At 36.9% G+C, this 72,089-nt stretch overlaps 2 protein-coding genes across 2 annotated transcripts; one reads left to right on the forward strand and one right to left on the reverse strand.

Moving 5' to 3' along the window:
• The first annotated feature begins 33,161 nt into the window (after nt 1-33,161).
• On the forward strand, nt 33,162-37,778 carry LOC129260075 (alpha-(1,3)-fucosyltransferase 7-like). Its single transcript, XM_064115195.1, has one exon. The coding sequence runs from the start codon at nt 33,439-33,441 to the stop codon at nt 34,660-34,662; it is 1,224 nt and encodes a 407-aa protein (XP_063971265.1). The 5' UTR covers nt 33,162-33,438; the 3' UTR covers nt 34,663-37,778.
• Nucleotides 37,779-64,670: 26,892 nt separating this feature from the next.
• On the reverse strand, nt 64,671-67,270 carry LOC135157997 (uncharacterized). The gene is made up of 2 exons (XM_064115205.1): nt 65,940-67,270; nt 64,671-65,903 (listed from the first exon to the last, which is right to left on the reverse strand). The coding sequence occupies exons 1-2, from the start codon at nt 66,300-66,302 to the stop codon at nt 65,745-65,747; spliced, it is 522 nt and encodes a 173-aa protein (XP_063971275.1). The 5' UTR covers nt 66,303-67,270; the 3' UTR covers nt 64,671-65,744.
• Nucleotides 67,271-72,089: the final 4,819 nt, after the last annotated feature.

Consider the following 72,089-nt stretch of genomic DNA (forward strand, 5'->3'; position numbering starts at 1 on the left):
CGAATAAAATATTTTTAAAAACTGTATAAAAAATGTATGGTAAATACAAGCAAAAAAAATGTATGCAAGGGGGGGGGTACGTTAACTTAAATTTAGACAACTTCCTGTTTTACTGAATATTCTAAAAAATTCACAAAAAGTGTGCACGATCGGATCCTTCGAACAGTTTCTCAAATGCAAAAGTGCCCCATGACTATATAGCTTGGTTGCTTTGTTCCCTCGCTTTCGAGATTCTTCGAAATATTTTCGCACTTTTATTAACCCCGACCCCCCCCCCCCAAAAAAAAAAAAATGCTTACGGTGCTTTATGCCCCCCCCAAATTTTTTTTTTTTTTTTTTTTTTTTTTGGCACACCCCCCCCCACCCCCCCCCCCCCCCCCATTTACAAAATCCTGGTGCTGCCACTGATTTTAAGAAATTTTTCTCGAAGCCATGTTTGTTTCCCTCACAATTTTGGGCTTATCATGCTTCGCGGCCTATGCTACTTTTAATCAATAAATTCAAATCCACATCTTTAGATTTTTCTAAGTTTCAGGAAGGGTATGAGAGGGAGTACCGTATATTGAGAGAGGGATGTAGATCTATGTTTAATCGAGTCAACTGAGTAAATCCAGTACAGCTATATGCCTTTCATCCAGTTGGTTATACGCCGATAAAATTAATGGTAACAATTTATCATGAACAAACATCAAATAAATTGATCAATCATACCGGAAAATTAAGCACTTCATATCTAACGTAGATGTTGCATTTTCAGATTTTGTTTCCCCCTCACAATCCTATTTAACAATGTAGAAGACCAAATAAATGGGAATTTTTTTTGTGAAAGAATATAAAGGAAAAGTCTTGACTTTTGTGCGCGGAGCTAGACGTCAGTCTGATTTATGACTCTTGAACTCTCTCAATAAAAATTAAAGCAGTCTGCGCCAGGTCATCGGTCATCCCATGTAGCGCCCATTTTGAACTCGATTTTAAACGAGATCGAATTAGATCTCGAATCGAATTAGAGTCTACACCGCTCGTTCTTGATGGAAATTGGGTAAACGAAATCATGACTTCCTACGTGAATTGCTAAGGATCAATGCCACAAATTCATGGGCTGAAATACGATTGAGTTTGTACCAATTAAGGTACTGAAAATTCTTAAACTTTGATGTAGATCTAGATTTCCATTTTTGTCAAGTTCAACTAATAGTCTGGTCTGTTAGCGGATTTATGTGGACACGGTGGACAAAAGCATGATTTTTTCTCCAGACCTTTGTTTATGTATAAGAATTAAAAATGGGGTATGCTCCAAAAAATCTGGCTGCAGGAACAGAGAAAAAATGGGTGAAAATGTCAGAATTTATGAGTTTAGATTGGTCTGATATATAGACTAGCGCCAGTGCAAAACTCAATAGCAGTGCATTATTTTGCATTGGTTTAGTTCTTGAATTCAGACCCTTTTTGAATAGATGTTCTGTTTGTCCTCGCATCTCAATGCACCAAATATATGAATGCAGATGCTAAACAAGCCGAAGGGTGGCGGTGGAGGGGGTTGAATGTTGCTGTGTATGTACATATTTTGGTATTGGGGTAAAGATGTGCAAAACACATTTTTTGTATGTGTTGGAATTGGTGTTGCCATGGTAACAGTGTATTATGGCAAAAATAAGGTAAAAATCTTGCAGTTAGAACTACTTCCTCTGTTTTCATCCGATTCTCATAAAATTTGGCACACACATTGGTCTTGAGGTGAAGATGTCTTAGACACATTTTTGTGTGTCTTTCAGAAATCTCGTTGCCATGGTAACAACATATTATATGGTAAAAATTGGGAAAAAACTTACAATTCAAACTGCTTCATCTGTTTTCAATCAATTCACATGAAATTCAGCACACACATTGGTATTGAAGTAAAGATGTACAAGGCACTTTTTGTGTGTGTTTCAGAAATTGTGTTGCCATGGTAACAACATATTATATGGCAAGATTTAGGTAAAAACCTTGTAATTTGAACTACTTCATCAGTTTTGAACCAATTCTCATGAAATTTGGCTCACACATTTGCCTTGGGGTAAAGATGACTGTGCAAGAACAATTTTTTGTGCATTTGTCAGAGAGTGCATTGCCATGGTAACCACATATGATAGCCAGAAATGCAGGAAAACTCATTGTGGATCAAACTACTTCCCCTGATTTTAGTCAGTGCTCATAAAAGTTGGAAGAAATATTCATCTTGGGGTAAAGATTCATATTAAATTCTAAATGTCTTCTCTGCATTAAAATGTTCACGCCAGAGTGTGGGGGTACATGTATGAATCACCTTCAGTAATATTTCTAGGTTTTGGGGGGAGGGGCGGGATTGGTCCTTAAAATCTGACATCAAAATAAAGAAGGTTAAAGGCGGTGGCCATTAGGAACATAAAAATGATAAACACTCTTAAAATAAGCATCCCCTCAATGGCATAGGCTGGGGGTACACTGGGTGAATGTGAAACCTTCCGCGCTGAGGCAGAGGAGTTCCAAGTGGCAAGCAAAAGGAAAATGTGTACCCCTTCTACTTTCAACAGCTGATTTTCCAAACCTTAGTTCCACCTCCCCAAGATGTGCACCCCTCCCCATACCACTTTTAGTTCTACCTCCCCATGCTCAAACCAGTCTACGCCTTTGCCCCTCAGGGGTCTTTGCATTATTAAAGCGAGACATTACTCTTTTTTTTTTTTGGGGGGGGGGGGGTCTTTAGAAAATGACCTCGTAAAAGTAAAAGGATTTTGACTAGGAACTTAACCCACCCCCCAAAAAAATAGTGGGCAGATATATTTTTTGAGCAGAAAAATGCCCCCCCCCCCACCTTAAAAGGCAAGAAGAGTCCTTTGCACTTCAGATCATTCATTTGAAGTTTAATGCATTCAGATTTGATAAAAATTGTTTACGTACCCAATTAATCATTGTTTATTTATATTCTCCTACTCAGTCTTTTAATCATATTCCGTTCCTACTCTTTCTTTTTAACTTTATCACATCACTCTTGATTTTGAGCTTCACCATACCATCATCTCCTTCTGTTTCCTCTCTCCTTTTTTACTCTCTCTCCAAGTATATATTTTCTGACATATTTTAAAGTGTACCTTTAATCATGCAACTAATTATAGAAATATAAATATATACAAAAATCTCTGCACTTGTTTTAGAAATTCACTTGCAAATCCATGACTCAATAACAAACCATATCAAAAATATACATATGTGTGCAATAGATTTTAGCCTTCTATTTTCTTTCATTTCATTTTTTCAGTATATTTCTGTGACAGCCCCTGCTTTATACATCCTACATGTACATCTCCCATTGTCAAAAAATGAATATTATGTTTCAGTAGCAAAATTGTCGGATGCAAACTCTGACTGTCATAAAAAAAATGCAAATAATTTTCCATTGGAGTAAAGACAAACTTATTCACTGTTCATTGAGCAAAGATTTAATGATGACTTTTATTTATCTACACATAATCATATTCTAGTCATATCCCTTTCAGATGGTGGTAACTGCAGGAATGGGAAAACTCAGTGATAAACTAAAATTTTCACAGAGGATTTTCGGAAAATAACTAAATCCATTTTTTCAAGCAACAGTTATTCCATTCTGAATGCTGCAACTATGAATTTGATGCACCTTTACCGAAATATAATATCATGACAGTCATTTCTTCAATTCTTTAAACTAGACATTAAATATTGCTAATAGTATTATTCAGGACAAAGTGTAGCCAAAATAGAATTTAAAAGATTATGAAAAAAATGAATGTCATGGTATTATATTTCGGTGTAGGTGTAAGCATTCAAAATGGAATAATTGTTGCTAGATAATAATGGATTAAAATAGCAAAGAAAAATGTACTTAGAGAAGGAGACAAAGAGGGGGAGAGAGGAAACAAAACAAGAAGGTATGGAAAGATCAAAAGTGCAAAAAGTGATGTAAGAAAGTCAGAGTAGGAACTGAAATGAACAAAAACTGAGTAGAAGCAAAATAAAACATTGATTAATAATTGGGCACCGGAAACGATCTTCTATCAAAGCAGAATGTTTTAGGCTTTAAATTAATACGCTGAAGTGTAAAGGATTTTTCTTCCCCTTTTTTTTTTTTTGGGGGGGGGTGGGTTAAGTTCCTAGTCGTAATAATTCCCTTTTACTCTTTATGTGGCATTTTTCTAAAGCCCCCCCCCCCCAAAAAAAAAAAAAAAAAAAATTGAAGGGGTGCTTTTTTTAATAAGAGTGTTTAAGTTCCTATAACGGCCATGGCCTTTAACCTTCTATATTTTTATGTTGTCAGTTTTTAATTACCTTCTCCGCCCCCTGCGCTATTACATGACATTAAAGGGGATTCCAACCCAAATAAACACTTGTTTTTAGAGGAAAAATCAGACAGGTTTATAGGTCAAAGTTTGAACAATATCGGACAAACCATTAGAAAGTTGTGAATATATAAAAGTTGTAAACATTGGTAATCACTATACCCATGAAGACTTCAAATTGGCTACATATGTGATGTCATAGTGATGTAAGGCAAGGACTACTCTACCATGTACTGGAATAATTAATTGGCTAAAATGTCTTTTTAAAAAATTTTACAAATTATATCATTCTTTCATGAGGACATAAAACAATACACTACCAAGTTCATATTACGGCCCCAATGGAATAGGGATTTAGGAGAGAACCAAAAATCCTGATAAGTAAGTACAAGGCCTATGGGAAAATTGTCCCTGCGGCCTCGCCCCTTGTCATAATTTACTTACCCAGTTGCCAATTTGAAATCTACATACTAGTAGTCTTAGGGATCTTAATTTTAAAGCAACAATAAATTTTGCTTGTCTGATTTCTTTCAAACTTTCACCATTCATATTTTTCTCCTTTTCCATACAATATTTTATGACCAAGGCTGGATTCCCCTTTAACACTGAATATGAATCTTTACCCCAAGATCAGGGGCGGATCCAGCTTTTTATAAAGGGGGGGGGGTTGGGGTGGTATGCGAGGGAGCGTAGCGACCGAGTCCAAGCGAGCGGAGCGAGCGAGGGGGGAGGGTGTGGGAAGGGGGTGTCCCCCCTCCCACAGTAGGGAAAATTTTTGAAAATCTGTGTGTGAAAATGGCGTTTTCTTGCATCTTATAATAATAATAATAATAATAATAATAAATGAAATAAATACATAGAAATAGAATAAAATAAAATTACAAGTTTAAAAAAAAAGATAAGATTTAAAAAAATGGTCCCCGGATTTTTTTTTTTGGGGGGGGGGGTTGCAACCCCCCCAACCCCCCCTCTAGATCCGCTTCTGAAGATGAATATTTCTTCCAACTTTTATGAGCACTGACTAAAATCAGGGGAAGTAGTTTGATACACAATGAGTTTTCCTGCATTTCTGGCTATCATATGTGGTTACCATGGCAATGCACTCTCTGACAAATGCACAAAAAAATGGTTCTTGCGCAGTCATCTTTACCCCAAGGCAAATGTGTGAGCCAAATTTCATGAGAGTTGGTTCAAAACTGATGAAGTAGCTCAAATTACAAGGTTTTTACCTAAATCTTGCCATATAATATGTTGTTACCATGGCAACACAATTTCTGAAACACACACAAAAAGTGCCTTGTACATCTTTACTTCAATACCAATGTGTGTGCTGAATTTCATGTGAATTGATTGAAAACTGATGAAGCAGTTTGAATTGTAAGTTTTTTCCCAATTTTTACCATATAATATGTTGTTACCATGGCAACGAGATTTCTGAAAGACACACAAAAATGTGTCTAAGACATCTTCACCTCAAGACCAATGTGTGTGCCAAATTTTATGAGAATCGGATGAAAACAGAAGAAGTAGTTCTAACTGCAAGATTTTTACCTTATTTTTGCCATAATACACTGTTACCATGGCAACACCAATTCCAACACATCTTTACCCCAAGACCAAAATATGTACATACACAGCAACATTCAACCCCCTCCACCGCCACCCTTCGGCTTGTTTAGCATCTGCATTCAGATATTTGGTGCATTGAGATGCGAGGACAAACAGAACATCTATTCAAAAAGGGTCTGAATTCAAGAACTAAACCAATGCAAAATAATGCACTGCTATTGAGTTTTGCACTAGCGCTAGTCTATATATCAGACCAATCTAAACTCATAAATTCTGACATTTTCACCCATTTTTTCACCGTTCCTGCAGCCAGATTTTTTGGAGCATACCCCATTTTTAATTCTCATACATAAACAAAGGTCTGGAGAAAAAATCATGCTTTTGTCCACTGTGTCCACAAGTAGGGTGTTTTTGACGCTAACAGACCGGACTATAACTTCAAGTTTTGGCAACGTAATCGTCAGGACACAAGTTTGCTTGTACGGGACTATTCACTTCAGCGCTGCAGATCTGTTTGAACTTGGGAAACATGATTTTAGTTAAGACTTCTCAATGCTTCTGTGTTATGTACTGTCTATCCAGTGTGCTTTTTTTTTATATTGGGTAGATTTTTTTTTTTTTTTTTTTTTTTTCACCTTATTATGCTTCATTAAGGCAGGAAAAGTAACACTTTTCGGTTTCTTAAAGTGAACTTGAGTAAATGAGAAATTTTATTATCGATCGTCTGCTCACCTGCGATGCCGACCGACGATAAATTCCAACGCGGATATCGCGTCATTGTCCTGATCGGCGTCGTCATCGAAGGGATTGGATAATTGAGTAAAATCATGTGGACAAATGTCCTTTATTAATTGAGTCATCTGGGAGGGGGTCTTTGGTGGAGGCCCACCCCCAGTTTTCCTTATTTCTCTGGTATATGCCCCATACTCCTTTTTTGCAGTGACCCTGCACCTCTTTCACTGATCTTTCATTTGAGTCAGGCTCCACTTCTGTCCATACTTCGTAACAAATTGTTGATAAATCTCTTTCCATGCATTGATTTTCCTTGAATTTGTAGTGTAATTTGTAGCCTTATTAATGATTATATGGATCCAATCTGCAATTAATTCAATCAAATAATTCTTCTCACAATTCTGCCAATTTAGTTTCCTGCCCCTCTTATTAATTCCCGTATCCTCCATGATTATTAATTAATTTATTAATATGCAACAAAAGTTTGCACTGAGCATGCTCAGAAATCATCCTGTAACTGAGCATGCTCAGTGACCATGGTGTAAATTTTAGTCTATGGACTAAAATTTAAACCATGGTTTAGTTAGTCCACCGTTGGTGAATACCGCCAAGGTTTAAACCATGGACTAAGATTTAGCCCGGGCTAATTAGTCCATGGTTTAAATTTAAACCCGGGCTAACTAAACCTCCTTTGAGAATACCGGCCATAAAGTTTAATTTAAAATCATCGTCATCCTCACAATGGTTTAAAGGACATATATTTATACGTTGAGTACATAAAGAGTTTGAAATAGCATCAGCACACCAAAAAGAACAAACACATATACCACACAAACACAATGCATAATCACTAAACACAATTCCAAAATGGCGATTGAATGACATACACTCACATGCCATCAAGATAATTTCCACCAAAATAGTCAAGGGTGGAGAAAACGGATTGAAGGTAAAAGTTTATGTACATATAGGTTAAAATTCCTGGGGTAAATGTTCAAAGATTTCAGCGTCCAGTTCACATAACTATGATTCTCAAAGCGCTAATGTCACCTTCGTGAGTTAAAATATTTGGTGATCATAGAAATATATCAGCATAAAGGTGTATGAATTATGTAACTACTTATTGCTATTTAATATCACCTACACATGTGATTACTTTCTTCATGTCCTTCCCATTAGATGTAGAGACAAGAACGATGATCCGACCATCGCTAGACCAAACTGCTTTGAAGATCTTTGACTTGCGAGCAGCTGTCAGCAGTTTTATTTTTTTTTGCGATTCATGATGATTTCCCTTCTCTTCCTATATGTTGTAAGGTTGACAATTATAGGTCGTGGTTTGATACTATCCATTGGTCTGGACGCGTTGGAAGGATGTGATTGACGGTAGAAAGCTTCAGTAACTCTGCCGGTTCGATGAAATCTGTCGATATCCTTAACCAGGTCCAAGTTTACGCCAAGTTTTGTTTCTATGATCTTAACTGCCAGCTGATCAGTGTTTTATTCTTTCTGTTCCGGGATCCCAAAAATTCGAATACATGACCTTCTGCTGTACTGTTCCATATGATTCATTGTGCTTTCTATCTTCAGAATGCGATTATTCTGTTCACTCAGTTTCCCCTCTAGCCTTTTGATCTCCTCATTCTTCTTTTCCAAACAATTGCGGAGGTCGAATACAGCCCCTTGAAGGGATTCAAAGGAGGTAAGAATGACTCTCAGTTTCTTCTCCATGGCACTGGACACAGCAGATTCCAACAGTTTAGCAAATTCCTGGTTGACAAGCAAGTATTTTAATACTTGGTTTTCAAGTACTGTTACCTCCTTCATCTTTGATGGAAGTGGGTCATTGGCCATTGTGAATAATGTAATAGTACAACAAAGAAGTGTTACATTACAGGTGTAAGTCTTGAACTTGAGAATAAATTCCAGGTCACAGAAGAATACACGCAGGCTACAACACACTTCCAAAAACACTACACGAAATTCAGTGAAGTGGGACTGGAGTTTAAAAGACAGGCAATCTGATAGATAGTTACCCCAAATCAATCCAAGGTTTCTCCTTTAGGTAGTTGAAACTCAAGGTTACATCATTGTTCCAAACATATCACAATCCAATATTGTAGATTACATGATGCAATAATAGTCAGCTAAAGTGAGATAAAACATTCAAAATACAGCAAAAATATTATGCCCAGCATCACAGGTTCATCACAGTTCATGATAATTCACACTCTTGCGGGAATTCGTATGTTGAAAGTGAAATTCAGAGATTAATTTTTTTTTTTGAAAAAAAAATCAATGTAAGATAATCCATCAGAAGTGGTCGTACTTTTTTATCTATTTTATCACGTGTAAATCACTAGTACTTTTTCATTCATAAGATATTGTATGGTATGTAGAAAACATGTAAAAAGAATGAATGTAAAAGAATAAATGAAAAAGAGTTATGTTTAATAATTTAATTATTTTTTTGTTGTTGATATTATGAAATAAAGGTTATTTCCTTATTCTCTGGAATAAAAAAGAATAATATGTTTGATATCAACCCAAAATAAGTAACTATTAAACTGTATATAATAAGTTCTAGTTATCATTATGACTATACAATTCATCAATATTAACATTCAGGTGACCGATTTATACATGGTTAATCAAATACCTTCATGCCTCGGAAAACAAAAATATTTTAAAAAGAAAACTAGAAGAGTGTAAGAATGCAAAAGAGAAAAGAGAGGGGAAATTAGCTATGGGGAAATGAAGGGTGAACAGAGGGGATGGAAATATGATGAGAGAGGGGTGTCTGGAAAACGAAGACCGAAGACCGAAGACCGGGGACTCATATCACACTCGTGTGAAAGCGTTTGTAGTTCACGCCCGAAGTGTGTACAAAGCAGTGCAAAGTGTGTACAAAACACGTGCGCGGGTTAGAATGGACTTTGGACCTTGCCCCGACACATGTTCTCCCATTGACAATGCACGGGTCCCCGGTCTTCGATCTTCGTTTTCCAAACCCGTTGTTGGGTGTCTGGAAAACGAAGACAGAAGATACCACTTATAAATGTCATTATGAAGGCCTCTATTATTCAGCTCAAATTCAAGAATATTCTGATCTAGAATACATTAATGTCACTAATTGGCTGATAATGAAGTCATGTTAATTGCTTGTGTCAATAAATAGTATAGTTAGACCAGTTGAAGCTGTATAGGTCTCCCAGTTTACACCACTATTCCACTGAGACAAGTAACAAACTCCAGTATAATCAATCAGACCAGTTTCAAATTTCCAGTTAAAGGTTAACTCTAGACCAGTAATTATAGACCAGTTTAATTCTTAACTGGTCCAGTAAAGTGAACTCGACCAGTTAGACCAGTATGCCGTTTTTCCATTTTCCAGAATTACATTCTGTGAACTGGTTTTTCCTTCTTAATTGGCTGACATTAATTTGCAATTTTACTACCATTGACATAACGCATGTCCCCGGTCTTCGGTCTTCGTTTTCCAAACCTGTTGTTGGGTGTCTGGAAAACGAAGACCGAAGACCGGGGATCGCGTCAATTCGTCTAGCTAAGATAGGCCTAGAATATTCAGCACCAGTTTAAGAATATTCTGATCTTGGATACGTCATCAGCTATGATTGGCTGCGGACAAGTTATGGTTATTTGTGTGAATATCGTTATCAGCTAGGGCATGATTAATAATGATAGATAACAATTATAACGTACATATTTCACCCACGGAATTCAGCCATTGCAATTCTGAAAACTGTCATAAAACTGAAAACTTGCATACAATACACCCCATACTGCGCAATCACGTACAAGCAGACTCAACTCAACTGGCGTTTGCAACTATTTTACTACCATTGACATTACGCATGTCCCCGGTCTTCGGTCTTCGTTTTCCAAACCTGTTGTTGGGTGTCTGGAAAACGAAGACAGAAGACCGGGGATCGCGTCAATTCGTCTAGCTAAGATAGGCCTATAATATTCAGCACCAGTTCAAGAATATTCTGATCTTGGATACGTCATCAGCTATGATTGGCTGCGGATAAGTTATGGTTATTTGTGTGAATATCGTTATCAGCTAGGGCATGACATTAAGGATAGCGTACATATTTCACCCACGGAATTCAGCCATTGCAATTCTGAAAACTGTCATAAAACTGAAAACTTGCATACAATACACCTCATACTGCGCAATCACGTACAAGCAGACTCAACTCAACTGGCGTTTGCAACTATTTTATACTACCATTGACATTACGCATGTCCCCGGTCTTCGGTCTTCGTTTTCCAAACCTGTTGTTGGGTGTCTGGAAAACGAAGACAGAAGACCGGGGATCGCGTCAATTCGTCTAGCTAAGATAGGCCTATAATATTCAGCACCAGTTCAAGAATATTCTGATCTTGGATACGTCATCAGCTATGATTGGCTGCGGATAAGTTATGGTTATTTGTGTGAATATCGTTATCAGCTAGGGCATGATATTAAGGATAACGTACATATTTCACCCACGGAATTCAGCCATTGCAATTCTGAAAACTGTCATAAAACTGAAAACTTGAAAACAATACACCTCATACTGCGCAATCACGTACAAGCAGACTCAACTCAACTGGCGTTTGCAACTATTTTATACTACCATTGACATTACGCATGTCCCCGGTCTTCGGTCTTCGTTTTCCAAACCTGTTGTTGGGTGTCTGGAAAACGAAGACAGAAGACCGGGGATTGCGTATTCGTCTAGCTAAGATAGGCCTATAATATTCAGCTCCAGTTTAAGAATATTCTGATCTTGGATACGTCATCAGCTATGATTGGCTGCGGACAAGTTATGGTTATTTGTGTGAATATCGTTATCAGCTAGGGCATGATTAATAAGGATAGATAACAATTATAACGTACATATTTCACCCACGGAATTCAGCCATTGCAATTCTGAAAACTGTCATAAAACTGAAAACTTGCATACAATACACCCCATACTGCGCAATCACGTATGTACAAGCAGACTCAACTCAACTGGCGTTTGCAACTATTTTACTACCATTGACATTATACGCATGTCCCCGGTCTTCGGTCTTCGTTTTCCAAACCTGTTGTTGGGTGTCTGGAAAACGAAGACCGAAGACCGGGGATCGCATTCGTTTAGCTAAGATACCACTTATAAATGTCATTATGAAGGCTTCTATTATTCAGCTCAAATTCAAGAATATTCTGATCTAGAATTATTGGCTGATAATGAAGTCATGTTAATTGCTTGTGTCAATAAATAGTATAGTTAGACCAGTTGAAGCGGGATAGGTCTAGCTCCCAGTTTACACCACTATTCCACTGAGACAAGTAACAAACTCCAGTATAATCAATCAGACCAGTTTCAAATTTCCAGTTAAAGGTTAACTCTAGACCAGTAATTATAGACCAGTTTAATTCTTAACTGGTCCAGTAAAGTGAACTCGACCAGTTAGACCAGTATGCCGTTTTTCCATTTTCCAGAATTACATTCTGTGAACTGGTTTTTCCTTCTTAATTGGCTGACATTAATTTGCAATTTTACTACCATTGACATAACGCATGTCCCCGGTCTTCGGTCTTCGTTTTCCAAACCTGTTGTTGGGTGTCTGGAAAACGAAGACCGAAGACCGGGGATCGCGTCAATTCGTCTAGCTAAGATAGGCCTAGAATATTCAGCACCAGTTTAAGAATATTCTGATCTTGGATACGTCATCAGCTATGATTGGCTGCGGACAAGTTATGGTTATTTGTGTGAATATCGTTATCAGCTAGGGCATGATTAATAATGATAGATAACAATTATAACGTACATATTTCACCCACGGAATTCAGCCATTGCAATTCTGAAAACTGTCATAAAACTGAAAACTTGCATACAATACACCCCATACTGCGCAATCACGTACAAGCAGACTCAACTCAACTGGCGTTTGCAACTATTTTACTACCATTGACATTACGCATGTCCCCGGTCTTCGGTCTTCGTTTTCCAAACCTGTTGTTGGGTGTCTGGAAAACGAAGACAGAAGACCGGGGATCGCGTCAATTCGTCTAGCTAAGATAGGCCTATAATATTCAGCACCAGTTCAAGAATATTCTGATCTTGGATACGTCATCAGCTATGATTGGCTGCGGATAAGTTATGGTTATTTGTGTGAATATCGTTATCAGCTAGGGCATGACATTAAGGATAGCGTACATATTTCACCCACGGAATTCAGCCATTGCAATTCTGAAAACTGTCATAAAACTGAAAACTTGCATACAATACACCTCATACTGCGCAATCACGTACAAGCAGACTCAACTCAACTGGCGTTTGCAACTATTTTATACTACCATTGACATTACGCATGTCCCCGGTCTTCGGTCTTCGTTTTCCAAACCTGTTGTTGGGTGTCTGGAAAACGAAGACAGAAGACCGGGGATCGCGTCAATTCGTCTAGCTAAGATAGGCCTATAATATTCAGCACCAGTTCAAGAATATTCTGATCTTGGATACGTCATCAGCTATGATTGGCTGCGGATAAGTTATGGTTATTTGTGTGAATATCGTTATCAGCTAGGGCATGATATTAAGGATAACGTACATATTTCACCCACGGAATTCAGCCATTGCAATTCTGAAAACTGTCATGAAACTGAAAACTTGAAAACAATACACCTCATACTGCGCAATCACGTACAAGCAGACTCAACTCAACTGGCGTTTGCAACTATTTTATACTACCATTGACATTACGCATGTCCCCGGTCTTCGGTCTTCGTTTTCCAAACCTGTTGTTGGGTGTCTGGAAAACGAAGACAGAAGACCGGGGATTGCGTATTCGTCTAGCTAAGATAGGCCTATAATATTCAGCTCCAGTTTAAGAATATTCTGATCTTGGATACGTCATCAGCTATGATTGGCTGCGGACAAGTTATGGTTATTTGTGTGAATATCGTTATCAGCTAGGGCATGATTAATAAGGATAGATAACAATTATAACGTACATATTTCACCCACGGAATTCAGCCATTGCAATTCTGAAAACTGTCATAAAACTGAAAACTTGCATACAATACACCCCATACTGCGCAATCACGTATGTACAAGCAGACTCAACTCAACTGGCGTTTGCAACTATTTTACTACCATTGACATTATACGCATGTCCCCGGTCTTCGGTCTTCGTTTTCCAAACCTGTTGTTGGGTGTCTGGAAAACGAAGACCGAAGACCGGGGATCGCATTCGTTTAGCTAAGATACCACTTATAAATGTCATTATGAAGGCTTCTATTATTCAGCTCAAATTCAAGAATATTCTGATCTAGAATTATTGGCTGATAATGAAGTCATGTTAATTGCTTGTGTCAATAAATAGTATAGTTAGACCAGTTGAAGCGGGATAGGTCTAGCTCCCAGTTTACACCACTATTCCACTGAGACAAGTAACAAACTCCAGTAATCAATCAGACCAGTTTCAAATTTCCAGTTAAAGGTTAACTCTAGACCAGTAATTTCAGACCAGTTTAATTCTTAACTGGTCCAGTAAAGTGAACTCGACCAGTTAGACCAGTATGCCGTTTTTCCATTTTCCAGAATTACATTCTGTGAACTGGTTTTTCCTTCTTAATTGGCTGACATTAATTTGCAATTTTACTACCATTGACAAAATACGCATGTCCCCGGTCTTCGGTCTTCGTTTTCCAAACCTGTTGTTGGGTGTCTGGAAAACGAAGACAGAAGACCGGGGATTGCGTATTCGTCTAGCTAAGATAGGCCTATAATATTCAGCTCCAGTTTAAGAATATTCTGATCTTGGATACGTCATCAGCTATGATTGGCTGCGGATAAGTTATGGTTATTTGTGTGAATATCGTTATCAGCTAGGGCATGATATTAAGGATAACGTACATATTTCACCCACGGAATTCAGCCATTGCAATTCTGAAAACTGTCATAAAACTGAAAACTTGCATACAATACACCCCATACTGCGCAATCACGTACAAGCAGACTGCAACTCAACTGGCGTTTGCAACTATTTTACTACCATTGACATTACGCATGTCCCCGGTCTTCGGTCTTCGTTTTCCAAACCTGTTGTTGGGTGTCTGGAAAACGAAGACAGAAGACCGGGGATTGCGTATTCGTCTAGCTAAGATAGGCCTATAATATTCAGCACCAGTTCAAGAATATTCTGATCTTGGATACGTCATCAGCTAATGATTGGCTGCCGAAAAGTTATGGTTATTTGTGTGAATATCGTTCACATCCAAGATGACGAGATACGATATCTCGCCAAGTCGACTTATAAAAGGTCATATATGTCGACATGGCGAGATAACGTATCTCGCCATATCGACATTATGTCGACATGGCATAATTAAGTTTCTCGCCAAGTCGATGGCAATTAAAACATGTAAAAGGGATGGTCCTGGCTGAAAATATTTATATCTTAATACATAGAGTAGAATTCACTGAGCAATGTGCCGAAAATTTCATCAATCGGATAACAAGTAAACAGTTATTGAAGTTTAAAGTTTAGCAATATATTGTTTAAACAGTCGTCGTGAATATTCATTAGGTGGGCTGATGATGTCACATATCCACTCTCCGTTTCCCTATGTTATTATATATAATCATAATTTTTACATTATTTCATATTTGTGCTAATAATATGTCTCCCTTATAATGAAATAAGTTGCAGCAATAAATATTTAATGCACTAATCAGTTGCCAATCCAATTTTTCTACTTTTTTGTTCTTGGATGAAAACATTTGAATAAACCTAATTTCATATAATAAAATACAAAAGAACAAGTGGAGATGTGACATCATCAGCCAACCTAATGAATATTCATGACGACTGTATTCACAAAATATTGCTAAATTTTAAAATTCAATAACTTTGTTATCCGATTTTGATGAAATTTTCGGTATTTTGCTCAGTGAATTTTACTCTATTCATTAAGCTATACATGCTTTCAGCCCGGACCATCCCTTTAAAGGCTCCGTATAAAATAAACCTAATTGTAATAGAAAGCAATGTCATCGACCTAAGACAGGTGGCAAGCGTGCCTTTGTAGAATGCTGTTGCCGGTATGCGATGTTTTTTATACGGTCGGCGCACATGAAACACAAGTGCGTCGCTTGTATACTACTTTGCGGTTAAACCCGAGACGTTCCCACGCGTACATTTCGAGATAGCAACATTCAGTACGCGTTTGGAAGAAAATTACCCTGTTTACACGTGCATCGGCTTTTGGTTCAGAACCAAAAGCCGATGCAGAATTGGCTTTTGGTCTATCTTGAACCGCAGAATCGGCTTACCCTCTTTGGGAATCGACGGGCGGACGACATTTGGATCTCTTAGTCTCGCCTTCACCTCTTGCGGGCGAGACAAACAATGAGAAAGAGAAGGAAGAAAGGAGAAAGGAAAAGGGCCAATAATTGGAATGATCAAACAAATCTAATCGTCCTGAAATAGGGCCTACTAATAAACAAGTGAGAAAGGGGTTAGAAATAAAGAGATGGCAAAGTGGAACGGAAATTTTAGGCGGGAAAGGGAAGGAAAAGAGGCCAAAATAAACGGGATGCGAAAATGCTAACATGAAATCGGAATAGAAAACAGAAAAAACAAGAGCGGAAAAGAAAGAAATTAAGAACACAACAGCTAGTGGCGTAGCTACGGGGGGGGGGGGGGGGGGGCTGGGAGCCCCCCCCCCTGAGATTTGGTGTGCCCCCATCAGGTGCCCCGCCTGGAAAAAAAATGGTAGAGCAAAAAAAAAAGGGAGAAAGAAGAAAAGAAAAAGAAAGACAGAAGAAAAACGAAGAGGAAAATAAGAGGAGGAAGACGAATGAATGAAATAATGTGAGGGGAAGACTTGCCAAAAAAGAAACAATTCTTTCATGTTACTATAAAAAATCTTTGCTTGCGCTTCGCGCCAGAATCGACTGTTCGATGAGATTCATATCTTGCTCAATAGGCTGATATGGAGCAAGTTTTGAAGTCATTATACAAAACATAATTAGCTCGGACATCGAGCTTTCAATATATGTTTTTCATTTACAAATTTAAGTGCTCTGTAAAATGTCCGTTTTATTGTCTACATATCAGCATTTTTTTTTAAAGCTCACGCTGCGTGGTCACATTGTTTGATTTGCCAAGTTCCTATTGTCTACATGTATTCCATAATGTTCCATTAAAGAAATATATTCAGAATGCCCAGATTCTAGGTCTAAATCTAAAACATGCGCGATAGCATGCATGTTCTTTATTTAAAATCTACTTGAATTATCCAGTTTCACATCAGAATATAAATAATTGTCTGCTCGCGCTTTACGATAGCATAATTAATGATACCCAATTAACTATATCCTATTTATGATTTACAAAATATGAATAGTGTCCCGCTTTTAGGTCTAAAATTTTTTCCTCTCGCGCTTCGCGCTCGCATCCATTGTTTCGTTACATACCTATCCCATTTATTGATACAAAAAGTGCTTAGAATTACCATTCTTTTAGGTCGGAATGTCAAAAAAATTGCATTATTGAAATATATACCATCTTCGTGGGTACCTATATAAGTGCACTTAACAGGTCCCTTTTCGATAATGCTAGAACAGTTAATAAAAATTTCTGCTCGCGCTTGGCGTTCGCAGTAACCATCTAGTTACATACGAATCTTGATCGGGATCACACATAACATAGCCCAGAATATTACATGAAAGTAACAAATAAAAAAAAATCGCTCGCGCTTCGCACTCGCACTTTTTATAATGCTTATGAGATTATTTCATGTTTATGCTGTTTTATAAATATATAACGAAGAAGTGACTGATCGGGAAAAATATAGGTGAAGATAATTTCGGGCCCTTGTGACAAGTACACACCGGATAAAAATGGTGCCCCCCCTGACTCAAAGCAAGGACCCCCAGTGCCCCCCAGGAAAAAAATCCTAGCTACGCCACTGGAACACAACCGGGATACCGAGGTTGAAAATAAAGAACGGTAAGAAAGACTCGGCTGGTGTGTGGGTATGACGTGTATATAATAGCCTATTTTGATTTCACGCAACTAGCCGCAATCATAGGGGACACAAATTAGTGAACTTCAAGATATCGCCCAACCACTGCCGTTCCTATCCAGGGGACAGACCGCTCTTCACACCATGATATGCAGCGGCGTAACAGCTAGGGTCGGTGGCCAGGGGCGGGGGGGCGGGCAAGAGCCAAATATTTCCTGGTCACATTATATGGTATACACAGGCGTAATGAGCCGACACTATTTTGAGAAGGCCAGATATTGTGCATCGGACAGAATTTATCTTTAAAAAAATGCGAGCGGGCAAAAATTTTGACCTTTTTAATACAAAAATCCAATTTTGTGATAGATTTTGACATGATGTCCAGAGAATGATATTTCACTCTTCTCTCTTTGGATTCCTTTTTTGTCGTCTGTACGCGCACTGTGAACAGGATTCTTTGCGGCTGTAACGTGAAGAGTAAAAAAAAAAAAAAAAAAAAAAAAAAAAAACAGGGGTGGAGTATACCACATGTGCTAAAGAAAGCTGTTTTATATAAGTCCCGAGCGAAGCGAGCGAGAAAAAAATCACCTTTTCATGAGAATCTAACTTTGAGCTATTTTTTGACATTATATTCAGTAAATAAAATCATATCCTACACTTTTCCTCTGCTTTTTTGTTTTGTTTTTGTTTGTACAACTTTTTGGGCCCATGGCCCAACACTTCCATACGCAGTGATGAGCGGTTGGGGTCCGGGGCGGAGCCCCCTGAAAACTTCTTGATATCAAAGCCATTTAAACCTCGCAAATTGTCGCTATTTTAATCAAATCGCATTCTACATAGACTATAGCTTTTACACAACACATTTTTTCAACCCAGTTGCGTAATGAACCAAATATTTATAGGGCAAAGCATACCAACGTGGGAAAAAAATTGTAAAAAGTCGCTAGCGCGCAAAGCGAGCTGGAAAAAAATTGCCTATTGAAATTAAATTCTAATTATGTGATATATTTTCCATTATATTCAGCAAATAACACATTTCATTGTCCATTCATTTCATTATACTTTGTCTCCTATAATTTCTTTTTTCCCCTCTTGGGTGTGGAACACCCCTCCCCCCCGCCTGTATGCCATTGATTGAACATTGTTGAACGGGGGTAGGTATAAAGCCATTTGAAGGTTATAAATGCTGAAGAGCCCATACTGCGTGGGGTCTGGGACAAAGGCCCGGTAGCTTATTTGCATAAAATCTAGCAAGCTTATAACACAATGTTGTATGCAGACCATCTTTCTTCCCGCTCTTTTCAATCATCGGCAGCCCGGTCGTGTTATTATTTTTTTCTTGTCCCTTTTTCCCTTGTATTTTTTTTCAAATTAGCTTTTGATTAATTACGTTCTACCTTCGTTTCCCGCTCTTCATTCATACCATTTTGTTATCTTTTCAATTATTTCCCACCGTGCTATTGCATTACATAGGCCTATTTCGGAATGATGTGTTCTTTCTCAAATGTTCTTCTTTCGTATATTTTCCCGCTTTCCTTTCTTTTCCATTTAAAAAAAAGTTTTTTTCTTCGTTTTCTTTTCAATTTTCCCTTTCCTTTTCCTCCTTTCCTTTTCCGATTTCCTTCACCATTTCCCTTTCTTTCTTTCTCCCTCCCTTTTTTCTTTTTCCCGTTTTTCTTAATTATGCCACTGATGATAATGACCGGGAATTTTCTGGCTCTCGTCCCCCTCCCCCCCCCTCCCCTGGCCACCGAACGCTGCTACGCCCCTGATTCTATGTATGCATCTATTAATTGCATGCATTTTTTCAGTTTGAAAATTTGTTTTCTTTAAAAACGATATGACAATTTCATGGAATATTGTATCCACGTATATCGGTTGTTTTAAGGTCTGTTTATCAACCAGCATGAAGAAAACGAAGTACAATTGCACGGAAACGTGTCCATAGCACGCTATATGTGGTAATTAGCTTGACGAATGAAATCCCCGGTCTTCTGTCTTCGTTTTCCAGACACCCAACAACAGGTTTGGAAAACGAAGACCGAAGACCGGGGACATGCGTAATGTCAATGGTAGTAAAATAGTTGCAAACGCCAGTTGAGTTGAGTCTGCTTGTACGTGATTGCGCAGTATGAGGTGTATTGTATGCAAGTTTTCAGTTTTATGACAGTTTTCAGAATTGCAATGGCTGAATTCCGTGGGTGAAATATGTACGTTATCCTTAATATCATGCCCTAGCTGATAACGATATTCACACAAATAACCATAACTTATCCGCAGCCAATCATAGCTGATGACGTATCCAAGATCAGAATATTCTTGAACTGGTGCTGAATATTATAGGCCTATCTTAGCTAGACGAATACGCAATCCCCGGTCTTCTGTCTTCGTTTTCCAGACACCCAACAACAGGTTTGGAAAACGAAGACCGAAGACCGGGGACATGCGTAATGTCAATGGTAGTAAAATAGTTGCAAACGCCAGTTGAGTTGAGTCTGCTTGTACGTGATTGCGCAGTATGGGGTGTATTGTATGCAAGTTTTCAGTTTTTAATTCATGACAGTTTTCAGAATTGCAATGGCTGAATTCCGTGGGTGAAATATGTACGTTATAATTGTTATCTATCCTTATTAATCATGCCCTAGCTGATAACGATATTCACACAAATAACCATAACTTGTCCGCAGCCAATCATAGCTGATGACGTATCCAAGATCAGAATATTCTTAAACTGGAGCTGAATATTATAGGCCTATCTTAGCTAGACGAATATGCAATCCCCGGTCTTCTGTCTTCGTTTTCCAGACACCCAACAACAGGTTTGGAAAACGAAGACCGAAGACCGGGGACATGCGTAATGTCAATGGTAGTAAAATAGTTGCAAACGCCAGTTGAGTTGAGTCTGCTTGTACGTGATTGCGCAGTATGAGGTGTATTGTATGCAAGTTTTCAGTTTTATGACAGTTTTCAGAATTGCAATGGCTGAATTCCGGGGGTGAAATATGTACGTTATCCTTAATATCATGCCCTAGCTGATAACGATATTCACACAAATAACCATAACTTATCCGCAGCCAATCATAGCTGATGACGTATCCAAGATCAGAATATTCTTGAACTGGTGCTGAATATTATAGGCCTATCTTAGCTAGACGAATACGCAATCCCCGGTCTTCTGTCTTCGTTTTCCAGACACCCAACAACAGGTTTGGAAAACGAAGACCGAAGACCGGGGACATGCGTAATGTCAAGTGGTAGTATAAAATAGTTGCAAACGCCAGTTGAGTTGAGTCTGCTTGTACGTGATTGCGCAGTATGAGGTGTATTGTATGCAGGCGCGGATCCAAGATTTCGTGGGGAGGGGGGCCCAAATTTGACCTGATTTTTGGCGCCCATGTGTACTTTTCGAAAAATGGCGCCCCCTCCCTCCCGGCCAGGCTAACTTAAATGCAGAGGCGGAAATCTCTCCCAAAAGGAAGGGGAGTCACAGGGGCGCGGATCCAGCCTTCGCCAATAGGGGGGGGGGGGGGGGGGAATTTGTTTAAGCCATATTTTCCCCGATCGGCAACTCGAAGATGATTTTTGTTTGTTTCTTTGAAGGGGTAGTCCTCATTAGTCACTTCTTAGCTTTATTCTTATAAATCAATATATTATATCATAATCCTTATTTATATAATGCGAGCGCGAAGCGCAAGCTTATTTTTTTGGAAATTTTATGTATTTTTCCCTAAAATTTGCACTGATTCTGGGCAATGTTTGTTATCCTAAAAAAGATGTGTATGCAACTTAATAATTACTACAAACGCAAAGCGCGAGCAGAAATGAACAGATGGAAAAGATACCTGTTAAAGTAGCATTTAAAAATCAAATATGAGCGCGAAGCGCGGGCTGATTTTTTTTTACATTTTCACCTAAAGAATGGAAATTCTAAGCACTTTTTGTAACTCAAGCAGAATAGGTATATAAGTAAACAATTAATGCGAGCGCGAAGCGCGAGCGGAAAATTTCGAGGTTTAGTCCTATGATATTTACTGAACGAGACGCTATTCATGTTTTGTAAATCCTGAAAAGGATGAGTATAAATAATGCGAGCGCAAAGCGCGAGCAGAAAATTTTAATTTACGTTTTGAACTGGTACCTGTTGAAAGGGTACCTGTTAAGGACTGCTTGCACTTAGCCATGAAGGCGTTACATATTTCAACAATGAAAAAATGCGAGCTGAAAATTTGTGAACTTTCTAAAGAAAGAATGGAAAATTTTAATCAGTTTTTGTAATCGTGAACAGGATAGCTATACAATAACGATTGATGCGAGCGCGAAGCGCGAGCAGAATTTATTTTTCGAGATTTAGACCTAAAAATGGGCCACTCTGTTCATGTTTTGCAAATCATAAAAAGGATGAGTAATATCGGGTCTTCCTACATTAAGAATGCGAGCATAAAGCGCGAGCAGAAAAATTTTGATATTCCGATCTGAAAAACGTTTTGAACTGGTACCTGTTGAAAGGGTACCTGTTGAAAGGGTACCTGTTAAGGACTGCTTGCACTTAGCCATGAAGGCGTTACATATTTCAACAATGAAAAAATGCGAGCTGAAAATTTGTGAACTTTCTAAAGAAAGAATGGACAATTTTAATTAGTTTTTGTAATCGTGAACAGGATAGCTATACAATAACGATTGATGCGAGCGCGAAGCGCGAGCAGAATTTATTTTTCGAGATTTAGACCTAAAAATGGGCCACTCTGTTCATGTTTTGCAAATCATAAAAAGGATGAGTAATATCGGGTCTTCCTACATTAAGAATGCGAGCACAAAGCGCGAGCAGAAAAATTTTGATATTCCGATCTGAAAAAAAAAGAGTCAATTTCAGCTTTATATTTCATGCACTTTGTAGAAAAAATTGTAAGGTGGATATGGATCGCACTTAAAAAAGAGCTGATATTATTATTACTTTGAGTTTTGAAATAGGGCCGGGACATCCTTACGACATGTCATCATATTAAAATGATGACTATCCTCCTATTCCTCTTGCTAAGCGCGAGATGAAACAAAAGGGACAATTTAATTATTAAATTAATATATTTATTAATGCCTTACTGAGGGTGCGAAATCTGATGATATCATGGCATAAAAACTGGACATTTCACTTTTGTGATTATGAATAGGATGCATCAGGTAATATATTTTTAACCATTAATGCGAGCGCAAATCGCGAGCTTAAATTTTTTATAAACTGTCATGAAAAGGGGAATTAAGTAGTTTGTTGTATAATCAATATTGAAACATTTATATAACTCACCAATCAAAATGCGAGCGTGCAGCGCGCTAGCTGATACGTCTTGACAATCAGACCTGAAAACTTTATGGAATACACGAAAATAATAAGTACCTGATAAATCAAAATTTGCGAGCAATTTGTAAATTACACAAAATAATGAAAGTTCGATTTCCGAGGTGAAATATGTTTTGTATATTGACTTCTAAACTTGATATTCGAACTCCATATTGAACAAGATATGTAAATCACCTAACAGGCAATGCGAGCGCGAAGCGCGAGCGAAAATTTTATATAGTGGCACGAAAGATTCTTTTTTATTTTCCTAGCCTTCCCCTCATCTTTGCCACTCTCCACCCAGGTGTTAAATGGGTACCCGGTAGGATGTGAAAGCCTATATGTAATATGCCTAGCAATTGAGTCTTTGAACTCTTGTTGGAATGCTCCCCAGGGAGTAGAGAAGGTGCATACATTGTATGCGGGCATGCAAGGATCCGATGACCGGGGTAAAAATATGTCTGTAAAGCGCTTAGAGACGTCGTTCCGATGTATTAAGCGCTATATAAATGCGGAATATTATTATTATTATTATCTTAGTTTATGCTTTCGTCGTCCTTCTCTTCTTTTTCTCCTCTCTTTTCCCTCCTTTTTCCTTCTTTCTTTCCTTCTTTTCTTTTTTTGCTCCGCCAAGAGGGGGGGGGGGCGGACCCCTCGGCCCCCTGGATCCGCCTATGGGGACAAGGGGCGGGAAAATTTGACAAGCAAAAAAAAGGTTATCATCGCCAAAGTAGGGTCATCTCGTCCCAAAATACATGTTTTATTTCGATTTAGAATGACGTATTTCTTACCATCATAAAAGACAAAAAAATAGTAGGGGGACATTTGATATTGTGTCCCCCCTACTATTTTGAGTAGGGGGGACACGCCCCCCCCCCCCCCCCTGAGATTTCCGCCGATGCTTAAATGTAATTTAAATGCCTTAAATGTATTTTGAATTACCTTATTACATAATCACATTTTAAAAAAAGGCAGTTAAAGACCACTTTTTTAATGTGTTCTTGAAAAAAAATCCATGAACATATAATGTAATATCAATGGGAGCGCAAAGCGCGAGCGATTTTTGGGGGTCTCAATTTGGTTTAACCTCTCACCAGAGTAGGCCCTACTAGAATATTGTGTGAACGGGAGCTGTAGTTTCTTTATTAGTTGTTTAGAATAGCCTTCAATAATATCAATGATAACCTCTTGGGAATAATGCGATCTCGAAGCAATCGACTCAATCTCCTCATCAGTGGCGAAGCAGTAATTTATTCAGCAGGGTTGCACGGGGGGGGGGGGGGGCTTCTTGAACTTTTGTAGAGGGCACCAAGAAAAAAAAAAGAAAAAAAAATTGGGGGGGGGGGGTAGAAGTTAAAGAAATTCCGAAATGTTATTTTTTAAAACACATTGAGGTATCTCACAAGGCCTAAATAAATATTGATAACGCGAAGCGCGATATATTTGACATAATTGGAAAATAATATTACATTTCACCATAATCCCTTTCCTTTTCTCTTTTTTCTTGGTCGTGACTTTTTTTTTTGGGGGGAGGCAAAACGCCCATATTCATTTTCTAGCTTTACTTTATAAACAACATTAATGTGCAATAATCTCATAAGCCCTATGCGAGATAAAAAATAATTAAATTTCATGTATTTTGACCTAAAAATTTAACATTCTGGGCAATGTTTGTGAACCTGAATAAGATGCGTATGTAACTAGATAATTACTACGAGCGCGAAGCGCGAGCAGAAATTTTTAATTTGCGTTCTGGCCTGGTCGAAAAGGGACCTGTTAAGGAAGTTTTGCAGTTAGCCATTAAGACGATACATATTTCAACGATTAAATAATGCGAGCGCGAAGCGCGCGCTGAACATTTTTTATATTCCAACCTAAAAAAATGGATTTCAAAACCCCAACGGGACACTCGATTCATGTTTTGTCACTCATGAAAAATGATGGGTAGTTTTTGGTATCTTCCTACATAAATAATGCGAGCGCAAAGCGCGAGCAGAAAATTTTTGATATTTTGATCCGAAACTGGATAAATTCAGCACGTTTTTAATAAGATCAAGATGCGTATCTCAATAAACATGCGTGCACGTGTTTAGAGTTAGACAGGCATTCTGATTACATTTCATTTTTCATCATAAAAAACAATAATGCGAGCGCGGATCGCGAGCTGGAAATAATATTTGTAATGGGTCAATTTAAGCAATATTTAAAGCACTGTGTAAATAGGGGAATTGTGAAATGGATGTGGAAAGCACTTAATAAATGATGCGAGCGCGAAGCGCGAGCTGATATTTTATTATTATTTTAAACTAGGATCGAGACATTTTAGGCCTAAGGACATTTTGTCATTATATAAAAATGATGTCTATCTTCTATTCCTCTTCCTAAAACTTGTCGATATTTTTTTATGAAAAAGGGACAATTTAGTTATGAATTCATAAAAAAAATTATTTCATATTTATTAATCTAATAAGCCTAATGAGTGCGTGAAATTTGTTGACAGTGCATGAGGCCTGAAAACTGGATATTTTATATTTTTTGTAATCATGAACAGCATTCATGGGTTGATACATTTATAGCAAATAATGCGAGCGCAAATCGCGATCCGAAATTTTTAAATGGGGGGAATTCAAGTAGTTGTTATAGAATATATAGGTACAGTTGCGTACCGTGGGTCACGGCAATTGGGGGGGGGGGGGGGCACCACCACAAATTTGGTGTCACTTAGGGAGCGCGCTCAGTTGCCAGGTATGCTGACCTAATAGAGAAATTTTAAGGACATGCAATGCCATTAAACGGATAAGTATCTCACTGATTAAATAATGCGCGAGCTGAAATTTTTTGATATTCAGACCTAAAAGGGACATTATAAGCAATTTTTTTGTAATCATGATACGTACCTGTCTCGCTAAACAAACAATGCGAGCGCGAAGCGCGAGCTGAAATTTTTGTATATATTGACCCCAAACAGGGACATTTTAAGGACTATATTTTAGGCATCCATTAAGAGTATGAATATCTCAGCATAGTCATCTAATGATAGTGGCATCCTTTGCTGATATTGTTAGAATTACATCTAAACATATGAAGCACTTTTTGTAGTCATTGTAATTATGATTATCATACGCATCTCACTAATCAAATACTGCGAGCGCGAAGCGCGAGCTGAAAATTTATGAAATTCAGACCTGAAGAGGGACATTCTAAGGCTTGTTTGTAGGAATTCACTAAGTCCTTACGTATTTCACTAACCAAATGATGCAAGCGCGAAGCGCGAGCTAAATTTTTTTGATATTCAGATCAGAAAAATTGACATTTTAAGGACTGATTTTAGGAATTCATGAAGAGCAGACATCTCACCAATCAACTAATGCGAACGTTAGCACGGACAGGAAATGTTTTATATTAAGACTTTAAAATTGGGCAATCACTTTAAGTAGTCATGAAAAAGAAGCAAATGTCACTACATAAAACCATAATAACTCGAATTGCGAGGAAATATATTTGGTGTATATTGATTTGAAAACGGGAGGTTTTAGTACAACAGGATTATACATCTCGTTAAACAGTCTATGCGAGCACCAGGAACAATGAAGACATAGGCCCTGAGCAAAATGTTTCATAAAGTCATGAAAAAAATGCTTCTTATGTAACATAATTATGATATAATATAACATTATAATAAACAATAATTTCTTCTTTCCCCATTACGTTTCTCTTCCTTTCTCCCTCTTTTTCTCCTTTTCCCCGTTTTTTTTTTTTTTTTTTTTTGGGGGGGGGGGGGCACGTGCCCCCCATGCCCCCTGGTAGTTACGCCACTGTAAGGTATACAGAACTCACCAATCAAAATGCGAGCGCACAGCGCTAGCTCATAGGCCTTCATTTTTGACAATCGAGACACCTGAAAAGGAATATTTTGAGAATCTTATATGAAATACACAAAGATAATAGGTAGGCCTACAACATTTTAAAGTTTCGCTATATTTCACAAACCAGTTATATTCACATCCTTGTCGGTATGCAAATGAGGAGACTGATGACATCACTCACTCACTAGTTCTTTTTGTATTTTAGTATATGAAATGTGAAATATTCCATTTTTCTCCGTTGTCGTGTGAAACAACGATTAATTCCTCCCTGAACATGAGCAATTAGCATTGTTTAATACTAAATGGTTCAATCAAGGTCCATATTGTAACATCTGTAAAAAATGAAATATTGTATAATTCTAACAATAAAAACCCAGGAATTAGTGAGTGAGGGACATCATCGACTGTTTCATTTGCATGTCACTGAGTTGTGCATATCACTGTTTTGTGAAAAATAAGCAAAATTTTAAAATGTCATAATTTTCTTATTTTACATTCGATTTTGATGAAGTTTTCAGCATAATGCTTGTAAGATTTTTATCTATTTATTCAAATCAACATTTTTTTTGGGGGGTGGACTTGTCCTTTAAGAAATGAATGCGAGCGCGAAGCGCTAGCTGAAAACTTTTTTAATGATGAAATGAAAAGGACATTTTCAGTTGTTAGATTAGAATATAAAATATTTTCAGCTTGTGCTTCTCGTTCGCATAAAAAAACTGTGAGGTCGGGATGCGTATATAACTAAACAGTGATGCGAGCGCGAAGCGCGAGCTCAATTTTTTTATATACTGACTTAAGAAGGACTCTTTTAAGGTAAAATTCCTATTCTAAAAGTTTTTCCTTTTTCTCTTCGTCTTTTTTTCTTTTTCTTTCCTTTTTTTTTGCGCCACCATGGGGGGGGGGGGGGCGGGGGCAAAAACTTTGCCCCTGGATCGGCCTATGTATATTGACTTGAAAAACAGGCTAACATTTTACGGACTTATGTACGTGTGATCGATGGAGAGGATACACACCTCACTAATCAAATATTGCGAGCGCGTAGCGCCAGCTGAATTTGATATTTACCCCTTTTCTGACCCTGAACAGGATACCTATCTCGCCAAACAAACTTCAAACTCGAGCACATTGATTTTTGTCTATTATCGTAAAAACTGGATATTTTAAATCAGCCGCATTAATTTAACCTTTTTTGGGCAGGAAATAAATTTCACTATAAACAGGCAATACGAGCAATGTTGCGCCCCCGGTCGAACATGTATTTTCATGGAGCCCCCTAAGTTCAAGGTCAATTTGGCGCCCTCGGTTGAACATGAATTTGGCGCCATGTGAAATATCACTTTGCCCTCCCCCTTCTGAAACATGTATTTGTCGCCTTATGGTCAAACATCAAATTAGCGCTCCCCAGTTCGAACATCAATTTGGCGCCCCGCTAGTTTGAACATCAATTCGGCGCTCCCCCAGTTCGAACATCAATTTGGCGCCCCCATCTAGTTCGAAAATTAATTCGCCCCCTCCCCCTTGTTCAAACATCAATTCAGCGACCCATAGTTTGAACGTCAGTTTGGCGCCGCCTAGTTCTAACATCAATTTGGCGCCCCCCTCGTTCGAACATCAATTTGGCGCCCCAAGTTCGAATAGCAATTCGGCGCCCCCTAGTTCGAACATCAATTTGGCGCCCCTAGTTCGAACATTCAATCGGCGCCCCCCGATGTCGAACATAAATTTTGCGCCCCTACGTCGAACATCAATTCGGCGCAACCCCCCCCCCCCTACGTCGAACATCTATTTGGCCTCCCTAGGTCGAACATCAATTCGGCGCTCCCCCAGTTCGAACATCAATTTGGCGCCCCCATCTAGTTCGAAAATTAATTCGCCCCCTCCCCCTTGTTACATCAATTCAGCGACCCATAGTTTGAACGTCAGTTTGGCGCCGCCTAGTTCTAACATCAAATTGGCGCCCCTAGTTCGAATATCAATTTGGCGCCCCCCTCGTTCGAACATCAATTTGGCGCCCCAAGTTCAAATAGCAATTCGGCGCCCCTAGTTCGAACATTCAATCGGCGCCCCCGATGTCGAACATAAATTTTGCGCCCCTATGTCGAACATCAATTCGGCGCAACCCCCCCCCCCCCTACGTCGAACATCTATTTGGCCTCCCTAGTTCGAACATCAATTCGGCGCCCCCCTAGTTCGAGTATCAATTATCGGCGCCCCTACATGTAGGTCGATCATCAATTCGCCCCCCCTCCCCGTTCAAACATCAATTCGACCCCCAGTTCGAACATTTTGGCATCCCTTCGAACTCAATTTGGCTTCCCTAGTTCGAATATCATTTCGCCCCCTAGCTCGAGTATCAATTCGCCCCCTAGCTCGAGTATCAATTTGGCGCCCCCCTAGCCCGAACATCGATTCGGCGCCCCCCTAGTTTGAGTATCAGTTTGGCGCCCCCTAGCTCGAACATCATTTTAACATCCCTTCGAACATCATTTTGGCGCCCTCCTAGATCGAATATCAATTCGGCGCCCCTACATGTAGGTCAAACATCAATTTGGCGCCCCATAGTTCGAGTATCAATTTGGCGCCCCCTAGTTCCAACATCAATTCTGAGCCCCCCTAGTTCGAGTATCAATTTGGCGCCCCCCTAGTTCGAACATCGATTCGCCCCCCCCCCCTAGTTCGAGTATCAATCTGGCGCCCCCAGTTCGAACATCATTTTAACATCCCTTCGAACATCATTTCGGCGCCCTCCTAGTTCGAATATCAATTCGGCGCCCCTACATGTAGGTCTCTTTTTTTCTCATTTTCCTTTCCCTCTCTTTTTCCTTCTCTTTCTTTCCCCTTTTCCTCTCCCTTCCTTTCCTTTTTTCTTCTTTTCTTTCCCCCTTTCCTCTCTCTTTTTTCTCCTCTTCCTTCCCCCTCTTCCTCTCTCCTTTCCCCTCTTCTTTTCCCCTTTCTCTCTCTTCTCTTCTTTCCTCCTTCTTCCTCTCTCTTTTTGTCTCCTTTACCTTTCCCCCTCTCCCTCTCTCCTTTCCTCTTTTCTTTCCCCCCTTTTCCTCTCTCTTTTTTCTTCCCTTCTTCCCCCTCTTCCTTTCTTCTTTTTCTTCTTTTCTTTCCCCTCTTCCCCTCTTTTTTCTCTTTCTTTCCCTCTCTTCTTTTTTTTTTAAGCCGAAGGGGGGGGCAAGGCCCCCTCGGCCCCCCCATGGATCCGCGCCTGATTGTATGCAAGTTTTCAGTTTTATGACAGTTTTCAGAATTGCAATGGCTGAATTCCGTGGGTGAAATATGTACGTTATCCTTAATATCATGCCCTAGCTGATAACGATATTCACACAAATAACCATAACTTATCCGCAGCCAATCATAGCTGATGACGTATCCAAGATCAGAATATTCTTGAACTGATGCTGAATATTATAGGCCTATCTTAGCTAGACGAATACGCAATCCCCGGTCTTCTGTCTTCGTTTTCCAGACACCCAACAACAGGTTTGGAAAACGAAGACCGAAGACCGGGGTCATGCGTAATGTCAATGGTAGTAAAATAGTTGCAAACGCCAGTTGAGTTGAGTCTGCTTGTACGTGATTGCGCAGTATGAGGTGTATTGTATGCAAGTTTTCAGTTTTATGACAGTTTTCAGAATTGCAATGGCTGAATTCCGTGGGTGAAATATGTACGTTATCCTTAATATCATGCCCTAGCTGATAACGATATTCACACAAATAACCATAACTTATCCGCAGCCAATCATAGCTGATGACGTATCCAAGATCAGAACATTCTTGAACTGGTGCTGAATATTATAGACCTATCTTAGCTAGACGAATACGCAATCCCCGGTCTTCTGTCTTCGTTTTCCAGACACCCAACAACAGGTTTGGAAAACGAAGACCGAAGACCGGGGACATGCGTAATGTCAATGGTAGTAAAATAGTTGCAAACGCCAGTTGAGTTGAGTCTGCTTGTACGTGATTGCGCAGTATGAGGTGTATTGTATGCAAGTTTTCAGTTTTATGACAGTTTTCAGAATTGCAATGGCTGAATTCCGTGGGTGAAATATGTACGTTATCCTTAATATCATGCCCTAGCTGATAACGATATTCACACAAATAACCATAACTTATCCGCAGCCAATCATAGCTGATGACGTATCCAAGATCAGAATTTTCTTGAACTGGTGCTGAATATTCTAGGCCTATCTTAGCTAGACGAATTGACGCGATCCCCGGTCTTCGGTCTTCGTTTTCCAGACACCCAACAACAGGTTTGGAAAACGAAGACCGAAGACCGGGGACATGCGTAATGTCAATGGTAGTAAAATAGTTGCAAACGCCAGTTGAGTTGAGTCTGCTTGTACGTGATTGCGCAGTATGGGGTGTATTGTATGCAAGTTTTCAGTTTCATGACAGTTTTCAGAATTGCAATGGCTGAATTCCGTGGGTGAAATATGTACGTTATAATTGTTATCTATCATTATTAATCATGCCCTAGCTGATAACGATATTCACACAAATAACCATAACTTGTCCGCAGCCAATCATAGCTGATGACGTATCCAAGATCAGAATATTCTTAAAATGGTGCTGAATATTCTAGGCCTATCTTAGCTAGACGAATTGACGCGATCCCCGGTCTTCGGTCTTCGTTTTCCAGACACCCAACAACAGGTTTGGAAAACGAAGACCGAAGACCGGGGACATGCGTTATGTCAATGGTAGTAAAATTGCAAATTAATGTCAGCCAATTAAGAAGGAAAAACCAGTTCACAGAATGTAATTCTGGAAAATGGAAAAACGGCATACTGGTCTAACTGGTCGAGTTCACTTTACTGGACCAGTTAAGAATTAAACTGGTCTGAAATTACTGGTCTAGAGTTAACCTTTAACTGGAAATTTGAAACTGGTCTGATTGATTACTGGAGTTTGTTACTTGTCTCAGTGGAATAGTGGTGTAAACTGGGAGACCTATCCAGCTTCAACTGGTCTAACTATACTATTTATTGACACAAGCAATTAACATGACTTCATTATCAGCCAATTAGTGACATTAATGTATTCTAGATCAGAATATTCTTGAATTTGAGCTGAATAATAGAGGCCTTCATAATGACATTTATAAGTGGTATCTTAGCTAAACGAATGCGATCCCCGGTCTTCGGTCTTCGTTTTCCAGACACCCAACAACGGGTTTGGAAAACGAAGATCGAAGACCGGGGACCCGTGCATTGTCAATGGGAGAACATGTGTCGGGGCAAGGTCCAAAGTCCATTCTAACCCGCGCACGTGTTTTGTACACACTTTGCACTGCTTTGTACACACTTCGGGCGTGAACTACAAACGCTTTCACACGAGTGTGATATGAGTCCCCGGTCTTCGGTCTTCGGTCTTCGTTTTCCAGACACCCATGAGAGAGGTTGAGTGAAGTAAAGATATGTAAAAGGAAGGGCATATATATTAAACATTGAAACAATGGGAAATATAGTTTCAAAAAATATATCTAACGAAAAGCCGTGGTTGATCAAGGAAAATATGAGGGTTTTCTGCTGGTTTTTATCATAACAGCTCTCCAATTTTCTTTCGTTTGTTTTGAGTTTTTTGTGGGAGGGGTGATTATATGTTATTCGGTTAATTTTTCTTGTTAATTTATCTGTCCGTTTCTGTTTTCCCTTTCCATCGTCAATTTCTATACCTCTCTCTGGCTTACTTACTTTCTTTCTGCTTCTCTTTCTCTCTTGCCTTTCTCTCGTGCTCTCTCTTGTCTTTCTTCCTTATTTTTTGTGCATTTCTCTTGTTTTGAATTTTAGGTTAGACCATTCATTTCAATTCAATTTATTGTTTCTCGGTATCAAAACAACAATATAAAATAATAGTTCAAACGTGAGATAAATCAGACATAGACATAAAGTATTATAGTTAAAGGATAGCAGCAAAAAAAAAATTAACATTATGTATATTACGAGCAGTTATAGTCGCTATCTCTTACAAAAATGATATTTCGCATTATTTATTTGTGTAAAAAATTCCTCGGCTGATCATGTGTTCTCTTTATCATGAATAAACATGTTACAATACATACAATTTTAAGATGAATCCACATATTAACAGAATTATTGACAATTTGATAATAAAGACAAAACATTGTTCCATCTCCAAAAATTTGTATGTGGGGGGGGGGGGGGTATTGTACGTGCCATACCCCCGCCTCAAAATGAAAAGGGGATGTAACCCCGTACGCCCGTGATCATATGGATAACCAGTTGTGTTGGGGTGCTTTGGGTCTGGCCGACTAGTACATTAATACTTTGTTGGAAAACGAGTGGAGGCGTACCCCGAAAAGACAATAAATAAACAATCAGCATAAAACGGCAATGACATGCCAAGGCAGTGAGTGATTCAGTGCATTGCCGTACGCATACTTGTGGTTACAAAGACACAGCACTTTACAGTATCGTGGGCATCTCCCATTATCTGCTCAGAGGCCGTTCTTGTTGAACGTTGTTCTGTTTTGACGAATTGCGATTTGTTTCAACATCATACCTAAGCTGTATATGCATGTAACTGAACAGTCAACATCGGATCACTATGGCTATTGAATATCGTCATATGTTTGTAGTATGGTCCACTTTTATTATTACTTGTTTTCTTATCGCCAACAAGAAACAACCACCAATCTCTCCTATTCCATTAATGATGAACCATGGAGAAAGGATTGTGCTTGGAGGAAAGGTTTTAGAGAGTATCTCTTTCGTAAATAGAGAAAGTGAAAATCAATTACGAAATGTGTCACGATGTTACCGGCAGGTACAAATATGGAGGGGAAGAAATATTCCCGATGCTCCCCAAACAAATGAATGTCCCGGGCTGAACTGCGGGATTAGATTATTGAAGGATACAAGTTATGAGACGATGAAACACAGTGATGCTATAGTTTTTTATCATACATCACCTATTAATTGGGAAGAATTACAAAAGAGACGGCGGATTCATCAAGCTTGGATTTTCTTTTCAATAGAACCTCCTCCACTAACAAAAAAAAGTGTTGTCCCACCACTTGAGCTCGATCGTATATACAACTTCACCATGTCTTACAGGCCATCGTCGTCGATACACAGTCCATATGGAATTTACACACCTAAATCACATATAAAAGGTTTTAAAGCGAACCGAAATTGGGCCAAGGAGAAAACTGGATTAGTTGCTTGGGCATCATCAAGATGTATTGGAAGAGGCCTTCACCTTCAGACCTGGCGGCGTCGCGAATTCGTGGAAACTCTGGGGAAACATGTAAGTATTGACGTATACGGAAATTGTGGAAACAAAACGTGTGAAAGACATTCCGATAAATGCGGGAGCATCCTCGGGTCTCACAAATTTTACCTTGCTTTGGAGAATAGCGAATGCAGGGACTACATCACGGAAAAATTTTGGGTCAACGCTCTCCGCTACAACAGTGTACCCATTGTCTATGGACCGCCACGGGAAGACTACGAGCGTGTTGCACCACCAAACTCGTTCATACATCTTCAGGATTTTAATAATTTCAGCGAACTCGTTGATTACATTAATCTTCTCGATTCTACTGATACATTGTACAATACTTATTTCAAGTGGAGGGAAAAAGGGAGCATAAGATTCGAAGGTGAAGGCAAAGTTCTGAGACCGCCTTTCTATTGTAAAATGGTAAATACATTATTGGAAAATGGCAATTTTAGTGCTGAGCCAAAGGTGGAAAGGCAGCATCCTTCAATCCATGATTTTTGGACGAAATCATGCATCGAACCAAGTGGTTTTCCACATGACTTTTGAAAAAGGCGCAATTCTAGAACATAAATTTTGAATGGGGATTTCAGCAATTTTCGACGTTTAATACATTGGAAATGGCCTAGCAATCGATAAGAAGGGGGAGAAGAATTAAGAACGAACTTGCATTGCTTTTCTTTCAAGGTGTGTCATTTACTGATACGCGAAAAAAGTGAACGGCCAAAAATTCATAGATTTGCTCCCTCATTAATTATGTAGGGTGAAGTAGGGAGGTAAATTAAAAAAAAAAAAAAATGTTGGGTATTCTACTGCATTACAGGGGATTACTAATTTGCTATACTCTTACTTTATGGGAGCAATGATGTATTCTGCATTTAGATGTTTTTTTGCGAGGGAGTGTGTAGTGACAAATCGAGAAAATTTTGAATATAATAATTTTTACTTTAAGAACACTGGAGGATATGAATAAAACAATGCATCAGTTATCATATAGGGCCTTCATAGACATTGATTATCTTTTTAGGAGGGGCTTCATTCCCTAGAGCTCCCCCTAGAATGGCGCCTGATTTGGAAAAACATAACAGAATAATTATTAACCCTGCCTATTTATTCATTTATTCACTCATTATGACCTCAATTTAAATACTGCTATTTAGAGCATTGATTTCTTAATAAACACAAATCCTGCCCTAAATTAAAACTTTAGTTTAAAACACTCGTTCACTCAGCACGCTCACCAGACCGTAGCTAGGATTTTGTCAGCAGAGGAGCACGGGGGCGGGGCTTTGTATTTTGTAGGGGGTACCAACATAGATTCATTTATCAAGTATTTATTATAAAGCACATAATTAACTTTATTTTCATAAGCAATATTAAGTATCCAAGGCCTGATTGAATAATGCGAGCGCGAAGCAGTTTTTTCGTATATGCCATGAAACTTAGAGCTGAAAGTTAAAAAGTTCAACAATTCGTAAGTGTAATTATGAACATGATTCGTATCTAATTATAATGATAACATTTCAGAAATATTTAATATTATGACATGAAAACAGAGCATTTAATACATATCTTTTTAATAACTAAACTATTAATGTGAGCGCAAAGCGCAATCTTCTTTTTTATATTCCAGTTCATAAACTGGACATTTTAATGACGTTTTGAAATGAAGAATGCTATGTATCTGTTAAAAAAAAAAAGTACAAGCGCCAGTTGGCTTTAACGAAAATAGAAACGAAACATTCTAAGGCCTGATTGAATGCTCAATCGGTAGTGAGGAGGTATCGGATTCCGGTGGCCTGGGTTCGATTCCCACTTGGTGCGCTAGTGCCAAGTAAGGCATTTAAATGCCTTACTAGTAATGCTAGTAAGGCATTTAAATCCCCATTAAAGGTCCCTCGGAGACTACCGTAAGCCATCGGACCTCTGGTCTCTAGCTTAGAAGCATTCATGCTTTCTTAGCAAATGAGGTAAAATAAAAATCAAGAAATCAGAAACAATATTATTTTTAAGAGCTCACTTGCAAAAAGGGGTTAGGTCCATTCAAATAAAAACAATTGCATATCAAAGATAAAAAAAAAACTATATAACAATCCGTCAAAATATCAAACTGAGTGATTTTCGACATTCTTTACGATTTTACCCTAAAAATGACACTTTTACGAAAAGGCGCGCTTGGCATCTGGCCGTACGTTTATTCCTGGGTATTTTTGCAATATTTTTAGCTGGGATGCCAAGCATTAACAAACTTTGCCGTCGAATCCTTATTTGGGCGATTCCACACTAAAACTTCAAAAATATCATAAACTTTTAACATGCTTTCAATAAGTGTTTGTAGTGTAATATTTTACTATGATACCTAGTTTTAACCAAAAGTGAAGTCAGATATATATATATATATATTTTTTTTTTTTTTTTTTTGGGGGGGGAACAAATGGAATTCTAAATTTTCAATAATTTTGCTGATTAAATAGTAAAGTACAAACACTGCTTGAAACCATTATTGGCAAATCACAAGAAGATTGAAAATATTGCAGGTCGATGGAATAATGTATCAATGATGGTTCCATATAATATCTACAACATTTTCACGACCATAATAGGGGCAGGCATGATTTTTCCGACCATATTTTTGGAAATGACCCGTACGACACATGAAATTGCAAAAGTTTTCCAACATTTTTATTTTTCATGATGCAATCTTACAATATCAGTTTTTCTCTATTTCACCTATGGGTGATCGATTTATCCCATCAGGATCTTATTACTATTCTTCATTTTTCAATAATTGTCCTATTAAAGTTGTCCCGTACGGCACACAATATATACTAGATTTCATTGCAGGATTTGGATTTAGAAACTATAAACAGAAGGCCTATTCTAATTTATGTAACTGATTTGACATAGAACATGAAATAGGTGATTCTAATCATTTTAATTGACCTAATGTAGGCCTATTATTTTGTGAGTCCCTTTAGCTAAACTGGTGATTTTCACTGGTCAGAGCTGGTTAATTTCTTTGTCATTGAGCATGAAAAGAAAACATTTATAACTAATTCACCCTAGTATGGAAGATGATTTCCTCTTGCATGCTATTGTGAAATTGTTATTAGATGTAAGAAAACAAATCTTTACATATCAATCATTTATTTGGACCTACCTTGATGATCAATAATTTTTATTTATACAGTATTGAAACTCCTTACTTTTATCAAGTTGTTTAAAATTCGGGAAAATAAGACAAACCATGTCAAAAAATTGAAAATAAGACAAATCATATGGTTTCATGAAATTCAGAAAAGTTTAAAAAAGTAAAAGCGCATTTCTTTAGAAAAAAAACCTTTTGAGGAATTACTAGTGACAGTTGTGACATATATCATATACATACATTTTTATGAAAATTCATAAAATTTTAGCCCCATAATTAATACAAACACAGATTCATTCATTCATTGTTTAAATGTTGTATTTTAAATCATCACTTAATTCAATGAAAATTAAATTCATACAAAACCTCATTTTTTAAAGTTCTTTAAATGCTGTGCACCATTGTTCATTTCCCTTCATGAAAAAAAAAACGATGATATATTATTCCCAATTGAACAGTGCGTCCCAGAAAAAACGAAACCGAGATTTATCGATGATTTATCATAACTTAATCACAAATACAAAAGACAAATGATCTACCAATGTAAAGCTTAGAATCTCCTCTTTCATCTAAAATTATTTAGATTATTTATCATTTGCGCATGAGTGAGCATAAACAATTTGTAGAGGGGATACCAAAAAGTCATCTGGCGGGTTGTATCTGGGTTTCAAAAAGAAAACCACATTTTGGAAAAGTTCAATATCTGCTCTTTACAGAGAATGGTCAAGAAATAACAAATTTCTTGTTTTCTGAAATAAGGCTTTAATTTCAATAATTTCATGAAATGAAGAGGTTGTACAGGTTAGCGTTCAAACTCATTCGTCACTCAGTTTTGTTGACGATCGGCCATGCTTTAAAGTCTTTTGTTAATAATGCGATAGCTTCTGTGGGAAACCGGTGAAAACACGTTTATTTCATGAAATTATGGAAATACAAGCATTATTTCGAGGGAACATAACTTTTTTTACTTCTTGACCATTTTCTTGTAATTAAGGTATCAAATAAAAGAGCAGATATTGAACTTTTTAGGCATGTGATTTTCTTTTTGAAATTCAGATACCACCGCCAAATGAGTTTTTGGTATCCTTTCTTCAAATTGGTTTTGCTCCATCATGCATGAAGGGGGAATAATCTAAGTAATATTATATTTAAGAGGAGATTCTAAGCTTTACATTGGTAGGTCATTTGTCTATTGTATTTGTGATTAAGTTATGATAAATCATCGCTTAATCTCGGTTTCGTTTTTTCTGGGACGCACTGTATATATATATGTATATATATATGATGGATAGAATGAGGTTACTTAATCTTATTGGCTTGAATGACTACTTAAGGCTTTTCATTAAAAAGGAAGATTTTAGGGGCAATGCTCCCTTTCTGATTAATAAAAAGTTCATTGTTTTGTACAGGCTGTCCAGTACAACATGCAATTGCCTGTACAACACACACGTGTCCCGTACGACGGCTTATTATAAACACTCGCGTCGCGGGCGGGTTCGTAATCACTCGGGTTTGGGATTTTTTGGCGATTTTTTACATTTCGGTGCGATTTTTTTAACAGTGTCTTCAATGGGACAAATGCTAGGAAAATAAAATGAAATTGAAATTCGACTTTCGTTTTAAGCCGGAAATTAAGTGCCTTAAATAGAATGTACGCGACTACTGTTTTGACATAATCACATTCCACATATTTGACCTGATTTCTGTTGATTTTGTTTACATCCCACATCGTTATTTCCCATTTACTCCAACATGTACCTCTCTCTCCGCACACTCGGTTTGGTACCGGTACTGAACTGAAGTTATTGGTCAAAACACGAATTTCTAAGGTCTACGGTATCCTTAAAAAAATTATTGTGCAAGTCGTGTTTTTACTTTTTTTGCCATGCTATTCTCTCTAGACACTCTTAGCCTCTTGACACCTAACTTGAATTTCACTGAATCTCTTATGTCTTTTATTATTTTTTTGTCGGTGAAAATTATCCAATGCATGAGCGCGCCAGCGAGGGCTTCAATGACATATTAAATATTCATGATGGAGGCCGAAGATCATAATACTGTTACTGGAACACGAAACGATCTGGAAGCATTCACTATTTCATTAGATGAAATGATTCCTACACGTAAATTAAGCCATTGCACGCCAAATTAAACCTTAGAGCCATAAGCGGCAGAAGCGGGGGGGGGGGGGGTTGCACCCACAAACGTAATAACGCCCACAAATGTAATAACGCCCACAAATGTAATAACACTTTACTCACAAATGTAATAACGCCCACAAATGTAATAATGACTTTACCCACAAATGTAATAAATGTAACAAATGTAATAACACTTTACCCACAAATGTAATAATTTTGTTCGCCCACAAATGTAATAATGACTTTACCCACAAATGTAATAAATTTGAAGGGATTTTTGGCGAATCCGTTCTAAACTGAAATCCTATAGTAATACGTTCATATAGCACAAAAGTGCAAAGTCTTTTTTTCCAGACCCGGTTAATAAACAAAGTATAATATAATCCAAAGTCTTTTCTTCCAGACCCAGTTGTTTCAATAATTATAATATAAGATCAAAGTCTTTTTTCCAGACCCGGTTGTTTGAAAAAAATTATAATATAAGACCAAAGTCTTTTTTCCAGACCCGGTTATTTCAAAAATTATAATAGAAGGACCTTCGGAATGAAATTATTGTATTCAATATTTAATCACGTTTTCAAAGGCATATTGCATTCAGAAATTCAATGTTAGACCATTTTCAATTTGGAACGAAGAAAATCAACCTCGAAATAAGGAAAGTAAGTGAATAAAAAATGGCGGCATGCTTTGCCGGGACGCGCGTTTCCGTTTTACACCATGGCGAAGGCAATCTCCGCAAAAATAGCTACAAAGCGACTAGTGAAGAGTCTAAGTTTGTTTATATTATCAGCTGGGCGGGCGATGCAAAAGTCTGCACCGAAGATATATACAGAACATGTGCAAATAATGCAGCTGAGCTATTGCAGCTGAGCTTAATACTATTTAAAGATGGAAAGGGATAACGATGGTAGATATAGTATATTCGACTGTGAATTAGATGGAATCAGAATGATAATAAGAAATGTTTATTTTCCAACTATATAGGAACAAGGCAAATGAGCAAATAGATTTCCTGAAAAAATCGATATCATAAAGAAAATGTTTTCTCTCAGTCATGTTATTATAGTAGGTGGTGATTTCAACATGATATTAGATGATAAATTAGATCATATGGGGTCAACCATACAGGTGAAATCTAGATTTAATACAGAATTTTTGGAGTTCATGGACACATTTCAATTAATAGATATTTGGAGGAAAAGATATCCAGGATCGGAAAACAACAGTTTACTTTCAGACAGAAGACACCACCTGTTCAAAGTAGGCTAGATTATTGGATAATATCAAAAGAAGTTGAAACATTGGTGTTGGAATGTGACATTTTACCGTCCATAACTCCAGACCATTCTGGAATTTTGCTTACCTGTAGTAGTGGAAAAAAGAAGTGAAGCGAGGTCCTTCGTACTGGAAATTCAATAACAGTGTATGTTATGATAAAGAATATGTTTCTGCTATGAAAATTAATATTCTTAGTTGGAAAAAGCAATACAGAAATGTCTTTTCTAATTACTCATTGCTTTGGGGCTTTATTAAATAAAAGATTAGAGAGAATATACTCGAAAATATTCTAAAGAAAACGCACGAGAAAGAAATATGCAAAAGCTGATTTTAGAGTCTGAAGTGAAATACATAGAACAGCAAATTGCTGTGAATAATTCTGATGTTTTGCGGAAAAATTTGGAGGAAAAAAGAAAACTCCTTAAGAAGTTATTTGACTTCGGCCTTGATGGTCTCAAAGTAAGGTCACGCGCGGCCTTGAGTGAAAAGGGGGAAAAGAATTCTGTATTTTTTTAACAACTTGTGTCATCAAACAAACGTAAATCTGAGATTCATAAATTAATAGGTGAAGATAATCAGATACATAGCGACCGTGAAGGTGAAATTTTAAAATCATCAAATTATTCTACAGTTCCTTATATTCTTGTAAGGGAGTTTGCAATGATGTTGAAAATTTACTGAAAAAAATTCCCTTTCCTCCAAGGTATTACTAAATTATCAGAAGACAATGAAAATAGCTGTGAAGGTAAATTAAGCAAAAGTGAATGTTTTGAGGCTTTGAAATGCATGCAACTTAATAAAGCCCCAGGTAATGATGGTTTAACCACAGAATTCTACTTCACTTTTTGATGTGTAATTGATGTCCTATTGGTTGATTGTTTAAATGAAGCTTTTGAAAAAGGTGAATTGTCTGCATCACAGAAACAAGGAGTAATCACTCTAATTTAATAATTAGGTAAAACCCCTCTATACATTAAAACTATAGCCCTATTTAAGATTCTCACTAAAGTTCTTGCCAAAAGAATTAAAGAGATTCACCCCGAAATTATACAGGTTTACCAGGTTTATGGATACATTAATAATCGAAATATAGGCGAAGCAGTTCGTCTTATTGATGATATTTTGTTTCAGGCTTTGAATAACAATATAAAAGGCTATCTATTAGCGGTGGATTTTGAAAAAGCATTTGACCCTGTATCGCATGAGTTTATACAAAATGTATTAGAAATGTTTGGATTCTGTGTTTCTTTTAGACAGTGGATCAAAACTTTGATAGTGGAGCATGTAGTTGTGTTGTGAATGGTGGCTTCACAACTGTTATTTTGATATACAGAGGTAAGACAGGGAGATCCCCTCTCGCCTTACATTTTTATATTATCTATTGAATTATACTTGCAAACGTTATAAGAAATGATACAGGGGTTAGGGGTGTTTTATTGGCTCAGAATGAAGTTAAACAAGTGCTGTACGCTGATGATATATAGATTTTTGTACGAGATGAACGGTCCTTATAAAGACTTGAATTACTTTTTGATGTTTTTGGTAAATTAAGTGGTCTCATATTAAACAAGGATAAAATTAATTTAATGAGATTAGGAACCAGTACAAACCAGGACTCTGTCCCAAAAGGATGGAATATGGTTAAAGAAGTGAAGATTTGGGGAACATATTTTACCATGGATGTGGAGGTCAAAGAAGAAATGAACTACAAATAAATATTAAGCAAACTAAAAAAGTTATTGAGTTTGTGGAAGCAAAGAGATTTGACCATATTAGGGAAAATTCATTTTCTAAAAACTTATGCACTTTTAAAGCTGATTTATGTCTCATATTTGATTGTGGTCCCGAAGTGGGTTTATGTGGAAATAGAAAGAATCACATTCGAATTTATTTGGAATGGACAAGATAAAATAAAAAGAAACACAATGTATCAAAACTATGAAAATTGAGGTTTATGAGTAATAAATTTTGAAGTTTTTATTAAAGTACAACGTGTAATGTGGATGAATAGATTAATATATTGTAACAATCAGATGAATGGAAAACGCTGTTCAATAGTTTATGTAAACCAATTGGTGGTGTGTTCATTTTTCAATGTAATTATAATACCGCCAAGATCAAAGCAAAGTTAGCAACATTCTATGTTGAAATGTTAAGAGTTTGGCAAGGAATGGAATAATGTAGGACAAAGGAGAATTATTGTGTTTCAAACACTATAATATTTAAAAACAAACATGTATGTATTGATAGCAAAATGGTATTTGATATAAAACTCTTTATACTCATAACATATTTAAACTTATTCAGTATCTTACTTTTCAAACCGCGGTTTGGACTCTAATGATATTTTAAAAATATATGGTATATGATGCTCTGGCAATTGGGTGGAAACGTTCATTCAGGCTTAATCCATTAATCAGTAATCAGCCCCATGACGTCCATATCTCTTTAGAACTATTGGGAAGAAATGTAGATCTGTTCAAAGCAATTATATAGATATTTTATTAACGGTTTAAAAAGACGGATGACATGCATAAAATCAAATCGCATTTTCTCAGGTTTAAAAGTAAAACAAATTCGGCATTTTTTAATGAGACCGCGTTTTTCTACCGTGCATTGTAAACTTAGGGAATTTCAGTTTAAACTGCTGCACGGGGTTATTTACACAAATGATAAACTTCATACAATAGGTTATATTTCATATATAACATAAAATGATCGTTTTGTTACCAAGAATTTGAAACTCTTGATCACTTATTTAAAAGTTCCCCGAATGTTCAAGCACTTTGGAAAAAATTTGGACATAAATTAAGGTTAAAAGAATTGGAGAATCTCTCCATGGAATACACTTTGTTAGGGATTGATGGAAGTTCAAATAGGATAAAATGTTTGAATACAGTAATTTTAATAGTTAAAAAAGAGATTTATTCTGCAAAGCAGGAAGCTGTTTTGCCACCTGTTGGAATCATAATAAAACATTGTAGAAAATATAGGGAAGAGGAATATAAGATTGCACAAGAGAGGAATACCTTGGCAATACATCTCCAGAAATGGGAACAAGTTGATTTATAGAGTAACGAATGGATGCGTATATTTCATTTTTATTATTACTTTTTTTCTCCTCCAAGTATGTAAATGTATTAAACAATGTTTTGGAATATTAGTCTTATGTTATTATGTAATTTTCAGTAAGTGTGATCAAATGTTACCTTTAATAAATTTTTTATTGGCAATATTTATTTCGTCTTGTAATGTTTTGTGATACATGTAGGATGTGTTTGTTCTTCTCCGGCCTTCTTCTTTTTCTTCTTATCATCATCACTAGTATCATTATTACATGTATTATTATTTGAAAGTCAAAAAGGGGCCTAAGCTTTCGATCCTAGCAGAATCTTCGTCGTAGGCAAAATGACAAACATATAAAGTGGAACAACCATAATATAGACCACAAACAAGCTACAGCAACACTAGAAACAAGGAGACAAAAGGGGCATTAGTGAGTAGAGAAGACCAATCAGGTTTGTGAAGGGGATGAAAGAAAAGGAGTAGGCAGACACAAAGGGAAGTTAGTGTAAGTAAGGCCAGTAAAAGACCTCAAGCCAAGAGGGATTAAAATAATGAGGCAGGCAACATCAAACAGGATCTGGAACAAAACAGTGATAATGGGATGAAAAACAAGAGAATTAGTGAGAGGTGGGTCAAACAGGTTACAAAGAAAGGCTTAATAAACTGGTGCATAAGAGTGGGGGGAAAAAAGAAAAAGAATGGGGAACAACTGATAATGTGCAAAAGACATATAAGTATATATATGATAAAGCATTAAACAAACTAAGAGAAGAAGGTAAGTGTAAATATGTATCTATAAGTGATATGTATATAAATATATCCAAAAAAGAAATGTATATGAAAAAATATATAAATACACATATGGTGTAACTGATATTGTAATCCGCTAGGTGTGACGGGAAAAAAAACATAAGACTATATAGTAGTAGGGAAAAAAAAAAAAAAAACCTGTATATGTGAAAAAGAGGAAGCAAATTGCCTAAAAATGTAAAAGCAAATATAGAAGAGAGGGGGTGTATTATGAAGAAACCATAGTATACATGTAAATAAGCAAATGTGGTAAATCTAAAAGAGGTGAGTGGAGAAAAAACAAATATATATATATATATATGATAATTATTATATCGCCTGAATAAGGAAGGAAAAATTGGAGCTGAGCTTGTATGAGATATAGGAGGAAAGTATAGTAAGAAACTATAATGTAACTATTCAAAAGAGCTGAGGGGAAAAATTATATGTATATATGAATTGAAAGTGGATAGGAAAGAAAAATCAGTCGTTCCCCTCTTGGATGTTCAGGCCATGAGGTTGGGTGGTGCGAAGTCGTCTCATCCAGAGCTTCTCCCTGCTAGTACGGACTGAGTCAGGACGGGTACCTAAATATTCGATGCCCTGTAGCATCATGTCAGTGATGGAGTGGTTGGGGAGGTTAAAATGGCGGCCAACTGGAATGTCCAGCTTTGCTGTGTTGACGATGGATCTGTGCCCGTAGAATCGTTTCTTGAGTGTGGTCTTGGTTTCCCCTATGTATTGTACCCTACAAACTCTGCAAGTGATAAGATATACAACATTAGTGGTAGTGCATGTGATGTTGCCCTTGATTTGGTGAGACAGGCTGGTAGAGTTGCTGGTGAAAGTATCGCCCTCGTGAAGGTGTATTTCACATATGATGCACCTGTTGCTGGTGCATTTGAAGGTGCCATGCTGTATGGGAGAAGAATGGTTAGTGAGGGAGGGCACTTCAGCACGAACAATGAGGTCCCTGAGATTCGGTGGGCGTCGGTATGCTAGAAGGGGAGTATCGGGAACGGCCTGTTGGAGACGATTTATTATTATTATTAGTGAGTAGTAGTAGTAGTAGTAGTAGTAGTTGTAGCAGTAGTAGTAGCTAGTAGCAGTAGTAGTATCGGTGGTAGTAGGACTTAGCTGTTTTAATTCGGTTTAGAATCATTTTGAAACAATAATTATAAGTGGAAAACAACTGGACTTCTACATGATGTAGATTCTCCTTCGTTTTGTACTATTGTCTTTTCTTATCATTGCCCATATTCTAGGTTTTTCACCTCCTTGTGTATCCAAACGCTACTGCAAAACATGTTTGGATTTAATTCATATGACTGCTCTCTGTACATGAAGGGCCGTGTAGTATGAACAGTGGTTGTAGATTGCATGCGGTGGTGTGGGGAGACTCGCCAGTGTCTGACGCTCATATCTAACCAGCGACGAATGTAGACTCTACACTAGTCGCTTTGTAGCTATTTTTGCAGAGATTGCCTTCGCTAGGGTGTAAAACGAAAACGCGCTGCCGGGACGCGAAATTATTTTTCCCACCGAGTTCTGGACCAACATATGAATATTCATGACTTGCGTCTTCGGATTATGAGTACGCATGCGCGTGGACATGAATTAGCATCGTCAACTTACCGGTACCCTTACATAGTTACATAGGCCTTACAGGCTTAGATCTCTCTCTATATATATCAAATTCTTTAACACTTATCAAACTAGCTGCCTTTGATGGCAAGACATGTGCTAGGCTAGGGCTAGCTTAGGCTAGCGCATTAACTTTACCTCAATTCTGGACCTGTCTAATGCCTAATACTAATAGTAATAGCCGACTAATACCATGGTTAACTTCGGACCGTTAAATTCCAAAATTTACGTTTGATTTTATTTACTTGTCAAATTTTCTTTTAGCTAATAAATCCTTAATTTGGGGTGAAGACGGGGATCAAGATCACTGACGTTAGTTTGTGCCTGACGTTAGAATACGTCCCATGCACTGCAGTGGCGTAGCTAGGATTTTTTTACCTGGGGGGGGGGGGGGCACTGGGGGGTCCTTGCTTTTTCAGGGGGGGGGGGGCACCGGCCATTTTTTCCGGTGTGTGTGTATGTGTCACAAGGGCGGATAGGACTTTCGCCAATAGGGGACGGGGCCCGAAATTATCTTCACCTATGTTTTCCCCGATCAGTCACTTCTTAGTTTTATTCTTATAAAACAACAAAAACATGAAATGATCTCATAAGCCTTATAAAAAGCCTTATTAAAAGCGTGAGCGAGAAGCGCGAGCGATTTTTTTATATATTATGGGCAATGGTATGTGTGATCCCGAACAAGATTCGTATGTAACTAGATGGTTACTGCAAACGCCAAAAAACGAGCAGAAATTTGTATTAACTGTTCTAGCATTATCGAAAAAGGACCTGTTAAGGACTGCTTTCAGTTACCCACGAAGACGGTATATATTTCAATAATGCGAGTGCGAAGCGCGAGCAATTTTTGACATTCCGACCTAAAAAAATGGTCATTCTAAGCACTTGTTGTATTAATAAAAGGGATAGGTATGTAACTAAACAATTGATGCGAGCGCGGAGCGCGAGAGGAAGAAAATTGAAATGTTAGACCTAAAAGCAGGACACTCTATTCATTTTTGTAATCATAAATAGGATATAGTTAATTGGGTATCATTAATAATGCGATCGTGAAGCGTGAGTGAAACTGGATAATTTAAGTACATTTTAAATAAAGAACATGCAGGCTATCGCGCATGTTTTAGATAATAGACCTAGAATCTGGGCATTCTAAATACATTTGTTTAATGGAACATTATGGAATACACGTAGACATTATGAACCTGGCAAATCAAACAATGTGACCACGCAGCGTGAGCTTGAAATGCTGATATGTAGATCATAAAACGGACATTTTACAGAGCACTTAAATTTGTAAATGAAAAAAATAATAATGAAAGCTCGAACGAAGTCCGAACTAAATTATGTTTTGTATATTGACTTCAAAACTTGTTCCATATCAGCCTATTGAGCAAGATATGAACCTCATCGAACAGGCAATTCTGGCGCGAAGCGCAAGCAAAAATTTTATATAGTAACATGAAAGATTTCTTTCAAGTCTTCCCCTCACATAATTTCATTCACTCGCCATCCTCCCCTCATTTTCCTCTTTTTTTTTTTCTTCTATCTTTATTCTTCTTTTCCTTTTTCTTTTCATCTTTCTCCCCCCTTTTTTTTTGCTCTGCCAATTTTTTTCTGGGGGGCACCTGGGGGGCACACCAAATCTCAGGGGGGGGGGGGCACGTACCCCCAGGCCCCCTCCCCGTAGCTACGCCACTGATGCACTGGCGTACCTAGGATTTTCAAAAAGGGGGGCAAATTTTTAGAGGATATTTCGTCCGCGAAAAAATGTGACAAGCCCCCCCCCCCAAAAAAAAAAAAAAAAAAAAAAAAAAAAAGATCTTCACGTTCAAAAGAGGGGACATACGTCTTTTTCATTGCATTTCTACATCACAAATTGTTAATTTGGCTTCTCAAAGGGGGGGGGGGGCATGTCCCCTGAATCAGTTGTGACTCGTCAGAGGGGCAGTCTGCCCCCCCCCCCTTGGTACACTAGTGGTTCCATGCTGATACAGCGTAGATCAGAGTCTAGATCTAGAGACTACACTCGAACTAAGATAATTTTTATAGATCTAGGACTGGTTTTGTGTACGGACTAGACAAACCATGGCAAATAAGCTAACATCTGTCTAAACCTAATAAAACGTAAAGTTCGGAATTAACCACTTCGAACGGTTAACCATGGCATTAGTCGGCTATTCAGTGTTGTAGTCAAGGCTCAAACCTCCAAGCCCAAGGCCAAGGCTTCAATACCAAAGGCCAAGGCCAAGGCATGGAAACCCAAGGCCAAGGCCTGAAAACGTCAAGGCATTTCAAACTTACGATATACAGAACAATGAACTAACAATACTTAGGCGGCAGACATCACACATGGTAAAATGTATGTGAGCGAGGGGACTGAGCGAGAAAAAAATGTAACCTTTGTACATTTAAAACAAAAATAATTTCATGATAGAAACATATCAAAATATTGATACAGTTACCTGTGTACACATAATCCATATTTTTTCTAGGCGATTTACATTGCAATAATTATTATTACCACGGTCATCTGATCCTGGCATTCTCAACGTTTTTCTCCACTCCCTGGGACAGGGGCAGCAGAAAATTAATATTGGGGGGGGGGGGGGAGGTGTTACACCCACAAATGTAATAATCGCCCACAAATGTAATAACGCCCACAAATGTAATAACACTTTACCCACAAATGTAATAACGCCCGCAGATGGAATAACACTTTACCCACAAATGTAATAATTTTGATCGCCCACAAATGTAATAATGACTTTACCCACAAATGTAATAAAGTTAACTTGAAGGGATTTTTGGCGAATCCGTTCTAAACTGAAATCCTATAGTAATACGTTCATAAAGCACAAAAGTGCAAAGTCTTTTTTTTTCCAGACCCGGCTAATAAAGAAAGTATAATATAATCCAAAGTCTTTTCTTCCAGACCCGGTCGTTTCAATAATTATAATATAAGTTCAAAGTCTTTTTTTCCAGACCCGGTTGTTTCATAAATTATGATATAAGTTCAAAGTCTTTTTTCCAGACCCGGTTGTTTCAAAAGTTATAATATAAGTCCAAAGTCTTTTTCCAGACCCGGTTGTTTCAAAAATTATAATATAAGTTCAAAGTCTTTTTTCCAGACCCAGTTGTTTCAAAAATCATACTGTAAGTTCACAGTCTTTTTTTCCAGACCCGGTTGTTTCAAAAATTATAATATAAGTTCAAAGTCTTTTTTCCAGATCCGGTTGCTTCGAAAATTATAATATAAGTCCAAACTAAAACAACAAAACAAAGACATTTGGTGTAGTCTTTGCTCCAGACTCGGTTATTTCAAAATAGGAAATTTTAAGAAACAATAAAAACAAACAAACTATATCAACAAAGACCCCACAATATCATTGATGTAGAATAACGTTGTTATTGTTAACTTGGGTTTTAAGGTGCGTATCATTCAGATATGAACATTTACGCCGATGATTAATTTTGTCGTTTTCGTTGTATGCGTTATCACAGGGTTTTAATAGTTTAGAAGATTCTGGGATTAAGTTTTAAGATTAAAGTTTCGCTTAATTCGTATTTTTCAGAGAACTGGGTGTGGAGTACAGACAACACTCTAAACCCACGCATTAACTAGGCTTAATTTTGAAATTTGGTCTTATTTTTTTTTTCAATATTTCTTTATTTTTTTAATAACCGGGTCTAGACGAAAGACTAAGCATAATACTCGTGTTATTCCACAGGAATAAGAATATGACAAAGTCTTGTGTTTTTAAGACTGTTTGAATTATTTTTTAAATGACTGGGTCTGGATTAAAGACATCGCTCTAAACATGTGGTCTTAATTTAGATGATTGTTGGTTTTTTAGATTCGTTGTTGGGGTTGGGTTTTATTGCTTTTTTATTCTTGAAATAACTGTGTCTGGAGGAAAGTCTACAATCGATATTCATGTTATTCCACAGTAATTAGATTATTGGGTATTCGTTTTAGAATATTTGTAAAAACTATATTTTTTTTCAAATAATAACCAAGTCTGGAGAAAGGATGTTTGCTTTACCCATGCATTATTTATTTATTTTATTTTTTTGTAAAATAACCATTGCTGGTCTTCTTTATTCATCAAACAAAATATATTCACAGTGCTAACATTTGCCTCCATTTCTGGAGGGAAATACGTGGTTTTCTGGATTTCACATTTTCTTCTATCTGTAAACGATATCTTAATAGGTAAAACAAAATATTAAACAGCCTTTGAATCGTTATTTTCCTTTTAGATTCTTTTCCAGCGAAACTTTTATAAATGGTATATAAAGCATAATTCAAAATTATATCTACATCATTTTTTTCTTTTGATCTAAATGAAATTCCTGATAATATATGACATGGCTGGAAATGAAAATTTTGCAAAATATATTTCTGTACATTTTCTTCAACTTTTTTCCAAAATATTATCATTATGTTACAAGAGAAAAACATATGACTGCAATCACCTTTTTTATCACAGTGAAAACATTGGTCATTTTCTTTTTATTTCCATCTGAAAAGGTTAGCTGGTGTTGCCAAAATATTATACATGAACTTAAAATTAAAATTGACCAGTACATTATCCTTAACTAACTTTAACTTAAATAACCAAACATCTGTCCAAATTGGTAAACAGTCAAATACTAAGGTATTACACCAAAATTCCTCTGCTCTAGATTCTTCAGTTTTTACTTGGATCAATTCATAATATATTTTCCTAACTGTCAATTTACTTAATGAAATAATACTATCAACCAATCTAATATCATTATATACATTAACATTGGATCTTAATTCCGAATACTTCTTTTGTAATAAACTTGTATTAGAAAAAAGAGACATTTTGCCACATAACTCAATAGCCTGTCGTATACTGTCGTGTTTTGTAGGGGTCTTAGTATTATTAAAAAAAAAAAAATGGATACGGGGTAAATACATATTTTTACACCCAGTTACACCCAGTTACACCCAGTAAGGGTGTAACTTTTGAAGATTGGTCTTAGATTTGAACTGTTGAAGTTTTTTTAATTCATTTTTTTAAATAACCGGGTCTGGAGAAAAGAGTATGTTTTAAAACTCGTGTTATTCCAGAAGAGTGAGAATATGATATAGTCTTATGTTAGAATATTTTTTTTTGTATTTTTTTATGATAAGGTCTGGAATAAAGAAAATGCTCTAAACCTCTTTTTAAAACAGGTTCTTAGGTTGAAGGATTGTTTGGTCTTAGATTTGAAATGTTCTTATTATTACTGTTAGCGTTATTTTGAAAAAAAAAATAACTGGGTCCGGCTGAAAGACTATGCTATATGTCTATGTTATCCAGCATTAATAAGATTGTGGGGTCTTTATACTATTTTTGTTGTTGTTGTATTGTTATTTATAATTTTCTAATAACAGGGTTTGGAGGAAAGACTAAGCTCGATTTTTATTTTTATTCCACTGGAATATCATTATGGTATCTTAGTTTGGACTTATATTATAATTTTTTTAATAACTGGGTCTGGAAAAAAGACTTTGGACTTATGTTGTAATTTTTGAAACGACCGGGTCTGGAAAAAAGACTTTAAATTATGTTATAATTTTTTATTTAATCGGGTCTGGAAAAAAGACTTTGCAATTTTGTGCTATATGAAAGCATCACTATAGGATTTTAGTTTAGAACGGATTGTCCAAAAATCCCTTCAAATGTATTACATTTGTGGGTAAAGTCATTATTACATTTGTGGGCGATCAAAAATTATTACATTTGTGGGTAAAGTGTTATTACATTTGTGGGCGTTATTACATTTGTGGGTAAAGTGTTATTACATTTGTGGGCGTTATTACATTTGTGGGTGCAACACCGGGGCAACGCCAAAAAGGCACTCATTTATCAAAATGAGTTTTTTGTGCAAACAGATACATGTATTTTCAAAATGAGATTAAGAACTGCGTGAAGTAAGTGTGTGTTTTGTAGAAATTAAGTTGAGCAAAGGCTTTCTAAAGTGATTTTTAATTATAAAATAGATATTTAGATTAAGGTTTTACTTCTCAGTGGCAAAGCGTAGTGAGCAAGCGGTTTAAAAAAAAAGTTGTAAAACTTGATTTATGGTCATTTATGGGGCTAATCATTGTTAAAAGGGCATCCTTGCGCAATGTTGCCAGCGCGAACCACCAGCTCAAACCACTTGACATGTCGTGTAATAAGACATAGAAATTAAATATTCTGAGCTGGTTTTGTAATCATGAAAAAGATGTGTATCTAACTAAAGAATAACTCTCCGATTTTTTTTTTATATACTGACCAGTAAAGGAAGCAGTTAATTACTGCATTTTAAATAGGATACATAACTCACCAATAAAAATAATGCGAACGCAAAGCGCAAGCTCAAAAATTTGTGATATTCCAACCATGAAGCAACATTCTATACATTTTTGTAACCATGAGCAGGATTAGTACTGTACTAAACAAGAATTGATGCAAGCACGATTCAAAATCTGTGATTTTCGAACCTAAAATGTATTATTATTAAAGAAGGTATATTTCTTTTTTAAAAAGGGCATATTTCATTTGGAAAAAAAAAATCCTACAGGGAATTTTTTATTTTTATGTTTATTTTTTTTTGGGGGGGGGGGGCAAGAGAGCACAAAGCGCAAGCTAAAATTTTCAAATGCTTAAACTGAAAATTAGTCATTTTTAGGACTCTTGTCAGTTTTCATATTTTTTTTCTGCTTACAACCACTTTTAAATTTCAATTCTCATTTCTTGTATCTTCTACACTTATTTTACCTTAAAAAAACAGAATGAAGAATACTAACAAAATAAAGTTATATTCAAAAGGATATAAAATAAACAGGGTGCACCCCATATCCTTAGTTGGGAGAGGGTAAATTCTAATTATTTCTTTAAACAGTTAATCAATCATTAATTATTAATATTTATTGATAATATTAATAATTATTAATTTTGATCCAGTTATTATTTTTCATTAATTATTATTTCTTGAAACCATATTGACACAAAACAAATACGTTGTTAATTGCCTTAAAACTGTAAAGACATGAAATTCACTGTTGAACGATATATGATTAAAAAGAAGTAAACATTTTTTCCCTTTTGTTTTGTCAATCTGACCCAAAACAAATATACAATTTAGAAAAGAGATAGAGAGAAGAAGAAGTTCCACCACCAAGAATAAATTTAGACAAGGGGAGAAAGGGAAAGGAAAAGATGGAGTAAATGTGATATTATTATTTAAACAATCTATCGCAAAATTAGCTTTTCCTATAGAAAGAGGGGGACAAATTTTGTTCACTCGCTCGCTTCAACCGTTTTCTTCTTTTTTTTGACAGAAATTTTGCTCTATATGCCATGCTTGGCCCCTCAAAGTTTCTGGCTCATCATGCAATTGACATAACCCATTTGGATATGACAAAATTGAAGAATGTGTTCAAGTTTACCAAATCCTTTCAGAATATCATTAAGACTTAAAACATTCTTGTTGGCCAAATAAAATAATACAAGGAAAACCCTAATAAAATAGTTATCAACCTTGTTATCGTTCTTTAGAGTTAGCTATGTTTAAAGTATGAAAATTGTTGTCAAAATTGCAGTCAGATGTCAAATTTATTCTTGTCATCAAAGCACTATTATCTTGATCATGATCATTATTATTTACTGTCATTATCATCATTAGTCATGATTACAACACATTACCAATACATAATGCTATTTTTCATAACTGATGTATTCTTTGTTTGAAAATTCTTGATAATGGTGACAAAGTCCCTAAGGCCAAGGCCCTCTCAAGGCCAAGGTTTTGAAAAAGTAGGCCTTAAGGCGCCTTAAGGCGCCTTAAGGCCAAGGCCGAGCATCAAGGCACTGCAACATTAGTACTAGGGATAAGACAGGTCCAGATTTGAAGTAAAGTTAATGCGCTAGCCTAATTGAGACATAGCCTAGCACATGTCTAATTGCAATTAATGGCAGCTAGTTTAATAAGTGTTTAAAGGAGGATGAAACCCTTGAAACCAGCTGAATCCATATCAAAGAGAAAAATCAAAGAAACATATTGTTGAAAGTTTGAGGAAGATTGAATGAATAATAAGAAAGTTATGAGCATTTGAATATTGGGATCACTAATGCCATGTAGATCCTCCTATTGGCAATGCGACCAAGATATGTGATGTCACACACGTACAACTCCCTCATTACTTTAGTACTTATTTCACTTATATTCTCACTTTTATAGAGTCTATCACAAGGTGAGGTGTTCTCTTTATGAGAGGACAAGTACAGATGTTTCACAACATTATATCATTGATGAATCGTTTGTCATATGATTAGAATGAGCAAAAATATATGTTTTGGGGTAAATGTTCAGTGTCCAAAAGGGGAGAGTTGTTCATATGTGACATCATAGATCTTGGTCGCATTGCCAATGGGAGGATCTCCATAGCATTAGTCCACGCGCATGCGTACTCTTAATCCGAAGACGCAAGTCATGAATATTCATATGTTGGTCCAGAACTCGGTGGGAAAAATAATTTCGCTGCCGGGACCGCGCTCGGGCTGTTGTGTTATCTTTGGACCGAGGTCAAGAAACAGGTGTTTTAATACTTGCATTGCATGCTTGGGGCAGTAGGGTTTGTCGTACTTGGAGAAGAGAATTGATTGAGAAAAACTGCGGTATAGTGTTCTCAAATGGAGGTTTTTCGTCATGCACAATTTTAGGGGGGGGGGCCATAACGATTTTAAACAATTTTAGGGCGGTCCACCTGAATTTAGGGGGGACGCAGGAAACAAAATTGACAAGCAAAAAAAAAAAACCCTCAATTTAGGGGGGACAGGACCCTCGCCCCCCCCCCCCCGCTTCCGTCGCCTATATCACTTTAATTGCACCAAGCTTGGCACAGGAAAGAAACTACAAGATTTGTATTGTCATTTCACTGATCATTGAAGTATGAAACACCAGCGACGTTCTGTCCGCAAGTCATTTCTCACGCAAATTTATAGAGATATGAAGACAGAGAAAAATAATCAGGAGCAGCGGGGCAAATTTTAAAGTGGGAGAGGGACACAGGGGAAAAAGGCGAAAAGCGCACTTAAAATATGAAGAACAATAAAACAAAAAATACTATCTAACCCAGTGGCGTAATGAGGCAAAAGTTTAGGCCAGACATGGCGTACAACGCATTTTTTTTAAAGCTGCGAGCAAAATTTTGACTATTAATTAAAAAAATATATATATAATTTGTGATGTATAGATTTTGACGTAATATTCAGACCAGGGATGTATTAGGAAGGATATGAATCTCTTCGCTTTAGTACCAGCCTGCTTTAACCCCATCTGACGAGCCGACGACAGGATATTGTCTTTAAACATAACGAAATCACGGTCCATGTTTACAATAAAAAATTTAAAAAAACAAATGTTTAAAAACTAACGTTAGAGTAGACCCTACTCCAAAAAAGAGACGTGGTGCAATACGGTACCGTGTCAACTGTCCAGGCAGTCCAGCGCTGCACGTGCGCAAAAAAGGTACCGGTACGCGTGTTTTTTTACCGTACCGCTAACGCGTCAGTTTCTCTAATTTAATGCCGCAGAGCCTCTTGAGCAGAGGCCATTATCGCTTTCGGTACGCAAAAAAGTGCAATACCACGGAAGTAGTGCAATACTACAGAATTAGAATTGTTTAATACGCATGCGCGTGGACTAGTTGTTAGTGATTGCAGTCACTATATTGACATGAGTACACATGTATGATCATTATATTTATATCGAGGTTTTTACCTGACTGCTAAGAAAGTACAAATGCCTGTGAGAAGGCAACCAGGGGACCGACGGCTTAAGGTCCTCTCCGAGGGACCTGATAATGAGGATGGTGTATTGTAATGGTAGTTTATTGCAACAAGCCCTTCCCAACCTCAAAATTCGTGCAGATTTATTATATGAATATACTTAGAAACAAAAACTAAACTACCTATAGAAAATAATCTGCTCTATGTATTGTCTTAGATCTCATAATTTAAAGGGGTGGATCAGTAGTGGTTTTGATTTTTCAACCATAATAACAAATCATGCATTCCTTTTTCCAAGTTGAGAAAATATTTTGATGATTTTTTGCCTTCTTCCATCAAATTTTCACGGGATCTCACAAAGGCACCTTTACATTTATCTTCAATTAATTTATCAATCTGATTAGTAACATCGTTAAGTTCAGTGAGATTATTGTCACTCGGGTGAACATCATTTGCTTTCAAAATGTTTTCAAGTTTACTTTGCAAGGTATGATATATTTTGTTTCTGTCCTTCTGTATTCTCTTTGAGTATTTGATCATTATAGTTTTTATATTCTAGTTTTACTTTCTTTATGGTATTTATGATTGTCTATTTACCCTTTGAGTGCGGGGCCGTATTTCCGAAGTCACTCACCTCTGACGATGCCATTTTCGGGCTTTGACAACTTTGTCCAAATTTGTGGGTAACTTCATATTGAATCACAAATTTTCAAGATGAAAATGGGACCTTTTTTACTTCTCCATTGGTTCATGTACAAAACGGGTCGCATGCATTGCAGCACGCACGATTTTTTTTCATGGGGGCCTGACTTGACTATTGTCTCACTTCCGGTTTATTCCAAGCACAACGCGTCGTCTGATAATTTTGTTGAAAGCGTGGTGTACGAAGCTTTAATTGTTTCCACACAATGTAGCTACCAGCTCTGTTTAGTCATGGATTAGGCCTAATATAAGAAAATACCTATTATAGATTATGAAAGCTGTCGCTAATAGGTCTATAATAAGAAATTTGACTGCTACTAGTAATTTACCATGCTCAGTCATATATAAATTGATATGAGCATTTTCTCCCAAGCTGTTGCGAAATATTTTTAAAGACTTTACATTCATGAACGTATGTTCTCGAGAGTTATTTAAAAATTTAATTAATTAAATTGATCTATGATATTTCTTGAGTTGTCAAATGATATTTTTGTTTGATAAGTGTTCGTCTTTAGCTTCACATTATCATACGATTTCCAGAGTCATTTTGTAAGAAATCGGGGGTGATATCTGGGGTGATTGTTTTGTCAAATTTGAAGAAAAATCACGGGTCGTTTTTTTTTTCATTATTTGGCCGTATTCATTTGGGGGGCGGGTTAGATATTGTCACACCATCTTTATAATTCCTAGACCAAATCGTATATCAATGTCTTATGTGTACTGTATTTACCAAATTGCTTAACTTTATCATGTCTTTGTAAATATAACTGATATAGGGTCATCACTTTGCCGCATCTCATTTTTTGGAGGGGGGGGGGTGGCGGTTCAATTAAGATAAATTTATTGTTTTCATTTCATTTGTGTAACCTCTTTGCATTTATTGTATTCACTTTATAATCATATGTATTTTTTTGTAATTGACTGTGATTTATTTCAATAAAAACAGAATTTAAAAAAAGTTGTGCCGATCGTGTTAATGTTTATCATTATTGAGTCATTGTTGTATAACAAGCGATTATAAAGGACTTTTTTAAAGGAATATTACTCCATTTCCTCCATCAATACCTATCTCTTATTTTTTTCTCGCTTTTCTTCAAGGAAGGAGAAATGCACTATGTCCCACGCTACGCCCCCCCCCCCCCTAAAGCTCCAGGCCTTTCGATTATGGTACAAATTCTTATTTCATATTACTGTTAGTAATCAAGAAAGAAAATTAATAATTTATGCGTTCTTTGACATCTTTTCTTTTTATTATTTTTTTTGCTTAAAAGCGAATTCAATTTTAGCCTGTCCATACTTTCAGCAACAAAAAAAATGAGTGGATGAATCTCATGAGTCTGTATTTCATTTGAATTCAAATCGATAATGACGTAAATACAAAAATGAATATCGCGCTATTTGCACTCTGTTTTGTTATTTCCATACATGGATTTGTCAATACGAAATTTTCGTTTCGGTTCTTGGGAATCTTTAATGCTTATAGCCTTACCTCAAGGTTGCCACAAACTTCTTCAATATCTTCCCAGCAAGGGAAAAAATGAATTGAAAAGCGTCAGGCCCAATAGATTGGGGCAGCACTCAGACGCCAAGTGTGTATCGGATCCCCTCATGTGATTTTTTTTTGTTTAGTTCTTATCAAACATAGCTAGTTATTTGCCTTTGCTAAATAAATTACAGATAAAAGTACGATGCTGATATTGAATATTTCCCAAGCGGTCCACTCTATACAAAAGGAAAAAAAGGAGTATCCGATGTTACATGATTTTTAAAACTGTTCAATGAAATTATGCATGGATAGAATTATGATTGCTTATTCCATTAAAAATATTATAGTCAAAACGGATCGACAGCAAATCACATTCCGACAACTCTCCAATTAATGAGAAAGACAAACTTAAAAAAATATAAACAGTGTTAAAAGTTTAATGTTGCTTTTGTTGTCAGATATTCTAGGCCTTCAATATCCTATTAGAAAATTTGAATAATTATACTAATTTTTATCAAGCAAGAGGTAGCCACTTGCGCTCTTATGATCACTGTTCTCCCAGCGGGTCCTGTATAGTTATCAGGTTATGATTACACTTCTCCGTTCTAATACAGCAATTGTAGCGCCTGATAAGAAGGCAGAAAATCACATCTCGATTTTCCGAATTGCTAGTTATTCAAAAACATGTACAAACATAATACCTCGAAGTTCGTTGATCCGAAAATAAAATAATAATTATTATTTTGTTTTGTATTAATCGGCATGGACTGAACCAACAACTTTTCCAATAATGAGACGGACGCTCTACTATCGAGCCAACATGTCCTATCATAATTAGGGAATAAACAAACAGAAGTGATTTCTGGAAAGGAAATGTCAGTCTGATATTTTATTCTTTTAATGAATCATAGGGAACTAGAAACTGGAGCTTGTAAATTCAGCAAAGAAAGTTGAATGTGTTAGTTGCCATAATGCTGGGCGGTATGCTCATAGTTTTGACATACCCGGCCTTTTTCTTTCTGTTTCTCTCCTTTACTCTATTAAATTTCTCCCCATCTTTCACTCTTCTGGATCGATCCACCTCGCTCTCTCTAAAAAAAAAAAACAAGTTTTCGAATTGCCGATATTGAGATTCAGATTTTTTGTACAAAAATACGTAAAAAAATACATAAAAAATAGAACCCTATTCTGCTCGTTGACGGTCCCAATTAATCAATGGTAGCGAAACTGGTATTATTTATTTTTCTACATTATTGTTCTTTCTGAGCTTGAATGTACAAGGTTATACATGGTATATAATTACACAAAAAGGAAACGTGGACATGCATAGAAATAACCCATAGGCCATATTCAATTGGTCAGCATCCTCTGTACCAAATAAATGGATAGAAAGGGCAAGGGGTATAGTAATCATTCAACAACATAATGATAATCATTTAACTTATCATTACGTTATTTTATAAGTTTGTGCTTTTAATTCTCAAAAAAGAAGGGCTTAGTTTGAACTATACACGTTAACACCTGTGGATTCTATCCAAGCAGGATCCTGGTTGCTATAACGACAGTACAAGAGAGGCGTGATGGTCTCGGTTCACAATGGATCGGTATTGATTTTAAGGATAACGACAATAGACAGGGAGTAGAGTATCAGGGAAAGGTTCAACGCTCGCTCTAAAACGTGTGACTTTACGTTAAATATACAACTGACTTTTCAAACAAAATGTCTTCTTTTGTTTTATTTCCAACGTTTCTTTCTCCATTTCCCTTACCATTTTTTTTTTTTTATTTGCTCTCATTAAAAATATATTGATTTCTCTCTCTCTGTACGTATTGTTTTGACCCCAATAGATCAGTGCATAAAAAATGGAAAAAGATGAAGATGCAGTAATTATATTCGTCACCTGCCAATCATAAATGTTGAAACGAGAGATCTAAGAAGGGAGATCTAACAAGTATAATACTGACAATTTACAATCGTATGTCATTTTATCGATTTGTTTATACAACAGTTATAATAATGTACATCTTGGTCAAGTACGTCACCCAATAATAATAATAATAATAGATGCAATTTATAAGGCGCAAAATCCATTAAAAATATAATGCTCAAGGCGCACAGGTGAAAAAGTGAAAAGAGTGAGAAAAAATAGCATATATAGAGGTGAAAAATAATATTGGTTAATTATGTGTATGCAGCATTGTACAAGTATGTTTTCATTTTTTTAAAAAATAATTCTACAGACTCGGTGTCACGGATAACACGAGGAAGAGAGTTCCAGAGTGTAGGACCCGCATGTATGAAAGCCCTATCCCCCCATTTTGATGTACATTTGGGAACAAACATAAATCCTGAGTTTTGGGACCGTTAAGATCGAGAAGGGGTATATCTATTAATGAGAGTGATATTGAACTGTGGAGCGGTGCCGTGAACACAGTGATAAACAAGCAAAATAATTTTGAATATTACACGATCACTAATTTGCAACCAGTGCAAATCTTTAAGTACAGGGGTGATGTGGCTAGATTTGGTACTCAATGATATTATACGAGCAGCAGCATTCTGAAGTTTCTGTAAACATGTTAATTGAGATTTGGGAAGGTTGAACAGTAGGGCATTGCCAAAATCAAGTCTAGATGATATTAAAGCATGTACAATCTTCTCTGTGGCACTACGGGTCAGGTATTTACGTATGAAACCAAGGTTACGTAACTGGTAACGGACAGATTTGCAAACATGTTGAATATGAGAAGACATAGTCATGCTTGAATCGAGGAACACGCCAAGATTACGACAAGCTTGAGATACGGCAATATTATGACCTGCAATGTTAATAGATGTAACAGTTATTTTAGACAACTGACTCTTCGAACCGAACAACAAGAATTCACATTTAGCAAAGTTTAATTTCAAAGAATGTGAACTTAACCAAGTATGAACATCAATGCTTATTTCGTATTTTATTATATGAAATATAAATTTGTTCATAGTGTTGAATCAGGTTAAATGGCGTTCTTTCTAACCATTATATTTTCTTTCTGGTCTGCCACCTTGTACGTACCTCCGCACCATCATTTTTGTCTCCTTTTTCCATCACATCGATCTTCCCTTCTCTCTTTTACCCGATCCTCTTTCTAATAATGTTCAATCATAATCAGCATCACTACCATCATCACCACCATCACCACCATTGTCAAAATTATCATAATCATATCACATAACTCTTTAATTCATCACCATCACAATCATTGTCCCATCACGATCAGTCAACATCATCACCATCACCATCGTCGTCATTATCATCATCTTCAAAATCATCACCATCATCGTCACAAACATCACCATCATCACCATTGTCACAATTATCATCATCATCATCACAATCATCATCACATCACTCAATTCTTTAATTCATCACCATCATCACAATCATATAGTCATCATCATCACCATCATCACATCACTTAATTCCTATTGCTTGTGGGTCAAAACTAAATGAAACATAGAGACTATAAGGATTCATATTGAGCAAATGTATTATGAAGAAAATCATGTTGCAATATCAATTATATGCACCTCAACATTTTCAGTTCCTTCAATTAAATTACATAAAAAATGACATTTGAATGTTTACAATTTAATCCATCAAATATCACAATTGCTAAAAATATCATTATTGTTCCAGCCCAATGATAGACAAGATAGGCAATCAACTGTTATTCCATGTGCATTTATAAAGACAGTTCTGTACAGAACATGTAATGTTCACAATGTTCACAATAACAGTCACAAGGTATGAACGTAAACAAACTTTAAACTTAAAGCAAGTCCACCCCCCAAAAAAATTGATTTCTATAAAAAGAGAAAAATCCAACAAGCATAACACTGAAAATTTAAATCGGATAAGAAATAAGAAAGTTATGACGTTTTAAAGTTTTGCTTAATTTTACAAAACAGTTATATTCATATCCTGGTCGGTCGGCAAGTGAGGAGACTGATGACGTCATCCACTCACTATTTCTTTTGTATTTTATTATATGAAATATTTTAATTTTCTCCTCATTGTCAAGTGAAACAACGGGTATTCCCTCCATCATGGGGAATTACATTAATACTATGTGGTTCAGCCAAGTTGGTCCCTATTGTCACATCTGTAAAAAATGAAATATTGTATAATTCAAACAATAGAAAACAAAATAAATAGTGAGTTAGGGATATCATCGACCTTCTCATGTGCATGTCACCGAGTTGTGCATATCACTGTTTTGTGAAAATAAGCGAAACATTGAAATGTCATAACTTTGTTATAATCTTACATCCGACTTTCATGAAATTTTGATTTGTGTCTATTTATTCAAATCAACATTTTATTGGGGTGGACTTGACCTTTAATTCTATGGTGAATACCTGTTGAAAAAGCTAAAAAGAAAAATGTAAACCTGGATGAAGTCTATCAATTTATGAACTGAAGCGGCAATAATACTCAAAGGTAGATATCACCCTAATCTGAACATAAGTCTGTCAACACAATCTACGTTGTCGTAAGTCGCACACCAGTGAAATTGAACAAAATAGACCTTGCATAATCTTACATGATAATGAAAAGTACATGCAATGAATGATACGGTCTACACAATGCCTTCCATATAAAAAGTTGTAAGAAAATCATAAAAATAATAAGATAAAGACATGTATAAATATACACTGGAATGGCAAGTGTTCATGGCATGCACCACAAATTTCAGTAAATAATTTGCAACCAGATGTGAAAATAGATACACAGTCAATGTCTTAGATATTCTACAGTGCGTCTCACAAAAAACGAAACCGAGATTGAGCGGTGATTTATCACAACTTACATGTAATCATAAATGCAATATACAAATGACCTATCAATGTAAAACTTAGAATCTCCTCTTTCATCTGAAATTACCTAGATTATTCCTCATACACACATACAGTAAGTGAGCAAAAACAATTTGAAGAAAGGATAAAAAAAAAAACTCATTTGGCAGGGGGTATCTGAATTTCGAAAAGAAAATGACATGCCTAAAAAGTTTAATATGTCCTCTTTTATTTCATACCTTAATCACAGAAAATAGTCAAGAAGTAAAAAAAATTATGTTCCCTCGAAATGCTTGTATTTCCATAAAGTAAATTAAATTAACTTGTTTTCACCAATGTCTCACAGAAGCTATCGCATGGTTAACAAAATACTAAATGCCTGGCTCATCGTCAACAAAACGGTGTGTAGAGTGAGTCTGGAAGCTAGCATGTAAAACCTCTTCATTTTATGAAAATATTAAAATTCAAGCCTTATTTCAAATATCCAGTACTTTGTTATTCTTGACCATTTTTTTGTATTTGAGGTATTAAATTAAAAAGCAGATATTGAACTTTAAAAAAATGTGGTTTTCTTTATGAAACCCAGATACAACCCGCCAAGTGCCTTTTTGGTATCCCCTGAGCCTCCTCAAATTGTTTTGCTCACTCATGCGTGAATGAGAAATAATGAAAATAATTTCAGATGGAAGAGGAGATGCTAAGCTTTAAAACTATAGGTCGTTTGTCTATTGTATTTGCGATTAAGTTATGATAAATCATTGATAAATCTTGGTTTCTTTTTTTTTTCGGGGGGACGCACTTTACATGTACATATTGCTCTATCATCATGATCATGAGACTAATTGATTCAAAGTAATCCATTAATAGAACATATATTGCACTACATAACATTACCATAAGTCACACACAGCAGTTACAAATTTTAAAAAAGTTAAAATTAGGAGTGGGCTATACATGGGTCACAAGTACTGTTTTTTGTCATTTCAATATGACAACAGTTTTTTTGTATTCCTTGTAATGTATCTCAATATGAAATGACAATGTTATGTCTCGGGTCCGCGAAAAAAGTGTGCCGGGCAAAAATCCAAAAATTACACTTCTGGCCACAACTTTTTTATTTGGTGATCTTTTGATCTTGGTCTTGGTGTCTCTTCATATGTTTTGGGGGCAGGCAATTTGCTTTTTTCTATAATTAGTACTTATAAACCATTATTTGTAGAGTTAAAAGGTAATATTGCCTGAATTTACACATTTTAAATGTTTTTTTTTTTCAGCCAAAAAGTAAGTTTCATCGTCCTGGGGTTCTTGGATATTAGATGATACGAGCTCGACAACAGCAAGCAAATTCATATAGAACTATTGCTTTTATTCCTATATTTCGGGTTTTACGGATATTTGCGAGTTATATCTTTTTAAATTAAAAAATGTCAACTATCCATTGGAGCTATACAATGTACTGTACATACTGCACTGCATAAATGTATGTCTATGCATTGACCACCATGACATACATTATAACAAGGCCTGTACTATATATAAACTATAGTATCATAGAAATGAGCTCTTAGGTTTAGAATTAGATGTATACCTCAGAAATTGAAGATATGCTTTGTCTCATAAATCGAAGACATGCTTTGTCAAATATGCTAATTCAGCCCAGGGGGAGGGGGGCAGTCTAGCAATCAAATTTACAATTCATAATCTAATTCTAAACTTCAGGAGCTCACTTCTATGACACTGTAGTTTATATACAGGCCTTGTCATATGTCATGGTGGTCAATGCATGGATATATGCAGTGTCATATGTACAGTGCATTGCATACCGTATAGCCCCTACGGATAAATTACATTTTATTTTTATTTGACAAGATATATTTTGCAAATATCCGTAAAGCCCAATTTAGAGGAATAAAAGGATAGGGCTATATAAGCTGCTTGTTACTGTTCACCTGGTATGGTCTAGTATCCACAAACCACAAGACGATGAATCCTACTTTCGGGGTGAAAAAAGGCGTAAAAAAATTGTAAATGACCTTATAACTCTACAAATAATGATTTAAAAGTACTATTTTTTGGAAAAGGAAATTACCTGCCCCTCGCAACATATGAATAGACACCAAAACCAGAAAAAAAAACCACCAAATAAAAAAGTTGTAGCCAAAAATGTGATTTTGGCAGCCATTTTGGATTTTGCCTTGGCACACTTTTCCGAGACAAAAAATATTGTCATTTCATGTTGAGATAAGGTAAAAGGAACGCAAAAAACTGTTGCCACAGTAAAACCAAGCATCACCCATTTAAAGCCCACTCCTATTACAATAAAATACAATATCAACACTAAATATTAGCAAACGTCCATTCATATTGAGTCCTTCTTATGGTCTATACCTGTGGTACATGAAGTTGAGGGGTACACTTGACCTTGAAGTTCTTGCGGGTATAATATACCCTGTGGCAAGGAAACTCGCACATCGGAACATTTCCACAGTCATTGCAGACCACTGAGGTTCTGTGACGCGTCTCACCTTCTTTGCGACTGGAACAAACGATGCAGTCCAAAACGACAGGGTTTACCTAGCCTGTCTCTTTTGGGGTCGATCCCAACGAAATGCCTTTCTGTCAGCCTACTGATCGGTTGGTGTTCGATAAGTCTTGGCCCTGGGCGTGGCGATCTTTCATATCACTCAAGCAAACCCCGGATAACACTTAGCCTTGCCTTGTTTACGTCAACTGTTTTCTGTTGCTATGCTGGCTTGGCATTGTTCAATGCCCTCACAATGATCATAGTATTACATAAACACACCTCCAAAACAGCTAAAAAGATTTTATTCCACCATTTACATGATCTATGGATATTCAGGGAATGCCACATCATCTGATCGGCTAAGTCAACGCCTCCCATATTCCTTGTATACAATTATATGGCCTTAGTCTTTACATAGGTTCTTCTATTATTTCCCCCATGCTTCGATCTTACTCGCTTCCGGAAGGTTGCGCCATTGTGAATTGAGTTCACAACTTTCACGGGTCTCTTATCTGCCCAGGATATGTAGGTTAGGCGGTCTTCCTTCATGACAAGAGCAGGATGATCCTTCTTCGGCTTATGTCGATGAATTTGATCCGGAACACCTCTTCGATTAGTACGAAGTGTACCACATGCTCCAGTGTCGTTGTTTGCAAGTTCTGTGAAGAGAGATGGAGAAGACAACAGATTGTACATGTACAAATGTTTTGGTAATCCCTTGATATGTTGTAGACAGTAGCATGCATAGCTCCTCTTTCTCCGTTCTCTGTCTTTCATCTGCTCCTGAAGCAATCTTCCAGTTCATAACATATCCTGTCTTGGAATCATACAAACTCTAGGCTATCATGCCCTACTTGTGAGGTTTATTTGGATTGTATCTTTGCATGGGACTCCGACCCTTGAAATCGATCACTGTCTAATCGACGCTCAACTCCCTATTGGGGCCAAAATTCCGTCCCCATCTCTCAATAAACATGTCCATAACCTGCCGTATCTTGTGGAGTTTGTCAGCCTGATCTCCCTGTGGTGCCTCATCATTGTTTGCCAAGTGAATAAATGCCGAGATCTGAAGAAATCTGTCCCTTGAAATTGTCCTTTTCACCCCTAAATTTAGAAGCGCGTCATTATTCCAATACAAGTCGTAGGAAGGAAGTCTAGCCAGTCCTGTGTACATGATAACACCTATAACAGCCTTGATGTCCCCGGCATTCACTGGCTTCCATTTCCTCGCTCTACTGTCCACCTTTACTTGCGAAGTACTGCTCAGCGTATCGATTTATCTCAATTACAATCTTATGAATGATGTCCTCGGTAAGAAAATCAGAAAAGATCTCATAAGGTGTTGCCTCACTACCAGGTTCCCGTAACAATGTGCCAACTCTCTCGCTGAACGCCTTTAGCCATATATCATCGTAAGCCCCTTCAACGACTCATCCAGCATCGCCATTATCACCAACCTCATTCCCATGGTCAAGCTCTGGGTCAGAATCAACATCCATTTCTTCCTCCGACCCATCATCTGACAAACTCCATCCAGCTTCTCGTGCCTCCAAATCAAGAAGATAGTCATCGTCCCCATTTTCACTAACTTGGTCAGATGTGATGTAGTCTAAAGCTTCCCTAAGCTCATCCTCATTCATGTACCGTCTACTCGGCATCCTGACGGGCAAAGAAGAACTGAAGAGAATCCTTTAAAATAGGAACAGTAAAAAGCAGAATAACATGAATGTAACTTCAAAACAAAAGCTTGTACGTAGATGGTTATTTTTTTCTTTCCTTCCTACTTTCTCTTACTTTCCTTCTTTTTTTATTTCCTTTTTTTTATTTCCTTCTTTCTTTCTTTCCTTAATTTTTTTCTTTGCTTCCTTCTCTCTTCCTCTCCCTTTTCTTTTCGTATTTTCTCTCCTTCAATTATTTTTTATTCATTTTCTCCTCCCTCTCTTCCATGATCCTTTCATTCTTTTTTTTTTCATCCTTCCTTCCTGTTTTTCTTCTTTCTTTCAAATTGTTTTTCTATATATTTCTTTTAATTTTTTTTTTCAAGCATTCATTAATTATCCCTTACCTTCTTTTCTTTTTCTTTCCCTTTTTCTCTATTTCAAAGAATGAAGGAAACCTTTTTTTCTTTCTTTTATTATATCTTTCATCCTTCCTTTCCTTTTTTCCCTTTAATTTTTCTTTCTTTCTTCTCCATTCATCTCTTTTCTTTCGTCTTTTCTATCTCCCCTTCATTCTTTCTTTCATCCATTCATGCACACTCCTTTCCTTTTCTTTCTTTCTTTATTTTTCCCTTCTTTTTTTTTCTTTCCTCTTTCATTCCTGCATTTCTTATTTATATATATTTATTTATTAATAATAATTTTAAGAAATTTCTATTTTTATTAAGTGCCATGGTCACAAAAGTACATGAAAATATGTGAGAGAGAAAATCATTCAATTGGCATATTAACACACTAATTTCGGTCATGACAGGCAAGATAAAATCACTTTGAAAAAAATAAAATTTTACAAATACAAGGTGCATCAGTTCATGTTAAAAGAGGAAAAGGACAATGGTACATGTACTACATGCACTACATGTACTTTCTTTTGAAGCGGTAACATTTTGCTTTGAAAGTTTTATTCATTGGCGCCTATATTTAGTAAAGTAATCATAAGAATTGCGCATTCAAAGAATTAAGACAGTTATCTTATAAAGTTACCAAGCATGCCGAGGAGCTGAATCAAAGTTGTGCATCAAATTTATTAGTGCATCCATCCGTCTTCCTTTTATTTCTGTAGAAGAGACATGCGAAGTCACTTTCCAGGCTGAGGTAAGCTAATATTTTTTTTTTTTATGATTTTGATTTATAAATTGAAAATTAAAATTACGATTGTATGGCTACTCACCGGAAAGAACCCCGGTGAGTAGCGATAATGAGTTTCGGCAAAATACTACTTCTGCAATGAAGCGATGTTTGCCAACTACTTAGAAATCCAGGGCCAAATGCGGTTCGGTGTACGACTTGAGGTTAGGTACTACAGGGCTGCCAACTCTCACGCAATCTGCGCAAGTCTCACGCAATTCACCCGATTCTCACTTTCTCATGCTGATCATAGAAATTATCACACTGAACCAAAATATAGAGAGAAGGAAAGTTTATTAGCCTATATCGGATATTCAATAACATTATAACCCGGCCGGGCAAAAGTTTCAAAGTTTTTAACCACACAAGCGCAAAGCTAAACCATCAATGGCTATGCAAATTGGTTTCGGTTTGCCGCGCAGACAAGATATTGAGCTGCGATTGACTTGCTATATCCCGCGTGTGAGAACTGATGACGTCAACATTTTACTATGAAGCGGGGTTTTTGTGCAAGGCACAAGCGATCGATTGTCAATGCAATGCCATGCCATGGCGATAGCCCGCCGCCCCGGCCGGCACAGCACTCAAAAATATGCCCCAAATATGCATTTGAGTGTGTGTTGATACACTTGGTGTCTTTCGTAGCTTTATTTTAATTGAGCCAAATAAACTGATTATTTATTTACGATGATAGTTTTAGCTTTCTTCCTTTGTTTTCTTTATATTTTTCTTTTCAATCTTTTTTTGTTTTTTCCCTCTCTTCTTTCATTTTTTTAGGCTATAAAACAAATTTCTTTGTCTTTTGTTCCTTCTGTCCTTTTAAAAAATATGTTTCCCTATTTCTTTTTCTCTTTCTTTCTTTCTTTAATTCTTGAGTCCATCCATCCTTTACTTATCTCTTCTTTCTTTTCTTTCTTTCCTTCTTTTTACTCTTCCTTTTCTTCATTCTTTGTTTCTTTCTGTGTTCTTTCTTCCTTCGATCCATCCTTTCTTTACACTTTCTTGTATTTTATTTCTTCTTTCTTTTAGCCTTTACTCTCTCTCATTCATTCCTTCCTCGCTGTCTTTTGTTCCCTTTCTTTTTTTCCCTTCGTTCCATCTATCCTTTTACTTTTTTTTTTTCTTTCCTTTATTCATTCCTTCCTTTCTTTGTCTTTCGGTCTTGATTTGCCTTTCGGTCTTTTTTTTTCCTTTCATCTATTAACATGGAAAGCACACCAATAATTTTCATGTGCATGCATGTTAAAATTGCATTCCAAATGTGTGATAAACTTGCAAAATTCAATTGTTGTGTGCTCCCATTGGATATCCCAAAGAAAATTGAAAATGAAGTGCCCAGAACGGTATAGAGACAATTATGAATGTAAGATTTGATATTCCTCTTTTGTCTTCTGCTAGGTTGTTTGTGATCAGGCTGGGAAAATAACGTTGCCAGATGGCCTGGCAGCACACCTAACTCCGCATCCGTAAGTCACTTTTCAACCAAACTTGGACGGTAGATGTACTTAGGCAACCTGCATGTTATGCTGCAGTCGGAGGTCACATGGTAAGGTCAAAGTGTTCCACAATGGACATAAGTTTTTGTAGAAATGTACCAAACCCTACGGTGCTCTCACTCCATGATGTGTCTCTGCATCGTAGCAATACTTTGAAATTACTTTGTGTCTATATCCAGTCGGATTTGAAATGGTCTACACATGTTGAATATATGGTCAAGCGCGCAAATAGTCGTTTATATGTACTTTGAAATATCATAGTCTGTAATTTCAGGACCTTATAGTTGTACACTGTTAAAAAAAAATATTTTTTTAACGGAAAAGGTCCGGCAGAAAAATTTCTGGACTTTTTTTTTCCCGTAAATTTACAGAAAGTGGTAATTTATGGAAAAGTTCTGTAAAATATACAAGATTTCGTAAATTACAATTTTTGAAAATACGGACTTTATTTACGGAAACTTTACAGAAAATGTTCATATATTAACATAATTCCATATAAATATTTAACGGGAAAAAAAATTGTCCGGAAATTTTGCTGCGGGAATTTTTTTTTGGGTCCGTAATTTTACGAATTCCTTTTCCGTCAAATCACTGTACTTTTTCAAAATTCCCATGTAAAATACGGATTTTATTTACGGAAATTTTACAGAAAATTTACGTGAATTAACATGATTCCGTATAAATAATTAACAGAAAAAAAAAATTGTCCGGATATTTTGCTGCCGGATTTTTTTTTTCTTTTGTAATTTTACGGATTCCTATTCCGTAAAATTACCGTACTTTTACAAAATTCCCATGTAAAATACGGATTTTATTTACGAAATTTTACTGAAAATTTACTTAATACGATTATTCGAATTAGCGAATAGACGCATTTGTGAGAGAATGCAGGTCCTTACAGCAGACGTATCTAATATCGTTCCATACAATCCGTGAAGATCAATTAATGCGCGCTTGTATTCTGCGGGAAATCTGTAAGGACACGCCCCCAACAACAGGTCTGCGATTGGCCGACAGCAGCCTCATTAGCCCCATAATGCAATGTCCTTAGTGATAGCTTAACAACTGCCGAGCAGGCTCCACCTTTATGCGGGGAACAGCCAATGAAATATAGCAAGCGATTTCGGGACGTGCGCACCCGCTGGAAGAATTGCAAACGTGTGCTCATTCTCAACTTCGCACTGGGGGATTCAAGACGTTATTTTTTGTGATTTGTTCCCTACGTGAATTTCCCCGATTAGCGTTAAAACATGGGCAAACGGAAAGCTGGACGTGGCTGTGCCCGTGGTAGACCACGCAAACAAGAGACTGGCACTGCCGGGAGGACGGCAAATAGAGTTATTACGAGATCAAGGAGGAGAAATTTTGAAAATACCGGGCAAGGTGGAGCAGCGTCAGCGCAGGCCGAGGATGGCGAAGTCCAACGGACGCTCTCAGGACCGGGGCGGCTGGAGATGAGCTCTACGCCTCAGCCAAATCAACCACAAATACCCGTGTCAGGTGAGGTTGCTGATGCTGTTATTGCAACTAACGTTATTACTAGTGCAGATACAGCAAATATCGGTAGTGCCGTGACTGCTAGGGATGAGAGTGGTGTGATGTCACCCATTCCCATGGGGTCATTTCCGAGTAATGTGCCACCATCATACACTAGGCCTAGTGACCTAGATACCCCTGTAGGTCGTATTGTTTCCGAGGACGGTTACAGCAGTAATTCTTACGTTAGACCTAGCTCCAGTTTGACTCGGAACGTAGGCCTAGATCCAAACCAGGGCCAAGCTTTAGCACTAAATGATGGGCCAGTGAAGCATTAGGGGCTGCGATTCCCAAGAACATCAAAGAAAAAATATGGAGAGGTGAATATATAGATCTAAATGGGCTAGTTGGTGATCAGGGGATGTCCACCCAGCCCATGGGGCCACAGGAGGAACAATTTGGGTTCAGAATGGTCAACAAATTTTCTTGAAACCTGTGGCTAGCTCAAAAAACTAGATTACCAATATCGAGTTGTGGACCAGTGCGTTTCTGGTATATGCGAGCGTCTACTTAGAGGCGCACAGTCACTCGGCCCAGGCCTTACTTAAATACTGAAGCCTTATCAGATCAGCTGCTAATAAATATACTGGATTCGGGTGGCGAGAATATGACATTCAGTACCGTTCCCGCATGTCGGTGACGCTTCTGGGCCAGGCTTGGGGTAGAATAGATGGCGAATTGTGGCT

Source organism: Lytechinus pictus, unplaced genomic scaffold (genome assembly GCF_037042905.1).
Source record: "Lytechinus pictus isolate F3 Inbred unplaced genomic scaffold, Lp3.0 scaffold_22, whole genome shotgun sequence".
NCBI classification, from domain to species: domain Eukaryota; kingdom Metazoa; phylum Echinodermata; class Echinoidea; order Temnopleuroida; family Toxopneustidae; genus Lytechinus; species Lytechinus pictus.

Excerpts from the sequence above, each read along its gene's own strand:
- LOC129260075 (XM_064115195.1), top strand. The coding sequence starts at position 33,439 with ATGGCTATTGAATATCGTCATATGTTTGTAGTATGGTCCACTTTTATT.
- LOC135157997 (XM_064115205.1), bottom strand. The coding sequence starts at position 66,302 with ATGAAAGACAGAGAACGGAGAAAGAGGAGCTATGCATGCTACTGTCTA. Across the intron at positions 65,904-65,939 it reads GAAATAATAGAAGAACCTAT|ATGGGAGGCGTTGACTTAGC; the intron begins GTAAAGACTAAG and ends TATACAAGGAAT.